Source organism: Odontesthes bonariensis, chromosome 19 (assembly GCF_027942865.1).
Source record: "Odontesthes bonariensis isolate fOdoBon6 chromosome 19, fOdoBon6.hap1, whole genome shotgun sequence".
Taxonomy (NCBI): domain Eukaryota; kingdom Metazoa; phylum Chordata; class Actinopteri; order Atheriniformes; family Atherinopsidae; genus Odontesthes; species Odontesthes bonariensis.
This window is the reverse complement of record NC_134524.1, coordinates 5,193,112-5,255,265: the sequence shown is the minus strand read 5'-3', so window position 1 is coordinate 5,255,265 and position 62,154 is coordinate 5,193,112. Positions and strand designations below refer to the sequence as shown.

Sequence of the window (62,154 nt, the reverse complement as noted above, 5' to 3'; positions counted from 1 at the left end):
GAAACACAGACGCCATTTTTTATTTGCTTAATTAGATCAGTTTAGTTAATTAGGAGCTGTGGCTCTCTGGGCTCTGGCTCTCTGGCTCTCTGGCTCTGGCTCTCTGGCTCTCTGGGCTCTGGCTCTCCGGGCTCTGGCTCTCCGGGCTATGGCTCTCTGGCTCTCTGGCTCTGGCTCTCTGGCTCTCCGGGCTCTGGCTCTCCGGGCTCTGGCTCTCTGGCTCTCCGGCTCTGGCTCTCTGGGCTCTGGCTCTCTGGGCTCTCTGGGCTCTGGCTCTCCGGGCTCTGGCTCTCCGGGCTCTGGCTCTCCGGCTCTGGCTCTCTGGGCTCTGGCTCTCTGGGCTCTCCGGGCTCTGGCTCTCCGGGCTCTGGCTCTCCGGGCTCTGGCTCTCTGGGCTCTCTGGGCTCTGGCCTCTCCGGGCTCTGGCTCTCTGGGCTCTGGCTCTCCGGGCTCTGGCTCTCCGGGCTCTGGCTCTCCGGGCTCTGGCTCTCCGGGCTCTGGCTCTCTGGGCTCTGGCTCTCCGGGCTCTGGCTCTCTGGGCTCTGGCTCTCGGGGCTCTGGCTCTCCGGGCTCTGGCTCTCTGGGCTCTGGCTCTCCGGGCTCTGGCTCTCTGGGCTCTGGCTCTCGGGGCTCTGGCTCTCCGGGCTCTGGCTCTCTGGGCTCTGGCTCTCCGGGCTCTGGCTCTCCGGGCTCTGGCTCTCTGGGCTCTGGTTCTCTGGGCTCTGGCTCTCTGGGCTCTGGCTCTCCGGGCTCTGGCTCTCCGGGCTCTGGCTCTCTGGGCTCTGGCTCTCCGGGCTCTCTGGGCTCTGGCTCTCTGGGCTCTCTGGGCTCTGGCTCTCTGGGCTCTGGCTCTCTGGGCTCTGGCTCTCTGGCTCTCCGGGCTCTGGCTCTCTGGGCTCTCTGGGCTCTGGCTCTCTGGGCTCTGGCTCTCTGGGCTCTGGCTCTCCGGGCTCTGGCTCTCCGGGCTCTGGCTCTCCGGGCTCTGGCTCTCTGGGCTCTGGCTCTCCGGGCTCTGGCTCTCTGGGCTCTGGCTCTCCGGGCTCTGGCTCTCTGGGCTCTGGCTCTCCGGGCTCTGGCTCTCTGGGCTCTGGCTCTCGGGGCTCTGGCTCTCCGGGCTCTGGCTCTCTGGGCTCTGGCTCTCCGGGCTCTGGCTCTCTGGGCTCTGGCTCTCGGGGCTCTGGCTCTCCGGGCTCTGGCTCTCTGGGCTCTGGCTCTCCGGGCTCTGGCTCTCCGGGCTCTGGCTCTCTGGGCTCTGGTTCTCCGGGCTCTGGCTCTCTGGGCTCTGGCTCTCCGGGCTCTGGCTCTCTGGGCTCTGGCTCTCGGGGCTCTGGTTCTCCGGGCTCTGGCTCTCTGGGCTCTGGCTCTCCGGGCTCTGGCTCTCTGGGCTCTGGCTCTCGGGGCTCTGGCTCTCCGGGCTCTGGCTCTCTGGGCTCTGGCTCTCCGGGCTCTGGCTCTCCGGGCTCTGGCTCTCTGGGCTCTGGTTCTCCGGGCTCTGGCTCTCTGGGCTCTGGCTCTCCGGGCTCTGGCTCTCTGGGCTCTGGCTCTCCGGGCTCTGGCTCTCTGGGCTCTGGCTCTCGGGGCTCTGGCTCTCCGGGCTCTGGCTCTCCGGGCTCTGGCTCTCCGGGCTCTGGCTCTCCGGGCTCTGGCTCTCCGGGCTCTGGCTCTCTGGGCTCTGGCTCTCCGGGCTCTGGCTCTCTGGGCTCTGGCTCTCGGGGCTCTGGCTCTCCGGGCTCTGGCTCTCTGGGCTCTGGCTCTCTGGGCTCTGGCTCTCGGGGCTCTGGCTCTCCGGGCTCTGGCTCTCTGGGCTCTGGCTCTCGGGGCTCTGGCTCTCCGGGCTCTGGCTCTCCGGGCTCTGGCTCTCTGGGCTCTGGCTCTCCGGGCTCTGGCTCTCCGGGCTCTGGCTCTCTGGGCTCTGGTTCTCTGGGCTCTGGCTCTCTGGGCTCTGGCTCTCCGGGCTCTGGCTCTCCGGGCTCTGGCTCTCTGGGCTCTGGTTCTCTGGGCTCTGGCTCTCCGGGCTCTGGCTCTCTGGGCTCTGGCTCTCCGGGCTCTGGTTCTCTGGGCTCTGGCTCTCCGGGCTCTGGCTCTCGGGGCTCTGGCTCTCCGGGCTCTGGCTCTCCGGGCTCTGGCTCTCCGGGCTCTGGCTCTCCGGGCTCTGGTTCTCTGGGCTCTGGCTCTCGGGGCTCTGGCTCTCTGGGCTCTGGCTCTCTGGGCTCTGGCTCTCCGGGCTCTGGCTCTCCGGGCTCTGGTTCTCTGGGCTCTGGCTCTCTGGGCTCTGGCTCTCCGGGCTCTGGCTCTCTGGCTCTCTGGCTCTCTGGGCTCTGGCTCTCCGGGCTCTGGCTCTCCGGGCTCTGGTTCTCTGGGCTCTGGCTCTCTGGGCTCTGGCTCTCTGGGCTCTGGCTCTCCGGGCTCTGACTCTCCGGGCTCTGGCTCTCTGGGCTCTGGCTCTCCGGGCTCTGGCTCTCTGGGGTCTCTGGGCTCTGGCTCTCCGGGCTCTGGCTCTCTGGGCTCTGGCTCTCTGGGCTCTGGCTCTCCGGGCTCTGGCTCTCTGGGCTCTGGCTCTCCGGGCTCTGGCTCTCTGGGCTCTGGCTCTCCGGGCTCTGGCTCTCTGGGCTCTGGCTCTCCGGGCTCTGGCTCTCCGGGCTCTGGCTCTCTGGGCTCTGGCTCTCCGGGCTCTGACTCTCCGGGCTCTGGCTCTCCGGGCTCTGGCTCTCTGGGCTCTGGTTCTCTGGGCTCTGGCTCTCCGGGCTCTGACTCTCCGGGCTCTGGCTCTCCGGGCTCTGGTTCTCTGGGCTCTGGCTCTCTGGGCTATGGCTCTCCGGGCTCTCTGGGCTCTGGTTCTCTGGGCTCTGGCTCTCTGGGCTCTGGTTCTCTGGGCTCTGGCTCTCTGGCTCTCTGGCTCTCTGGGCTCTGGCTCTCCGGGCTCTGGTTCTCTGGGCTCTGGCTCTCGGGGCTCTGGCTCTCGGGGCTCTGGTTCTCTGGGCTCTGGCTCTCGGGGCTCTGGTTCTCTGGGCTCTGGCTCTCGGGGCTCTGGCTCTCGGGGCTCTGGCTCTCCGGGCTCTGGCTCTCTGGGCTCTGGTTCTCTGGGCTCTGGCTCTCGGGGCTCTGGCTCTCGGGGCTCTGGCTCTCCGGGCTCTGGCTCTCTGGGCTCTGGCTCTCCGGGCTCTGACTCTCCGGGCTCTGGCTCTCCGGGCTCTGGCTCTCTGGGCTCTGGTTCTCTGGGCTCTGGCTCTCCGGGCTCTGACTCTCCGGGCTCTGGCTCTCCGGGCTCTGGTTCTCTGGGCTCTGGCTCTCTGGGCTATGGCTCTCCGGGCTCTGGCTCTCTGGCTCTCTGGCTCTCTGGGCTCTGGCTCTCCGGGCTCTGGCTCTCCGGGCTCTGGTTCTCTGGGCCCTGGCTCTCGGGGCTCTGGCTCTCGGGGCTCTGGCTCTCCGGGCTCTGGCTCTCTGGGCTCTGGCTCTCTGGGCTCTGGCTCTCCGGGCTCTGGCTCTCTGGGCTCTCTGGGCTCTGGCTCTCCGGGCTTTGGCTCTCTGGGCTCTGGCTCTCTGGGCTCTGGCTCTCCGGGCTCTGGCTCTCCGGGCTCTGGCTCTCTGGGCTCTGGCTCTCCGGGCTCTGGCTCTCTGGCCTCTGGCTCTCCGGGCTCTGGCTCTCTGGGCTCTGGCTCTCGGGGCTCTGGCTCTCCGGGCTCTGGCTCTCTGGGCTCTGGCTCTCCGGGCTCTGGCTCTCTGGGCTCTGGCTCTCGGGGCTCTGGCTCTCGGGGCTCTGGCTCTCTGGGCTCTGGCTCTCCGGGCTCTGGCTCTCCGGGCTCTGGCTCTCCGGGCTCTGGCTCTCTGGGCTCTGGCTCTCTGGGCTCTGGCTCTCCGGGCTCTGGCTCTCCGGGCTCTGGCTCTCTGGGCTCTGGCTCTCCGGGCTCTGGCTCTCCGGGCTCTGGTTCTCTGGGCTCTGGCTCTCTGGGCTCTGGCTCTCCGGGCTCTGGCTCTCTGGGCTCTCTGGGCTCTCTGGGCTCTCTGGGCTCTGGCTCTCTGGGCTCTCTGGGCTCTCTGGGCTCTGGCTCTCTGGGCTCTGGCTCTCTGGGCTCTGGCTCTCCGGGCTCTGGCTCTCTGGGCTCTCTGGGCTCTGACTCTCCGGGCTCTGGCTCTCTGGGCTCTCTGGGCTCTGGCTCTCCGGGCTCTGGCTCTCCGGGCTCTGGCTCTCCGGGCTCTGGTTCTCTGGGCTCTGGCTCTCTGGGCTCTCTGGGCTCTGGCTCTCCGGGCTCTGGCTCTCCGGGCTCTGGCTCTCCGGGCTCTGGTTCTCTGGGCTCTGGCTCTCCGGGCTCTGGTTCTCTGGGCTCTGGCTCTCTGGGCTCTGGCTCTCCGGGCTCTGGCTCTCTGGCTCTCTGGCTCTCTGGGCTCTGGCTCTCCGGGCTCTGGCTCTCCGGGCTCTGGTTCTCTGGGCTCTGGCTCTCTGGGCTCTGGCTCTCCGGGCTCTGGTTCTCTGGGCTCTGGCTCTCCGGGCTCTGGCTCTCGGGGCTCTGGCTCTCCGGGCTCTGGCTCTCGGGGCTCTGGCTCTCCGGGCTCTGGCTCTCCGGGCTCTGGTTGTCTGGGCTCTGGCTCTCGGGGCTCTGGCTCTCGGGGCTCTGGCTCTCCGGGCTCTGGCTCTCTGGGCTCTGGCTCTCTGGGCTCTGGCTCTCCGGGCTCTGGCTCTCCGGGCTCTGGTTCTCTGGGCTCTGGCTCTCTGGGCTCTGGCTCTCCGGGCTCTGGCTCTCTGGCTCTCTGGCTCTCTGGGCTCTGGCTCTCCGGGCTCTGGCTCTCCGGGCTCTGGTTCTCTGGGCTCTGGCTCTCTGGGCTCTGGCTCTCCGGGCTCTGGTTCTCTGGGCTTTGGCTCTCCGGGCTCTGGCTCTCGGGGCTCTGGCTCTCCGGGCTCTGGCTCTCCGGGCTCTGGTTCTCCGGGCTCTGGCTCTCGGGGCTCTGGCTCTCCGGGCTCTGGTTCTCTGGGCTCTGGCTCTCGGGGCTCTGGCTCTCGGGGCTCTGGCTCTCTGGGCTCTGGCTCTCTGGGCTCTGGCTCTCCGGGCTCTGACTCTCCGGGCTCTGGCTCTCTGGGCTCTGGCTCTCCGGGCTCTGGCTCTCTGGGCTCTCTGGGCTCTGGCTCTCCGGGCTCTGGCTCTCTGGGCTCTGGCTCTCTGGGCTCTGGCTCTCCGGGCTCTGGCTCTCTGGGCTCTGGCTCTCCGGGCTCTGGCTCTCTGGGCTCTGGCTCTCTGGGCTCTGGCTCTCTGGGCTCTGGCTCTCCGGGCTCTGGCTCTCCGGGCTCTGGCTCTCCGGGCTCTGGCTCTCCGGGCTCTGGCTCTCTGGGCTCTGGCTCTCCGGGCTCTGACTCTCCGGGCTCTGGCTCTCCGGGCTCTGGCTCTCTGGGCTCTGGTTCTCTGGGCTCTGGCTCTCCGGGCTCTGACTCTCCGGGCTCTGGCTCTCCGGGCTCTGGCTCTCTGGGCTCTGGCTCTCTGGACGTTTCTGTCTCCAATGTTTAATCCAAAAGAATATTGTATGCGATCCATTTTCCTTCACTGGGCAACTTTTTATGAATTGGCATTGTATGACTTAGACTACTTTAGATTCTACTGAATTTAGTTAAACTGGATCATAAAGAATTTGATTGATTGGGTCTCCAGAGTGATCTGCAAGCGGAAAGATTTGCAATCTGCAAAGCTTCAGCATCACAGCATGAGGACAATATTACAGAATCTGTCTTGCAAAGTAAACGGAGGATGACTTCTTGTGCATAATGAATAATAATGGTGATATCTACAGAGAATCTTGTCCTTTAGTAAATGTTTGAAGTAAATTGTAATGTCACGTTCAGAGGAATCTGTTTCCTTTCCTTCTTTGTGGCTCAGGTTTGGAAGTATGCTGTGATGGAAAACCTCATGGTGACCTCATTGACTCAACTGGATCGACCAGTTTTTAGTCAAACTGGGCCCACAACCCTCTGCTAGATTCTGCTGCGAGAGGGCCAGAGACTCAGCAGGGACCATGTTGGGAAATGTTTGAAAAAAGTAGGTCTGGTTTCGAGGATAACAACTCCAACCACGTCCAACATGTGAGCTTTGTGAATGAGTGTGTTTATGGCTGAGGAAACTGATTCTGGGTCAAACATTTCCTGTTTTTCACTTGGTTCACGTCATTCATAAAAAGGAATTTTCAGTTTCAGACACACGAAACACACACAAACAAAATAAAGATAAAGATGTTAACAGATAACGTTGGGCAATCGTATTTCCTTATTTAATTTAGCCTGCTGATAGAAATATGCATATGCTCAAATAACTTTTACAAATTGATATTTTGCAGATACGATTTTCCTGTTAGTATTTTTAATAGGGCTGGGCAAGTTAACTCGTTTTTATCGCGTTAACTCCCTAATTATTTAACACAGATAAATATTTTATCTCGCATTAACGCATGTTTTATTTATTTATATATTTGTATTTTAAATAATTATCATTTTTATAAAAACATTTTTTTAGGCTTTTATTTTGTAAAAGTCTGTCGCTCACAGGCTTTTATTTTGTAAAAGTCTGCTGCTGTCTGCTGTGGAACCGGAAAAGAAAGTAATCGGCGGATCCACCAAACATGGAGAAGGGCACGGAACTTTTACTCGGCCATTTTCATTTTAAAGTTCTTCCAGACGGCGGAGTCGACAGAACCAAAGTCATCTGTAAACTCTGCCAAGTTGAATTGTCTTCTCAGTGTAGTAGTTCCAGTCTAAAATATCACTTAAAGGCAAAACACACAACTGATAGCAGCAAGTCATTCAAGGAAACAGACAGTGGAGCGAGGCTTCTACATAAAAACTACAGAAAGATGCTGATGTTAAAAGTGTGTTTGCACAACAAATGTTATGGCACTTTCATTCATATGGCAGCACATTTAAAATAAAACTAAATGCTAAAAGCTATACACTACTTTTGGATTCATTTTTCGATTTTGCGTACAAATGCGATTAATCAGCGAAATCATGTGATTAATTAGATTCAATATTTTAATCGTTGCCCATCCCTAGTTTTTACTTTAATTTTGTTTCTGGTTTTTATTATAATCTTAATGGAGGCCCTCGTGTTTCCCTTCATGTTGTTGCATGTTTTGTGTCTTTCAGCTTAAGCATACCCACATGTGAAGTTACACAGTGTGTCAGCATCCAAAGATTCCCAGCCCTAATATTACCTAGTAAAGAGTAATTTTACATCAGCTGTGCTTCTGATAAAGGATGTAAATGATACCAATAAAATAAGAAGTATAATAAACTCACAGACAAGCTTATTTGAATGCTTAAGCGTTTTAATTTTGCAAAAAGGAAGGAAAAAGGGTGATTTTGCAGGAGAAAGTTCTTTCCATAACACATTCAGTCCGATCTTATAAAAGCCACAAGACCTAAAAGACCATTCAGCACTCGTCCGTTCGTTCTTTTAGCAACATTAGATAGAAAGAAAAGAAATTAATATGCTAAATATCAATAAAGAAACTCCTTTATGCTGGAAAGTCAGCCAGGAATCATCACTTTCTGGTGGAACAGACAGATGGAAGGCGGACGTTACAAGTTTGATCATCCCAGCACTTGGAACCTGTAAGTACCAAAGACATGGTAGTTAGCTAGAGGTAAAAGAACTGAACCCTGAACATTTACACTGATGAGGGCATTATCTATGTAGTTTATTTAGAGAGAAACAGCGTTAGCTCCAATTAACACGCAATGTTATTTAAGGTAAACACAAGAAACTTGTGCTCAAGAAAAAATGGACCAGATTCAGTGAATAATTCCCTTTACTCCCTGTATGGATCAGTGAGCAGTGCCAACAAACATGTTATTGGGGTCATCAGGTGGGAACCTCCTTTCATCAACCTCCAGGAGGCTAGACGGTGATCACTGGCGTCCCAGAGTCACTCCCCTAATGCCAGCCATCACTGCTCCTCACACCACAACAACCATCTTATTTTCTTTTTTTTACAACCATAATCTACCCCAGCCTCTCACCAACTGCACACCAGTCACAGCGGGGTGGGGATGAAAACCCTGGTTCGGGTAGGGGGTAATGAAAGTATAGAGGGTGCCAGAGGTGGAGGCAGGACAAGACACACTAGCAGATTCAGCAGACAAACTCACCTAAACAGTCCTACAACCACTACAAATTCCAGCAAAAACAAAGCCATACAAGCCAACTCACCTAAAATGGCCGCCTGGTTTCAGAAGGTGCACACGGGCCCCACCCTCCACCTAAATATCCTGAAATTTCTTCTTTGCTTCTTCCAAAAGTCTGTTTACCCTAAGTGCTCCCCCTGCTGGGCCCCCAGCTACTATTGCTTCTTCTTATCCAAATCCACTGACTGGACTTTACTGCCTCATCTGACACTTCCTTCACTACTTTCCTCACACTCTGTCCACTTACACCCAGCTCCCTCAACAATGAGACAACAGACTTTGCAACAGATCTTCTACAGCCTACTTCCATATGTATATATATATATATATTTATGTACCGGACATACAAGGATTGAAATTACGTTACTCTCCTACCAAGGCTGTAGCTAAAAAGAGACATGTATACAAACACTAAGAACATCTAAGCTAAATAAATAAAATATCCAAAATAAGGCACTAAAATAAGAAAAGACATACATAAGACTATTTGGACACCAAACACTTAAGACAATATGGACTGTGCGTTCCTCTCATGGAGGAATAAGGAGGTAGTATATGGAGGTTATAACGGTTAGACAATATTGCAATAATACCAGTATAAAATTTTGTGGATTAAGGTGCAAGAAATTTGTAAAATAGCTTAAGGCTGGCTAAAGTGGTCAATGCATAACTATGCTAAAATTAAGTCTTGAAAGGATGGTGGGTCCTAATAGGGGTATTATAGTGCATGCCAGTTCTTAAAAGACCCAGTGTGGGAGGGGGGTTTGGGGTGATCAGGAAGACCGAGGGGTGGCGGGCAGAAGGGGGAGGGGGGTAGAGCAGGAAGCGAGTTCAGATTCCGTTCAGATTCCGTACAGCCAGAAGGACAAAAGAGTCCCTCAGACGAAAAGAGACTAACCTTACAACCTGACAAAATATGCCTTAGAGTTGCATTTAAAATTAATTATGATATAGAAGTTATATTAATTGTCATCTATTCAAACTATAACAGCAGATTAAAAAATTTACACTCACAAATTATTCATTGCTTTTACATTTGGAAATAATTTTTACCTGAATAATTCATTTGCAAGCAGTGCTGCCATCCACCAGCATTATTAGGCTCTCCTTTGCACCAGTGAGAATATCCGAAGGATGAACCATCAGCCCAAAGCCAAACACCGTTCTAGAGGACATCAGTGACATCAGTGCAGAATACCGTCTGAATTTTATTAATATTATTTAGAATAACACTCTGATCTTGTGCAGGTGAATTATATACCTCTTGTGCATCAGAGCCTCCAATCCATGTTTGCTTGGACGCATGAGAGCCTTTCAGGATAAGCCTTTGAATGTCATGGTACTCCTGAGCGCTGTGGACAGATGCCAGATTTCCCCCCAAAGAGATACAGTTTCTCTACAAAAAGAGAGGGAAAAAAATAAAACTATGTATATATTTTGACCTCCTGTGTGTGTATGGAGACCCATCAGGGTCCCCATCCTGTGACTACTGGTCCTAGCCCGTCTGTCGTAACCCTAAACTCAGTTGGTGACACTTTTTTTCTCCTGTGTCTCTCACCACCGGCAGCACAGCGGCTCAATGGCCCCAAGTGTCCATTTTGAAATGATTTCAGGCTAATGGTGAAGATTTGAGATGCTTTACTCTTGTTCCATTGTGGATGTTAATGAGATCAACTTTACCTTGAAGAATCAAGTTTGAATTGATTTAAACTAATAAATAAGAGTAATATGAAATAACTGTAACTAACTGTACTTTGTTGGTTAAAAACAGCTGCTAAAACGTTCTGAATGGAATTAGTACAATAATTAATAATAATAATAATTCAGCACAGTACAAGAAATTGCTCATGTTACCTGAGCTTGAGCCCAAGTCCTGGGTCTTGGAATGTAGATGAAACAGCGGCCATTGATGCTAGTCCAACCCGGGTTACATGCTTCCCTCTTGAAAACATGACTCTCTCCTTAAAAAGTGAATAAATACACATCAACATATCGCTTAAGAATGCATTTTTATTCCCTAACCTGCTGTATCTGCTGATATAATACATTTATATCCATTTCATAAATGCACTAATGCTTGTGCCTGTTCTATGTCTCACTCTGGGAAGACATTTCAGATCTCTGCTATAAACATTTTTTCCTTCCCTAGTTTTTTCTTCCATCCATCCATTTACCCAGAGAGAACCCACACATGCACAGAGAGAACATGCAAACCACACAGAAAGGCCCCAGCTGGGAATCAAACCTGGAAGCCTCTTGCTGTGAGGCGACGGTGCCAACCGCCACACCACTGTGTGTATTAAACTCTCTGTATTTTTTTCCAAGTTCTTGTAGAAACGCACACTTACCGGAGCAACTTCTGGTGAGAGCCATCATCACACAGAAAAGCAAAGGCAAAGTCAGCATCCTCATGGTGGAGATGGTGCAGCTTCAAGATGATGATGAGACCTTGAATAAAGACAGACAGTAATGTTATAACGTCTATGTGTCAAACGGACAGCCAGCTGTGACTCTCAGTCCAATGAAAGATACAAACCGTCTCTTCTGATATTCAGTGTCAGCCTGCGGCTTCAGCTTTGTAACGAACTGTCAAAGAGCAGCTCTTAAATACGGTTTATTATCTTTCCATCTTCACAAAATGAGGAACTAGGTACATCCACGCCGACTGCACGTAGACACATTCAGAAAGTCGAATCATGGTGACATATTAAATGATGATACTCAGAGTTCACACTGTGTTGCATCCAACATTCTTTCAACACATCACTTTATGAGAAAAGAAAAGTTCTAACTTTGACGGCCAACTGTCATCAGAATATTTCCCCATTCTTGGTTATTATTTGAACTCTGTTGACCCTGAAGTGTCCTTTTATATGTGATGAACTTCTGACCTGTCAACAGCGCTGGAGTGAAGGTATCAGTACATCGATGTGGAGGAATTTTGGCCCGCTCTTCCACCACAGCCACCCCCAAACAACCCTGCAGACACATCATAGGCTCCAGAGCACCCGAGCGGACACCAGGGCCCCCACCAACCCACTTATGATGTGGTGTATCTGGCCCAGACCCCTGTGGCACAGGCGAGACCCTCCCCAGGGCAGGAAGCAGCTCCCAAACACCAGGGCCCAGACCCCACAACACTGGCGTGGCCAGAAAAAAGACATTGGGTGTGCACAAGCAAATTCTGGGTGTTCCAAATTTATTTTCAACAGGAGTGTTACTACGGTGGCCACCACGTGCAAACGGCAAAACAAATCCAACAGTAAAACGCTGCAAGAGAAAAATGCGGCAATCGCAAAAATGACCAGAGCACACGTGACGCAAACGCCAAAACCCATGCAAGAGAGAAAAACACAACGGAAGTTCGCCAGGCCACTAGGGGGTCTCGACCTATGTGGGATAGGCCCTATCCGATAGGGGATCGACTATGAGTGATCGACCATAGTAATGAAGGAGAAGAAAGTCAAAAGGTACGTTGTCCTTTATGTCTTTATGCCAAGTGTTTAAAAAAGCCAGAAAAAATAATCTCGTTGTACAGATCCTCCCTCACCTCTCCAGCATCAAAGTCCAGAGAGTCCCTTTCCAGAGAGCTAGCACTAGAGTCCATAGAGCTAGCAGCCAAAGAGTCCACAGAGCTAGCAGCCAAAGAGTCCACAGAGCTAGCGCCCATGGAGTCCAAAGAGCTAGCAGCCAAAGAATCCACAGAGCTAGCAGCCATAGAGTCCACAGAGCTAGCGCCCATAGAGTACACAGAGCTAGCGCCCATAGAGTCCACAGAGTTAGTGCGCTTAGAGTCCACAGAGCTAGCGCCCATAGAGTCCACAGAGCTAGCGCCCATAGAGTCCACAGAGTTAGTGCGCATAGAGTCCACAGAGCTAGCGCCCATAGAGTCCACAGAGTTAGTGCGCATAGAGTCCACAGAGCTAGCGCCCATAGAGTCCACAGAGCTAGCGCCCATAGAGTCCACAGAGTTAGTGCGCATAGAGTCCACAGAGCTAGCGCCCATAGAGTCCACAGAGCTAGCAGCCATATAGTCCACAGAGCTAGCAGCCATATAGTCCACAGAGCTAGCGCCCATATACAGACATCCCAAGTTCCAAAAACTCATTTCAGGGAGATGACTCAGTCTCCACCCCACCCACCCCCGCCGCCCTCTGACAAGCAGTCGCCCTGGACGCTCGTTGAACAGAGCGTCGCTTTGGACAGACAGGTTTCACAAGCAACCTCTCCCCACACCACTCTCTCTCTCGTGCCCACGCAGTCGAAACGCGCATGGTGCACGATTTATTTTATTGCCTGCACGCTCTCACTTGCATTGAAAAAAAAAAAAAAAAAAACTCCCTCGAATAGTCTAAAATCCGGGATATTTTATCCGACTCGCAGGCATCCGTGATTAACTATCAATATCAGGGAGACTCCCGGACCTTCCGGGAGACTTGGGATGTCTGCATATAGTCCACAGAGTTAGCGCCCATAGAGTCCACAGAGCTAGCAGCCATAGAGTCCACAGAGCCAGCAGCCATATAGTCCACAGAACTAGCAGCCATGTAGTCCACAGAGCTAGCGCCCATATAGTCCACAGAGCTAGCGGCCATAGAGTCCACAGAGCTAGCGCCCATAGAGTCCACAGAGCTAGCGCCCATATAGTCCACAGAACTAGCGGCCATAGAGTCCACAGAGCTAGCAGCCATATAGTCCACAGAGTTAGCGCCCATATAGTCCACAGAGTTAGCGCCCATAGAGTCCACAGAGCTAGCGCCCATAGAGTCCACGGAGTTAGCGCCCATATAGTCCACAGAGTTAGCGCCCATAGAGTCCACAGAGCTAGCGCCCATAGAGTCCACGGAGTTAGCGCCCATAGAGTCCACGGAGCTAGCGCCCATAGAGTCCACAGAGCTAGCAGCCACATAGTCCACAGAGTTAGCGCCCATGGAGTCCACAGAGCTAGCAGCCATAGAGTCCACAGAGCTAGCAGCCATAGAGTCCACAGAGTTAGCGCCCAAAGCGCCAGAGCCAGGGCTCTGTCACGTTCATGGGGTTTTCCACATGTTTTTAGTTTTGTGTTTTTATCATTTGTTAGTTTTTAAGTCCATGCTTAGTTAAGTTTTGTCATGTTTTAGTTTTGCCATTGTTTTTCCCTCACCTCCCACGTTCAGGTCATAAGTTTCACTCATGTCACCTGTATTCATTGTCCCCAGCTGCACTCATTTATCAATCACTCCCAGTTCAGTATTTAGTTTCCAGGCTCCCCTTTCAGTTTGTGATTTCCTTTCTCCGTTTTTCACCCTTCATGCCACGACTAACCAAGCTAAGTTATTTCATCATTTACCAAGCCATGTTCTTTGTTTTGCCTTGCCTTAGTCATGTTTTATTTCCCACAGCTTAGTTTTGTCATCCGGCTCAGCCGCGCCTTTTGTTAACCTTGTTTTTTTTTTGTTTTTACCCTTGTCCTGTCCAGCATTATGGCAGCAGAATTGTAATCTGACTACCGTTTATGCTAAACACATTTGCTATGCCAAGGGAAGCTTTATGAATGTAAAGCTCCCCTTGATGCCCATTAACTCCTCATTTTTATTTATTTATTTTTGTTACAATTAACATGATGTGACATTAGTGCCGAACCGGGGGACAGAGAGAGGGAGGGAAAGCGAAGAAGAGAAAAAAAGAACAGGAACATGAAGAAACAATCATAGAAAACAATTAAAAATCCGACAACCAGCTGCTACACCTGTAAAAACAAAACTGAAGACGATTCACGGCTTTTGTGGGGAATCCAACCTTAGAAGCACCAGGAGCACCTGGAAGCAGACAAGCAGAGAACAAACACACAAACAAAAAAAACAAAAAAACACAAGCAGCAGCAATCTCATATAATACACAGGTGACCTTAAACCACAGGACAGCACAACAACTGCTTAGTGAGCATAGTGAGCATGCTACTGGGCTAATGAGTGTGTGTGTGTGTGTGTGTGTGTGTGTGTGTGTGTGCATGAAAATGCAATACACAAAGATGGTCCCACATAATAACCATGCTTAAATATCAGTGTATAGTGGCACAATCCCCCCCCCCCGCAATCAGAAGCAGGCCGAGAGGGCCCCCAGACCCAGGCCACCAACAGCCCCCAAGGATCACAGAACCCAGGAAGCCCACCATAGGGACAACCACGCATCCCCCCAGAAGACAGCAGAGGAAGCTCCCGGAGCCCCCACAAGCATCGGGCAGAGCCCCCCCGGTGAGCAGAGGCGGCAGCCTACCAGCCCCGCCAGGCCCCCGCCACCCAGACATGGGCCGTGCGCCGGAACTGGCCCCCGCGAGCCCGAGCGCCACCAAAACCCCCCGGCAGGGGCCCCGCCTAACACCCGAGAGGGCCAGGCGCCCCAGACAGCCAACCGCAGTGGGCCAGCGCCTGGCCCAGGGCCCCTGGGCAAGCGCCCCGGGAGTCAAGACGTGCCCACAGGTGGGTGAGGCCGCGAGCAGCGGGGAGAAGAAATGCCCCTTTGGATAAAAGCGTCTGCTAAAAGCATAAACATAAACTGACAGCAGCTGGCTGCACTCCACAATACATTATCCCATGTCATTTGTAAACACTGTCCCATTTTCATGTGTCACTGAGCTTGAAACATCTTGGCTCCTGTCCCATAACAGCTCTTCTTCTATGGTGCTTTAGCAGTTTTAGGATTTAATGTTTTTTCTTCCCTGCTTTCATTGCAGTGCCATGGAATGTATTTGTACAACGGATGAAGTGTTGATTAAGTTTTAGAAATAAACAGATACAGGCCGCATTGTGACATTTTCATTGTTGCAAGTGGCAGCGCCTCATGGGAGTCATGTGACGCGCCGCCGCGCTGCACGGCTCGTGTGACTTGAGAATATGTAAGCATCTCCATTTAAGGAAATGTTTTACTTGAATTCTTACAAGAAGCAGTGAACAATTAGCATGCATGGGAGAGCTGCCTGAATGAGGTCTCCACGGTCTGTTATCTTTTTTAAAACATCTGTTTAACTTGTGTTAAACGCTTCACCACAACGGTTCATACTGTGTCACAATGACTGAACAAGTTCATCACAGACTCTTTGAGACAAATACATCTGTTGAAATTCTTATTTTATGTAAAATCAAACATTTTAAAGATGGCAAGAAATATTTCTTCAAACTCATTACAGCTTAAGGTTTCATTTAAAAAGGTTTACTAAAACTTTTACTGTTTCTGTCTTTTATTTCAGCTCTTAAACAGCGTTAGATATCTTTACATCTTCAAAAAATTAGGAACTTAAGACGTGCACACTCACAAAAAAACACGTGCAGTATGGTGGGAAAAAATCGACGGGTGAATCTGCAAATTTAAGTCTTGGCTGATGATTTGAGTTTGATTGCGAAACAGCAGAAGTAGCATTGAAGGCCTTTTTCCAGACTGACCCAGACTTGCTGAGTGCTTCACATGTGGCGGCAGGCTTGACACCTGAAATGGTACAAGGTGAAGACAGATACGGCTGTTAGTGCACAGAGCTAACTGACTATTTACAGTATTGCTCAAAAGTTTTTAGCCACCGCTCATTCTTTAATGGATTATCAGGAAAATGGGAAATAGGTGCAAAGGAAGTAGCTATCAGAAGATGGGTACACTACTGTCATAAAGGGCTGGATGTATATAGATATATATACAAGAGACCGGAGAGTGCGACAGTGGGAGGAAGCCAGAGCACCCAGAGAGAACCCACTCATACACAGGAAGGACATGCAAACTCCACACAGAAAGGCCCCAGCTGGGAATTGAACCTGGAACCCTCATGCTGTGAGGAAATGGTCCTAACCACCACACCACTGTGCAGCCCGCCTCATGAAAAGGCCATGGCTCAGCTGCCTTCCAGCTGGAGCGTCTGTGTTTCAGTCCCCAGCGTTTCCACATGTTACAGCATCACTGGGTAATTCACATGTTGTCTGGGTGAATGAACTCATGTAATGCGCTTTGTTAAACCGGGACAAGCTTAGAAAGCTGCTATCTGAGTGTGAACCATTTAACTCGGTCTTAAAACAGGTCAGCTCGTGTTACTTTCTCAGTTTAAAAGCACACAGTCCCCTCAGTGGTCAGAGTCAGTGGATCTGCGGTGAGTTCAGCACCACGGACAGAGACCGCAGGAGCCCACTGTCCAGCACCAGTGGGTTTTTGGTTGTTACTCACAAACTCTCTGAAGCTTCTGTACATCTGGTGTCAGAAGCTAAACATTACACTGATCCGCATATAAATAGAAAGGTAGATTACCATTCATGAAGTTGCCTCACATGTAAATGAATGCAGTCATTCAACCAGAAGCAGTTGATAACCATAATTAATCAGCATTTTTCCAAAAGCATTCTCTACTCAAACACACTGGATTTAAAGCCCTTTGATAAACTGTTAAACCTGTAAAAGTATCATAAGACTGTCCACACTGACACCAAGTGGTGCTATGACAACACTGCAGGAAGCTGCACTTTATTTTTTACATTGCTTCCATCTGTTGATCTACTCTGACTGCCTTTTGGAGACTATACATCAGCCGCGGCTATTCAGAGACAACACGGGAAGCCGGGCAGCCTCTCCCATTCTCTGGCGAAATTGCTACATCTTCAATGTTAAAGTGACGATAAAACAGTTATTCACAAAACACAAGATATGCCCAACACTGCATTTACTTTCATAACTACAACATGTTGTCCTGTAGCTTAATGAAGTGATTTGTTCTGAAATCGCCGCCGTTCACTGAGGAAATCATGTTATGAAGCCGCCACTAACAGCCAGGCTTCTGAGCCGAGGGCTGCCCGGCTTCTGGAGGGGGCGGGAGAGTCAAGTTTTTTTCTACAGTTCTATGTCATCGTTGGCTTAATGGACAAAAACTCATCACTTCCGAGGCTGCTCGGCGTCTCTGGGGGTAGATTAGACGTGGGCGTGTCAATATGAGGGGCTGTGTCGTGATGATTGGAGTTAGTGTTTGTCCATCATGAGAGATGTTGTGGCAGCCGAATTTTTAAGCGGGGAGAAGCACGCTGGAACTTCAGTCCCAAAGCGGGTACGAAAGAGACTGGTTGTCTGTGAAAGTGCTGTAATACTTTTAGTTGTTTCTTTCCAGAATTCATGCTGCCCATTCACAAATGTTACCTTTTTTTAAGAATACTTACCACCATCAAACTCTAAGTATTCATTATGACAGGGAAAAATGCTCCACAGATTCTGATCCAGCCATTTACAGGCCTTAGATACGATCATACTTGATTTTGGCCTTGCTGTGTGAATTTTCAAAGTCTATACCTTGTTTCTGTGTATTTGCTGGGCATACTTGTCATACTAGACACAGCTATGTTATAACTAATTCTTTTTAACTTTGCTATCTTCTGCTTTGGGATGGCACGAGCCACTACAACCCTGAACGCGTAATATGGGCTTCCCCTGTTTTAAAAGTCAGCAGCCGCCACTGCTATACATGTCTTTCAGTAATTCAGACATAAAATAAACGTGTAATAATAACAAGGTTATAAACACCGTACTCTGAGCTGGCATAACACGGATCACGAGTAGGAATTTTGAATACCTTCCAAATTCAGATGATATCTGTAAAGTTAGGACATATGAATTTTCAATGTTTCAATGTTAGACACAATGTAGCACAAAAAAAACATAACAGGGAACATCGGTTAACAATTGGGCTGATTCACATAAGTGTCTGATTACTTCATTATTTTAGGTTTAACTACTCAATATTACTGACCTCTAGAGGGCAATGTGATTTTTCTAATTGATGATATCTTCCTTAGTATGGTATGGTATGTTTTTTATTTGAACAGGGACCGTGTACAATAAACATTGACCATGAGGAAAGATGCTTTGTACCAGGTTACAGCAGGAAATGCTCATTTCCACCTGTAGTCCCTGAGCAGGCTGGTGTAACAAAACTGATTCTAAAAGGTACATGAGCACATGACCATTTCACCATACATTTTCACATATAAATCACTGTAATTTAATTTAATACACAATAAAAGTTATTCCACTTTTTGCATGAATATAATAAATGAAAAAAATTCTCTCATTTACACACAACATTCACTCTCTTTGGGCCAGCCACTCACTCTTCCACTCTCTTTGGTCCAGCCACTCACTCTTTCACTCTCTTTGGGCCAGCCACTCACTCTTTCACTCTCTTTGGTCCAGCCACTCACTCTTCCACTCTCTTTGGTCCAGCCACTCACTCTTTCACTCTCTTTGGGCCGGCCACTCACTCTTTCACTCTCTTTGGTCCAGCCACTCACTCTTTCACTCTCTTTGGGCCGGCCACTCACTCTTTCACTCTCTTTGGGCCAGCCACTCGCTCTTTCACTCTCTTTGGGCCAGCCACTCTCACACTCACTCCTCATACATGTGTACAGGTTTGATTTCTTGAGAGACATTTTTTGGTCCATTTTGCAAATGCTTTTAGGCCAGAGCATGTTACGATGTGACAAGACCATGGATTATTTTAAATAGCAAGCAAACGTTATTATAAAATATTTGATTATCAAAATTAAGAATGTCATATTTAGTTAAAACCGTACAGTGGTGGTACCTTCTTGGCTTTTTATCATGAATTTTGAGGGCACTTTTATACATAGACTGAAGCGGCCGCAGGGCTGTTTTTGAGCCATATGACCAACTCGAAACACAATACATAAGGTGTGGTAAAATCATGGCACTTAGCTACATATGTGAGGCCTGTGTTGTGAGGGACCCTCTAATATATCTAAAATTGGCAAGATTAAACTTCATACTGTTTCCTATTTTTTCAATGTGATAATTAGTACGATGTATAATTAGTACCATCTTGAAAAATGTATCAAAATGCAGCTTATCATTGAAAACCTCAAAGAACCGGTACAAAGGTTTAAGACACAGTTAACACAGTTTAAATAATCCAGAAAGGAGAAGAAATATTTGTTGTTTCTGAGGATCATTACTCTACCTTCACATAAGAAGGGTTCTTTTGTTTATTCCCTGATAGCTTTGCTCGTTGGCACCAGGATGTTAACGTCCTCCAGATAAGTCATAGCAGATAGAGGGGAGGCCTGAGGGGAGAGAGTGCCTTCAAATCATCTCCAAAGGACAAAGATTGTTGTGGAAACACTTTAGGGGTTAACTCCATTAACTCGATTCCACCCGACGTAACTTTCAGTTTGCACGCAATTCCATTAGTTTCATAAAATATTATGGAAATGAATTAAACTCTTGTTTCTTATTACAAATGCATTGTTTTTCAAAATTGCAAGTTATGAATGCTTATTCAGTGAGACAAAAAGAAATGTTGCGAAAAAGTGCATCAATTTACATCAATTAAAGACCCATCAACAATAATTTTATAATCAAATCGTAATCGAATCGTGAGGTGCCTAAAGATTCCCACCCCTAATATTACCTAGTAAAGAGTCAGTTTACGTCAGCTGTGCTTCTGATAAAGGATGTGAGCTATACCAATAAAATAAGAAGTATAACAAATTCAGAGACAAGCTTGTTTGAATGCTTAAGCGTTTTAATTTTGCAAAAAGGAAGGAAAAAGGGGGATTTTGCAGAAGAAAGTTCTTTCCATAACACATTCAGTCCGATCTTATAAAAGCCACAAGACCTAAAAGACCGTTCAGCACTCGTCCCTTCATTCTTTTAGCAACATTAGATAGAAAGAAAAAAAATGAATATGCAAAATATCAATAAAGAAACTCCTTTATGTTGAAAAGTCAGCCAGGAATCATCACTTTCTGATGGAACAGACAGATGGAAGGCGGGTGTCGCACCCATAATCATCCCAGCACTTGGAATCTGTAAGTACCAAAGACATGGTAGTTAGCTGGAGGTAAAAGAACTGAACCCTGAACATTTACACTGATGAGGGCATTATCTATGTAGTTTATTTAGAGAGAAACAGCGTTAGCTCCAATTAACACACAATGTTAAAATTAATTATAATATACAAGTTATATTAATTGTCATCTATTCAAACTATAACAGCAGATCAAAAAATTTACACTCACTAATTATTATTCATTGCTTTTACATTTGGAAATAGTTTTTACCTGAATGATTCATTTTCAAGCAGTGCTGCCCTTTACCAGCATTATTAGGCTCTCCTTTGCACCAGTGAGTATATTTGAAGGATGAACCATTAGCCCAAAGCCAAACACCCTCCTAGAGGACATCAGTGACATCAGTGCAGAATACCGTCTGAATTTTATTAAAATTATTTAGAATAACACTCTGATCTTGTGCAGGTGAATTATATACCTCTTCTGCATCAGAGCCTCCAATCCATGTTTCCTTGAACGCAGAAGTGGCTCTCAGTATAAGCCTTTGAATGCCATGGTACTCCTGAGCGCTGTGGACAGATGCCAGATTCCCCCCCAAAGAGATACAGTTTCTCTACAAAAAGAGAGGGACAAAAAGAAGACAGATATAATTATATACATATTAATATATTAGGGCTGGGCAACAATTAAAATATTTAATCTAATTAATCACATGATTTCCCTGATTAATCACGATTAATCGCATTTGTGCGCAAAATCCAAAAATGAATCCAAAAGTCGTGTATAGCTTTTAGCATTTAGTTTTATTTTAAATGTGCTGCCATATGAATGAAAGTGCCATAACATTTGTTGTGCAAACACACTTTTAACATCAGCATCTTTCTGTAGTTTTTATGTAGAAGCCTCGCTCCACTGTCTGTTTCCTTGAATGACTTGCTGCTATCAGTTGTGTGTTTTGCCTTTAAGTGATATTTTAGACTGGAACTACTACGCTGAGAAGACAATTCAACTTGGCTGTAAATGCAGGAGTTTTTTTTTAAATTTATTTTTAAATACGTGCTTTTATGTTGAAACCAGTAAAACAGGAAGTAGCGCCGGTTAGCTCCGTGAGCTTCACACAGAAACCGAGGAGCACCTGTAGCGGTGATGTCCAACTTTAAAATGAAAATGGCCGAGTAAAAGTTCCGTACCCTTCTCCATGTTTGGTGGTTCTGCAGCAGAAAGCAACAGACTTTTACAATAATAAAACCTGCGTTAATGCGCGATAAAATATTTATCGGCGTTAAATAATTAACAAGGTAAAGCGATTATATGAGTTAACTCGCCCAGCCCTACTAACTATATATTGTTGGTTAAAAACAGTTGCTACAACGTCTACAAATCTATCTCTGAAAATTCACATCGACTAAAAAGACACACAAAGAAAGATATGTCAGAAAAAAAGATCAGTCAGACGTTTGCACAGTATAATATGAGTGAAAGACAACCTGAATAAAAAAAGGACACAAGATATTATGACAATATCTGAATGGACTTAGTATTCCATTCATCTATCCATCATCTTCCGCTGGTCCGGGGATCGGGTCGCGGGGGCAGCAGCTTGAGCAGAGAGACCCAGACGTCCCTGTCCCCGGCCACTTCCTCCAGCTCTTCTGGGGGGACCCCGAGGCTTTCCCAGGCCAGCAGAGAGACGTAGTCTCTCCAACGTGTCCTGGGCCTTCCCCGGGGCCTCCTCCCAGTGGGACGGGCCTGGAACACCTCACCAGGGAGGCGTCCAGGAGGCATCCTAACCAGATGCCCGAGCCACCTCATCTGACTCCTCTGGATGTGGAGGAGCAGCTTCTCACCCTATCTCTAAGGGAGAGCCCAGACACCCTGCGGAGGAAACTCATTTCGGCCGCTTGTATTCGCGATCTCGTTCTGTCGGTCACTACCCACAGCTCGTGACCAAAGGTGAGGGTGGGAACTGTAGCGTTGACACGTTATTAATCAACATTTACCTCGAAAATAGTAGGGCACCACCTCTTTTATTTTAATTTGTTACGTTACAGTCCAAAGAGGAAGACTGTTTAAAATCTTGCAATCCTAGTATGTTATTTTAAGAATCAGTCTCATTCTGAGTCGTGCGTCCTATTTGGATTGGTAACCGGCTTTAGTAACTGTCTGTGACACTCTTAAGTGGCTTAACATAAACATTTATTCAACATTGCACAGGTATATAGGGGTATAAACAATTGATAAAGAGACAGAAATTAGAATTATTGGGGAAACCAAAAAAGGGTAATAGGGAAGAAAGGAGCAGGCCATTAACAGGGTTACCTATCAAAAATGTGACTAAATCTGGTTCATAACACGGATATTGTGCCAACAGTCTTCTGCCCGCGTAGGTCTGTTCATTCGTCGCTTCCAGAGAAAGTTTTCACTTTATCCACGGTTTCAAAAGATCTCAAACCAGCACCTTACTTTGTCGTAGAGTATCGTGGTTATTTACAAGGTGAGCGTCAGTCCTTGGAGACCACGTTTCCTTGGTTACCAGCGGCTGGGCGTCGTTGTTGGAGACCACGTTTCCTTGGTGACCGGCTGGGTGACGTTTAGTCGGCTGTTCTTCTTGGGCCGGGCGGTGTGATTTAGCAAACACTCGCGTGTATCGGACCAGACTTTATAAAAAAAAGGAAGTCTAAAAAAAATGGGAATTAATAGTTACGGAGTAAAATAGAGAGAGGACAGAAGACTTGAGCTAAGAGCAAGCGATAAGACAAGAGAGAGCTCAAAAATTGTAAGCATAAGCTTAGGGGACAAAGGGAGTGGTCAAGGCTTGGAGGACCACAGGGAGGTCCCAGAGTTGCGGATTTTGAGAGTAAGCAGTAAGAGCGAGCTAAGAGGGGGAAGATGGTAGATATGAGAGCGAGAATCTCTGGTGCGCTCGGGTTTTAAACTCGAGGTCACATGTCAGCTTTCGTCCAATCAGAGTTCAGCTGGCTTTTGACCCAAGGGAAAAAAGGGGGGTTGACCATGCTGAATTCATGAGACAAAAAGGGGGGATTCTGCTCCTTTCTTATACCGTATTTAACCCATATGACAGTGATTTTAGACAATATAATGTTCTTAACAGACAATAATGTCACATAAAAGCAGGCATAAACACAAATATGAGCATGAAACACTTATTAGCATACAATACTTCATATTATCATGACAAAAATGGTAATGACAACTTTGCTTGCTGTTAATTTAGAATGATCTGCAGCTGTTTGAGTAATACCTGTGGAATTAAACCCTATTAGGTTATGCATTGCACATAATGAGAACATTAACATCCGTAGTTGAAATTGTCCATGGTTGTTTAGGCTGACATATTGAAAAGTGTCCGTTATCCATGTCCTTTGGGGGGCACTGTGGCTCCACGAGAGGGATCCCTTTTAAATCCAATTTTCATAATTTGCTAATTGAAGAAGGTACAAGAATGGCGAATGTTTCAAAATGATCTGTAGGTTTGTCCAGTAATGATTTTCACACTTTCAGTCTACGGAAAGCGAGGTTTAAAGTGGAATTTTCACTCTCTGAAAATAGGGAAGTGTGGCATTCCTTCAGGTTGGACCAGCAGGACATTTGAGGCTACATCTGCTCTCTTATCAGGAGGTGTCCTACATAATTTATTATTCGTAGCTGGTCTGGGGGAGAGAAGACTCGGAAACAAAGAACCCCATTTAGTTGGTCTCACATCTGGCTCCGTTATCTCCTTTGAGCTGATCCGTTGAGAGGGTCGTAAAGAGGGTACGTTTCTTGATGTCAAGAAAGGTTGGATCTTTATGTAAACATCTCTGTGCTCTGTCTTTCCTGAGAGCACGCTACATATCCCCCACTTGATTTGGAGGTGTCCTGGGGAGATCTCGGAATCACGGAGGAGTAATCCCAGTGGTCTCAGGTCCAAGAGGCTGAGGTGTTCTCTGAGGTGGTTGTGTTGGCTTTTCCTATCTTGTAGTACTATTTTACTGTAAGACTTATGGAATTAGAAAAACATATAAAAAGATATAACGAATTTAACTACGGTTTCTTAAGGGACTATAGTCGTAGCCTGAAACTAATGTCTAACCTATCTTCTAGCTAATTCTTTATAAAAGGGTAAATGGACTAAGTAACAAAGAAAAATCCAAAAGGGGCAGAGGTGACAGAAAAGTTGGCTTACAGTTATACTTCATTCGCTAGTTCGTGGACTGCAGGGGAATATATGACTCGGGGTTCTTCCGATTCTGTCTCCTCATCAAAAGTCACTAGATCGGTGGTGTTTTTGTCCTGATCTGGCTTCTTACGTTTGTTACGTCTCGTGGTCCATTTGAGTAGGTTAATTTGGCCCTGGAGGGCGTTAGCGCGTCGAGAATATAGGTACGCGATTCCGAAGGTGAGGAGGTAGCCTAGGGCAACCATAGTCGCGGTTACTGTGTCGGGGCCTGACCATGAGTAGGATATAGTTGGTCGGGGAGGTTTGTTGCTGGAGGTTATTTCTTTCAGCACGTTCTCTATGGGACTGACGTCAATGGTTTTAAAACCTTCAAATTGGAGTTGAGTGACCGTGTCTGCCTCAAGCTCCAGGGATTGCTTTGAGTAGAAATCGGAGATTTCTATTTCCCCGTCGTATTGGTCAGGATTAAGGTGGTAAAGGGCCAGGTCTCCTATGTGAAGGATTGCGCCTTCAGGAACTGTGACCCACAATGTGCGGTTTGGTAGTTCCATTTTGGTAGACGTGTCGTGTTGATCGTAACTAATAGTGGCGGTCTTCGCTGGAGTGTTAACCAACCAGCGACTTCCCACAGTTTCTGCTTGGGTGTTAGTTACTTGGTATTTTGGTGTGAGAGTTGTTTGGCACTGGGAGTCTTCGGTGAGAAGTTTAAGTCCACAGAGGCCCCCAGTGTCGTCTCTAACGAATGGTTTGCTGGGGCAGAGATAATGAATGTCTCTGGTAAGGGTGCACATTTTTAAATTGGGCGCGAGGTAGAGATCTGGAGAACTATCGTGGTACGCTACCACTGTTGGTGTGTGCACTTTAACGTGGGTTTCACCTTTCCAGATTCCTACGTTGATGACGTCTTTTAGTCGGTAGATGTTGTCGAGGGTAACTATGGGAAGATTAATGAGGAAGGCTATTTCGCGGCCTTCGGGATTTACGTGAATGGGGACTGCGCTGCCTAGTGTATAAGCTAGATGTGCTTGCAAGGGGTTAACAATTTCTCTAGTGGCCGTGGACAGAATGTCCTGTACTACGGCTAGCGACACTAGGTACGGAGGGATTTTTCCCATAGCTAGAGTATCAACGGAGGAGCTAACATCTCTTATCAGATCAGACATGAGCATAGTTACCAGCTGTGTGTGAGCATAATCAACCTTTAAAACTCCCAGCAGTGTGTCTTCTGCTGCGACTGTCTTCATCAGGGTTTCACTATGGGAGTTCAAAACCAAGACCGTGCCTTCCACAGTTTTGGTCACCGTGCTGAGCTGTCCTCTCTGCAAGTCTAGTTGCTGTTGGATGCCCGGGATTTCACCCTGCAACTCACCCATATGACGCTTTATCGCGGCAATGTTTACGGCATTCACGGCTGACGCCCCCAAACTGAATAGGGAGCCGACGGCGGATGCGGCTGCCAGTAGTCCCCCAATGAAGCGTTTCTCCCTTCTGTTCGCCCCACTCAGTTCTGATTGAGTGATGGTGAACTTCTGGAGTTGTTGCAACATATGGGTGATGTCTACCTCCGCATGAGTGATGACTTCTCTCTTCCACCGAGCGCCGGCCCACGAAGTCAGTTTGGCGGAGCTAGGCACGTTCCTCGTGCACAGCACACTAGGACTGAACCGGACATACACCTTCTGGGTGTGTAGCCGGCAGTTGGTGATCAGGAGTCCGGGTTGTTCCATTAGAACAATTCCGGAGTCTGGTCCGGGTTCAACGATCTCAGTCCAAGTGGGAATAGTTGCCAGTCCCATCGTCGCAAGTATGAGCCAGAGTGTCATCATCCTGGTGAAAAACAGTGATGGATATTAGGGCTTATTTCAAATTGATACACTTTTGGTTGGACGGAGGTTAGAGTTGGCTAGTTCACCCCCACTTGCAGTTAGTGTGTTAGTAGCTTTTATTAGACAGGCAGTCGGATCGGGAAGACGGATTTTAGTTTGAACTATTCTGGTTTTGCCTATTTTGATTTTAGTTCCTTGCTAATAATATTGTTTAGGAGGGAGCTCTGTGTTCTTTTCTTTTATCGTTTTGTTAAGGCTTTTGCTCCCCCCCTTGTGGATCTCGGTTTTATGGGTTTGCTGAGACCTGATTGTCCTCAGCGGGTCCCCTAAAGCTTTTATGTGGTCTAATTTGGTTTCTGTGGACCCATTTGGACTTGGCTTCTTTCTGTCCTTGGCTGATTTTTATCTGATACACCACTGGTGACAGTTTTTCGGTGATCAGGTGGGGTCCTGTCCATCGAGGAAGGAACTTTTTGGCCAGCTTTCCAACCTTGTGACTCGTCTGTTCACCGGTTTTGGTGAAGTTGTAGTACCAGACCTTGTCCCCCACTTGGAGTTCCTCCTGTGAGGCTTTTTGGTCATAATAGCTCTTTCTTCCCTCGACCGATTTTTCCAGGTGTTTCTGAGCGAATGCAAAGGTTACCTGTAGGTGTCTGCTGAGGTCCTTCATGTACTGGTGAGTGGTGTACGCTGTTGCTACACTGGCTTCACCTGGTTGGTAGAGCAGATGCAGTGGCATTGTCATCTGTCTGCCTGTCATCATTTCAAACGGGGAGATTCCCGTTGCTTCGTGTGGTGTTGCTCTGATGGCCATTAAGACCAACGGCAATTTTACATCCCAATCTCGTTGGTTGGATGCAACGTACTTCTTGAGTATGTTCACCACAGTTCGGTTGGCTCGCTCTACTTGACCTGAGGCTCGCGGGTGATAACTGATGTGAAAGTTTGCTTTCACACCCAGAGCTTGCCACAACTGTTGCATGACTTCTGCCGTGAAGTGTGTTCCTCTGTCTGAGTTGACACGACTCGGAAGGCCGAATCTTGAGAACACATGGTTCATGAGCAGGTAGGCGGTAGTTTCAGCTGTATCGTTTGCAGCTGGTAGGCATTCTACCCATTTGGTGAATGCACATGTAACCGTGAGGAAGTATTTGTTGCCTCTGGTTGATTTGGTGAGAGGTCCCACCCAGTCAATTTGGAGGTCTGACCATGGGAATGAGATGCCTCTCCTCTGCAACGGAGCCCGGTGTATCGGGTTTGTCGGCTGAAACTGGCAACACACAAGGCATCCTTTGATGTAGTCGGCTACATCTTTTCTCATTTTTGGCCAGTATGCCACTTGTTTTAACGCGCTGTATGTTGCTTTGACACCTTTGTGTCCAGCCGCGGGAAGGTCGTGTGCGTGCACGAGCATCACCCCCCTTTGGTTTCGAGGGACCACGAACGCAGGTGAAGAGAGTGCGTCGGAAACATGAACTAAGACACCTTTGACCAACCGCAGGGCTGATCGAGTGGCAAAGAGTTTCCTTAAATCAGGGATGTTATTGAGGTCAGACTCAGAGGGTGTGTTTGAGCCGTCAGACACGAACAACACCATTTTATTGATGGCAGGGTCGAGCGATTGAAGGGTGACCAGATCAGTGTCGGTGAACGCTGGTTCCACTGACACTGATCCATCGTTAGATGTCTGGGCGGGAGGGTTCGTTTTGGAACGCGTCACCACACAGACCTGTGGTTCGGAGGAGTCCGCGGTGGCTGCGGTTAGCCACGAGGGATCCAGTGACCAGGGGATGCCATGCATCGCTCCCTGTTTTGCCAAGGAATCAGTTAGATCGTTCAGTTCTTTGTCTTGCCCCGGTACACGTGAGTGGCCTCTGACCTTTTTCCAGTAGATCTGCATGTTGTTGGACTCAATGGCGTGGTTACATGCCAGGAACAATTCTTTATTTTTCACAGGTTTTCTGCTGGAAGTCAGGAAACCATTGCGTTTCCACGTGGCAAGGTGGCAAGAGAAACTGAGACGAGCGTAGTTAGAATCAGTACAAATCAATAAGTCTTTCACACCTTTTTCTGCAGCGAGTTGTACCGTGATCAGGACACCTGCCACTTCTGCGTATTGGGACGACTGTGAACCAAGCTGGAAGCTTTGAGGTTCATAGGGGTTGTTCTGGAGCCAAACGACGCCTGCACCTGCTCGTGTAACCGTGTTATGATGAAAAGAGCACCCATCTACATACGCAGTAGTCATGTTTTTACACACGTTTTCATCGTAGTAGTGATGGTGGGGGTTGGTTACAGGTGAGGGTTTATCTGTAATTGCGCAGAGTGGAGGTGTATCTGCAGTGCAGTTCTGACATGCAGCAAGATCGGTGCCGAGAGGGCTCTTTTTGTTCTGCGCGTAGCGGACTTCTAAGTCGAAACTTTGCAGAGCCATTAGCCATGAGGCCACACGGGCATTTGTTACAACTCCATCCCTTATACGTTGGCTGTTAAGGAACGTGGTAGGTTGGTGTTGTGTTTCTACAATGACCTTTTGGCCTCCAAGGTAGTTGGAGAAATGTTTAACTGCCCAAACTGTGGCAAGCAGAGCTTTTTCACAGTCAGAATATTTCAGCTCGGGTATAGCTAGCGTTTTACTGGCGTACGCCACTACTCTCTTATCCTGGTCGTATTTCTGATACAGACCAGCGCTTAAACAGTGAGTTGAGAAGCCCACTTCGAGGTGGAATGGTTTGTCGCAGTTAGGGTAGTTTAAACATGGTGCTGTGCACAGTTTTTCTTTTAAGGTGGACATGGCCTTTTGTTGTGGCCCAGCCCAGATAAAAGGTGTGTCCTTTTTAAGTAGTTCAGTTAGAGGTTTTGCTATGTCGGCATAGCTCTCAATGAACTGTCGAGAGTAGTTGCAGACTCCTAAGAAGCTGCGGAGCTCAGAGACGTTTGAGGGAACTTTGATGTTACTGATGCCCTGGATGCGGTTAACTTGTGGCTCGACACCACTTGGTCCTACTAGGAGACCGACGTAGTCTACTTTGGTTTTGCACCACTGACATTTTGAGAGTGATATTTTTGCACCCGCAGTGGTGAGTTGACCCAGGACATGGTCGATTTCCTGAATGTGTGCATCCAGGTTGGGGCTACGGAGGAGGATGTCATCGACGTAGATGAGGTTACCTCGTTCGCCGGCATCAGGACATGCTTTGTTCAGAAATATGTTGAATTCAGCAGGTGAGTTGGCGTAGCCAAAAGGACACCTGGTGAATGTATATTGACGGTTAGCGAACGTGAATGCCAACTTGTGTTGGTCCTCAGCGTGTACTGGAATGGTCCAGAAACCCGACGCCACGTCTAGAGTGGAGAAGTATTTGGCATTTTTAACGCGAGGAAGTTCTTGTTCAAGCTGAGTCATTGGCCATCTCGAGAGAGGGACCTGTTGGTTGAGTTTTCGATAGTCGATCGTGAGTCTCCATTTTCCATTGGGTTTCACGACCGGCCAGAGCGGTGCCGAGTAAGTGCTGTTACAAGGCCGAATGATCCCGTTTTTCAACAGGTCGTCTATTATTTCTTGTATAGGCTCCTGTGATGCTAGAGGAATCTTATACTGACGCACAAAAGTTGGTGGTGCGTCTGGTGGAGTAGGAATGCGCATTGAGTGGATTGTGGTTAACCCACAATCTGAAGAATCAAGTGAGAAAAAGTCCTGATATTTGAGAAGGGTTTGGCGTAGCTTGTCGCGTTCCTCGTCATTAACGAGAGCGTTAGCTTGCGTTACCACTTCTTCGATTCGATCAGCAACATTAGGGGATGGCCCTGTTGTTACTTTTTCCTGTGCGTCGGGAGAGTCTGGGGTTGATGTAACCGCCAAGACGTCAACCGTGTGAAGTGTCATTTGTTCATCATGACTAAGATCAATGCGACTGACTGAGTTCTGGTCGAGAGTCACGACCGAAAAGAGTGCGATCGCCCTTGAAGGCTTTGTGTAGACAACGTGAGTTGTCTGATGTTTTGGGTAGAGTGGAGTTGGGATTTGTCCCAGTATTGGGATGCCCAGCTCAAAGTCATGGAAGTCAGTACTGATAAGCCAGCCCAGTGGCGTGCCTTTTGGGATCAGTATGGCTTCCTCGCCGATGTTGTTGATCAGCAAGAATGTGGTCCTAGAATTTAGGCCCAAAAGAGGAGTTGCTTCCAGGGACAGTCCAAGTTCGAAGAACAATGGCGAAGGTTGAAACAGAGCTTGTGAGTGGTTAAGATTCTGTCCTGGTTGCATGCATATTTGGAGAGGGACATTCGCCGTGCGTGCTGGTATTGTGGCATGTTGGAAGTTAGCTACTTGACATACCTCTGGAATTGTCTGTCCTGACTTCAGGTTGTCTGCGTCAGGCAGATAAGAAGAATCACGCACGGGTGTTAGTGACCACAGAATGTTATTTACTGTGTCAATTTGGACACCTAGTCTCACCAGTATATCGCCTCCTACGTACACTGAGTGTGGAAGGTCGGGAATAACCAGAAAAGTGTGAACCAGCATTCTGTTATTCCACTTTACTGTGAGGGCACAAACACCCATGGCAGTGAGTGTTGTGGTTGGTGTAGGATCTGATGGGAAACGGAATGTCTTTTTCACCATCCGGAGATTGGCGTTTTCTCGTGCCAATGACTCATACAGATCCTTACTGATTGCGGATTTATCAGCCCATAAAGCTATAATCACATCATCTATCTGCGACTTTTGCAGTTCAAGACCTCCGAGCACCTGTGGACAGTACTCGTCCTGCGTGGCTGACGGTTGTAATGCACACAGGAAAGTGTCTCGCTGTGTCGCGAGCTGCGTCACCAGGTTGTCAGGGTCGGCCTGAGCGGCTGGACTGCTGTGGACAACCTCATCGTGTGTTACGGTTTCGGACGGCTCGAGTAAAGTTATCTGTTGGACAGAGTTATGCTTTTCACTTTCAAGGACATAGCAGCTAAAATCTTCATTGTACGGAAAAGTAATCGTCAGAGGTTCTCGCACTTGTGCCCACACTTTCAATCGTTTGAAATCGAGTAAAGGCTCGAAACGGTTCAGAAGATCTTTTCCGACAAGCAAAGGAATGGACTCAAGTGATGACACATACACGGGATGAATCAGAGTCATTGGTCCGATTGACAGTTGTATCAGAGATACTGCTGACAGCGTAGTGTTATTAGAGGCGTACGGGCGCACCTCCAGAGAGCAAGGTTGGAGTTTTAACTCTTTATTGCCGTGGTTTGCTGCCTTACGAAGTCTGTTAAAAAGAGATAGAGACATTAAAGTTATATCCGCGGCGGTGTCGAGGAGAGCTTCATGTCTCAGCACATTTTCCAAGGTTAGTGAGATGTAAAACTTGCGTGCGACTCCCTTTTCAGAGAGGTTGCACAGAAATTGGTGTACAGGTGGTTCAACTTGTATCAGAGAGGCATCCTGGTCAGAGGAGATCTCTTTTTGATCCAGCTGTACAACCAAGACTGCGCTAGGTGGGAGAGGATCTTTTGCCTCTTCTTCTGTGCTGTTCACAGGAGTTTGTGACTCTGTTTGAGCCTGTTGTGGGTCCAGCTCAGATTCTGGAGTTGGCTCGGCTACTCGTTCTGGCTGTAAAATGGAATCAGCTGGCAGGGCCAGGTTCTGTGTCACAGTGGTTATAGACAGAAGATCAGACTTTTTGTTAACTTTCTTTTCTTTCATTTCTTGCAACAAACGTTTAATATTGTCTATCTCATCCTGGCTGAGACCAAAGGCTTCTTTTTCCTTTTCAGATCTCATGCCTGGAGAGTCTTTGTTGCTCCTTTTGTGTGAATCATTCGATTCCTGTTGGGATAATTTGGACCATTCCGTGCGTGGATGTGTGTCCCGAGGCCTATTTTTATAGTCACCCTGGTTCTCCCGAGCTGGGTATTTGGGAAACCGGTTTGGGAAGAACTTTCCTCTGTGAGGGTTAAAAGGAGGTTCGTTGTGTTCTGCACGTGAGTAAGATCGCTCTTTTCTGGGCCAGTGAGGTTTCGAGTAGCCGTCTCTCGGATGAGACGGTTGAGTCTGTGATGTCTTGTGACTCTCACTAGACCGCTGTGGTCGGGTGTCGTGACCAGGTGCCTTACCCCTTTGGGCTCCTTCGAGCTCCATAGGTGGGTGTTCGGCGTTCAGCGTCAGAACAGTGTTATGCTCTGGCTGTTTAGCTTGTCTGTGTTTCTGGAAACCTAAAGTGGCCCACTCACGGAGCTGCACAATTGTGGCTGTTCGCGGATTAGCCATAACCCCCAAGTGGTGACTAGTAACGGGATGGAGATTTTGGATGAAGAGCGTTTTGAAATTTATATCTTCCTCCATTCCCTTGTCGTTGCGTGAGCCAAAATAAGCTTTGAGGAGACGGTAATAGTACTGCTGAGGCAGCTCACTACGTCCCTGTTTAACCATCATGGCGGTACTTAGACCAGACTGAGACAGCTCATCTGAAAATTCCCTCTCCATCGTTTGACAGAGAAGTGCATAATCATTTTGGATGGAATCAAGCTGACGTTCGATGAATCTACTTACTTCACGGCTGGACGTGATTTTAATCAAGTAGATTTTGTCCGTAATGGATGCGTTTGGAAATCGACGCAAATAGAAGTCAATATCATTTAAGTAAGCTCGGGTGTCGTGCGGCCCCCCAGGAGTGGGTTCGAACCTTGGCACGTTGCGAGCGATTTTGTCTAATTCTCGGTCAGAAGGTCCCAACGGTGTGTGGTTTCCCAGAGCAAGGACCGACTGATCCAGTCTGGTTGGTTCTGGGGACTCACCGTGGGCTCTGAAAGGATTTGGGGTAGCTGGCCCTGTTGGGGGAAAGAACGACTCCCCCTGGGCTCTCTTATAGCTAAAACGACCTTCCTTTTCTGGTTGAGAGGGATCATGCATTTTCAGTTTGCGTTCAGCCTCCAAGGACTGACGTAAATCTCTCTTTGCATTTATCAACTCTCCTGTTAGGCGTTCGTTTTGCTGATACGCTTCATTGATTTTGTCTTTAGCTTCGCCGAGGTGTTCCTGCAAAAGCTGTATCTGTTTTTGTTTAGCACTGAGATGCGTCTCATAGGATGCGACTTCAGTGTTCAAATCCTGCACTGTCTGCAGGGCATCGTGGAGAGGTTGTTGCGAGTCCTTATGGGCTTTATCAACCTCTTCCAGTTTAGCTTGGTTAGCCAGCAACTCTTGTTGGCACTGCTGGAGCGATTCCCCAAGCTCCCCGTTTATCCCTTTTAGTTGATTCATATCTCTGTCTGATTGTTCAACCTGGGTTGTTAATTTCTCTATTTGGTCAGCAGCCTGGCTTGCTGTCCTTTCAGAGACTTCTAATTTATGTTGGAGGAATTTCTTTTCCTCCTGTAATTGCGTTATCGTTTGCGACCGAGTTTTGAGTTTTTCAGCGGCTTGCTCCACCACCTTATGTGCATGTTTGAATCGCGCGGAGAAGACGACAGCTAAGCTCCCCAATAACTTTGTTAAAGTTTTGTCTTTGGGCGTCTTCGCTTCCACTCCTGCAATAAGTTCTGACACTATTGCCCCGAGCTCGTTGGGGTCAGTGCCTGTTATTTTGTTGACATAACCTGGAATTAGCTCTTCAGTCAAATCCATCAGGGTGTTTTCCATTGCTTCGAATGGATCGTCCTGACTGGACGTGTCAGAAGTCATGTTGATTTGTTGAGAAAAGTTTTGTTAATCTATTTGTTTAGGCGTAACCGTGGTAAGCAGTTAGGCAAGTTATAGACTAAGTTTAGCGTGTCTGGAAGAAGGGAAGGAAAGTAAGAGAAAGAAAAAGGAAAAAAAAATTTAAAAAAAAAAAATTCTTTCAATTTAAAATTAATAAAATAAAAAAAATTAAAAATTAAAATTAAAATTAATGATAAAAAAAAAATTTAAAAATTAAAGTTTATCGCTTAAAATTATTTAATTCCAAATTGCTTTTGAAATTAAACTTAAAACAAAATTAAATAACAACAAGATGGAAATAATCAAACAAAAGAAAATTCAGAAAGAAGTATTCCTTAATAAAATTTATCTTACTTGATTAAGCCAAATTATTGATAAGTTCTTTCCTTCTTCCAAGTGTCGTTCCTTTTCTAATGATGTTAATTTTGGGGTTGCTGATTGGGGTGTCGCAATTTAGGAGTTGTGGATATAATCCACCGTTTTAGGTTGACTCTCTTTTAACCTTAAAAATCAGTTACTGTTGAGTTTTCTGATTTTAAATTTCCTATTTATTTAAGAATCGTTTTTCTCTTAAACCCTTAAACAAGTTATGCAAACAGTCATTGTTAGTACAGGAATTAGTTGTGAACCACGTGATTGCTTTTCAATTCAATCACTTCACCACAAGTTACAATGGCGCTGGTCAGATTTGTTAGTCAAACACCATTTCCCAGAATTCCTTCACTTTGTTGTAATTAACCAAGCTACCAGCAGATGACGCTAAGGCTCGTTCTTGCGTTATTTGCAGCGGACTTCCAGGGGAAGAGTGAGAAAGTGCTGACGTCAGATGTTGACAACTTTGGCACCTCCCACTCAGGAAGACTCGTTAGCGTGTGGCTTTCTTTGTCACAGCAATTTAGCTTTAGTAGAATCAAAACCAAGCTTTTAAACATCAACATTCATGTCACAAGCAAAAAGAAACACGGCGGTTTCTAACACAGTTTTGCAGAAAAGACAGCAGCAGTTTGCGAGACGTGGCAGTCTCCACTTTCCACCTTAAACTTTTAAGGGGCTTCTAAGCACGTCAGAGTTTCTGCCGACGTGCTGACTCAATTGGTCTCGTGAGCGTTTCTCCGATGACCAAGTTAAAACAGGCTTCAACTCTTCAAAATTGACTATAACTACCCTCTCTTCGGGAGGTCACAATATACGCCGTAGGCGTCACTTTTCGGTCACGGGAAGCTTCGCCGTGCCGCCTCTAATCTCCTGGCTGTTTGTAAACAAACCAGCTGCTGGCTATGTAGCTACACTAGCTTCAGCACGGAGTCCTGAGTTCAGCAGATGATCACCGGAATCTCGCGGATAATTATCTCTGTTTCTCAGAGCGGTTAGATCAAATGATGGATACTCGCACCATTAATCCCCACTTGGCCATATATATAATTGAGCGTTTTTTTTAACACGCTCTTGCATGCAAAATTACTTAAGGCGGAAGCACACTCAGGCAGCGCTGACGTGTTCCGTTTCTGTGTTTTTGTAATACTTTCTTACTACAAAAACAATTCAAACAACAAGTTTATGCGTCCATAAAGTTTGTTATTCGGCTCTATATCTTTGCTTTCGTTAACTCTTAACTGCAGGAAACAAACAGTTTGTAGAACAATGCTCACACACACAGGCAGTTTTGCTAAGCGCGGCTACTTCACAAATAGCCTCGGACGGACGGCACCAAAATATATGTAGCGTTGACACGTTATTAATCAACATTTACCTCGAAAATAGTAGGGCACCACCTCTTTTATTTTAATTTGTTACGTTACAGTCCAAAGAGGAAGACTGTTTAAAATCTTGCAATCCTAGTATGTTATTTTAAGAATCAGTCTCATTCTGAGTCGTGCGTCCTATTTGGATTGGTAACCGGCTTTAGTAACTGTCTGTGACACTCTTAAGTGGCTTAACATAAACATTTATTCAACATTGCACAGGTATATAGGGGTATAAACAATTGATAAAGAGACAGAAATTAGAATTATTGGGGAAACCAAAAAAGGGTAATAGGGAAGAAAGGAGCAGGCCATTAACAGGGTTACCTATCAAAAATGTGACTAAATCTGGTTCATAACACGGATATTGTGCCAACAGTCTTCTGCCCGCGTAGGTCTGTTCATTCGTCGCTTCCAGAGAAAGTTTTCACTTTATCCACGGTTTCAAAAGATCTCAAACCAGCACCTTACTTTGTCGTAGAGTATCGTGGTTATTTACAAGGTGAGCGTCAGTCCTTGGAGACCACGTTTCCTTGGTTACCAGCGGCTGGGCGTCGTTGTTGGAGACCACGTTTCCTTGGTGACCGGCTGGGTGACGTTTAGTCGGCTGTTCTTCTTGGGCCGGGCGGTGTGATTTAGCAAACACTCGCGTGTATCGGACCAGACTTTATAAAAAAAAGGAAGTCTAAAAAAAATGGGAATTAATAGTTACGGAGTAAAATAGAGAGAGGACAGAAGACTTGAGCTAAGAGCAAGCGATAAGACAAGAGAGAGCTCAAAAATTGTAAGCATAAGCTTAGGGGACAAAGGGAGTGGTCAAGGCTTGGAGGACCACAGGGAGGTCCCAGAGTTGCGGATTTTGAGAGTAAGCAGTAAGAGCGAGCTAAGAGGGGGAAGATGGTAGATATGAGAGCGAGAATCTCTGGTGCGCTCGGGTTTTAAACTCGAGGTCACATGTCAGCTTTCGTCCAATCAGAGTTCAGCTGGCTTTTGACCCAAGGGAAAAAAGGGGGGTTGACCATGCTGAATTCATGAGACAAAAAGGGGGGATTCTGCTCCTTTCTTATACCGTATTTAACCCATATGACAGTGATTTTAGACAATATAATGTTCTTAACAGACAATAATGTCACATAAAAGCAGGCATAAACACAAATATGAGCATGAAACACTTATTAGCATACAATACTTCATATTATCATGACAAAAATGGTAATGACAACTTTGCTTGCTGTTAATTTAGAATGATCTGCAGCTGTTTGAGTAATACCTGTGGAATTAAACCCTATTAGGTTATGCATTGCACATAATGAGAACATTAACATCCGTAGTTGAAATTGTCCATGGTTGTTTAGGCTGACATATTGAAAAGTGTCCGTTATCCATGTCCTTTGGGGGGCACTGTGGCTCCACGAGAGGGATCCCTTTTAAATCCAATTTTCATAATTTGCTAATTGAAGAAGGTACAAGAATGGCGAATGTTTCAAAATGATCTGTAGGTTTGTCCAGTAATGATTTTCACACTTTCAGTCTACGGAAAGCGAGGTTTAAAGTGGAATTTTCACTCTCTGAAAATAGGGAAGTGTGGCATTCCTTCAGGTTGGACCAGCAGGACATTTGAGGCTACATCTGCTCTCTTATCAGGAGGTGTCCTACATAATTTATTATTCGTAGCTGGTCTGGGGGAGAGAAGACTCGGAAACAAAGAACCCCATTTAGTTGGTCTCACATCTGGCTCCGTTATCTCCTTTGAGCTGATCCGTTGAGAGGGTCGTAAAGAGGGTACGTTTCTTGATGTCAAGAAAGGTTGGATCTTTATGTAAACATCTCTGTGCTCTGTCTTTCCTGAGAGCACGCTACAGAACATAGATTGACCGCTAAATCGAGCGGGCCGGTGCAGAGCCCGCATCACTGCGGAGGTCGCACCGATCCGCCTGTCATTGGCTGTGTTCGAAACCGCATACTACTCCTACACTCCTACTAACTTGTTTAGTTAGTGTGCAAGTTTTAGTAAGCGAGAAGTTCCCGGATGCATACTAGATTCTCTGAAATGTTGGGTATGCATCATGAGGTTATAGTCATACTCAAACTACCCAAGATGCAACGTAACGTGACGTCGCCGATCGTCATTTCCTGTCAAAACGGCAGTTTCAAGCTAGCTACAACGAGGGTAGGTTCACTTCCTGTTTTCAAAACAAAAGCAACAATTGTATCGTAATGGCTTTCCCTATGATAAAAGGCAACGGGTATTTCATTTTGTGAAAATAACCGGAAGTGCGTTGCTTACTACGGCCAGCTTTAGGAGCGCCGAATTCGTGGGAACAAAATTGTAAATAGCCGGTATTTTGTCAGGTTTTCAACACCTTGGGGATCTAAACGACTACTTTCTCACCTGAAAATGTTTCAAATGTTGCTAAAGTTTACAGAGTTTAGAGATTAAGAGAAATCAGCATTAGGCCGGCTGATTTCAGCTCGGGCAGGAGTGAAATGCATTGTGGGTAAACACTCTGCATACTGTGTGATCGATGAGTATGCAGTATACAGTATGTAGTATGCGGTATGCAGTATGTAGTATGTAAGTATGCGGTTTCGAACACAGCCAATCTCCTGCTCCATTCGTCCCTCACTCGTGAACAAGACCCCGAGATACTTGAACTCCTCCGCTTGGAGAAGGATCTCATTCCCAAACCCGAGAGGGCAGGACTTAGTATTCTGGTAGTAATTCAGCACCGTACAAGAAATTGCTCATATTACCTCAGCTTGAGCCCAAGTCATAGGTGTCGAAATATAGATGAAAAGGCGGCCATTGATGCTAGTCCAACCCGGGTTACATGCTCCCCTCTTGAAAACATGACTCTCTCCTTAAAAAGTGAATAAATACACATCAACATATTGCTTAAGAATGCATTTTTATCCCCTAACCTGCTGATATAATACATTTATATCCATTTCATAAATGCATTCATGCTTGTGCCTGTTCTATGTCTCACTCTGGGAAGACATTTCAGATCTCTACTATAAACATTTTTTCCTTCCCTAGTTTTTTATTCCATCCATCCATTTACCCAGAGAGAACCCACACATGCACAGAGAGAACATGCAAACCACACAGAAAGGCCCCAGCTGGGAATCAAACCTGGAAGCCTCTTGCTGTGAGGCGACGGTGCCAACCGCCACACCACTGTGTGTATTAAGCTGTCTGTATTTTTTTCCAAGTTCTTGTAGAAACACACACTTACCGGAGCCACTTCTGGTCAGAGCCATCATCACACAGAAAAGCAAAGGCAAAGTCAGTATCCTCATGGTGGAGATGGTGCAGCTTCAAGATGATGATGAGACCTTGAATAAAGACAGACAGTAATGTTATAACGTCTATGTGTCAAACGGACAACCAGCTGTGACTCTCAGTCCAATGACAGATACAAACCGTCTCTTCTGATATTCAGTGTCAGCCTGCGGCTTCAGCTTTGTAACGAACCTGTCAAAGAGCAGCTCTTAAATACGGTTTATTATCTTTCCATCTTCACAAAATGAGGAACTAGGTACATCCACGCCGACTGCACGTAGACACATTCAGAAAGTCCAATCATGGTGACATATTAAATGATGATAATCAGAGTTTTGAATGTTCACAATATGTTGCATCACACATTCTTTCAACACATCACTTTATGAGAAAAGAGAAGTGCCCAGAGAGCCAGAGAGCCCAGAGAGCCAGAGAGCCCAGAGAGCCTGAACCCAGAGAGCCAGAGAGCCAGAGAGCCAGAGAGCCAGAGAGCCAGAGAGCCAGAGAGCCAGAACCCAGAGAGCCAGAGACTTTTGTATATATATCTATATATATAGATATATATATCCATCCCATTATGACAGCAGTGTACCCATCTTCTGATGGCTAAAGACTTTTGAGTAATACTGTAAATAGTCAGTTAGCTCTGTGCACTAACAGCCGTATCTGTCTTCACCTTGTACCATTTCAGGTGTGAAGCCTGCCGCCACATGTGAAGCACTCAGCAAGTCTGGGTCAGTCTGGAAAAAGGCCTTCAATGCTACTTCTGCTGTTTCGCAATCAAACTCAAATCATCAGCCAAGACTTAAATTTGCAGATTCACCCGTCGATTTTTTCACACCATACTGCAGGTGTTTTGTTGTGAGTGTGCAAGTCTTAAGTTCCTCATTTTTTGAAGATGGAAAGATATCTAACGCTGTTTAAGAGCTGAAATAAAAGACAGAAACAGTAAAAGTTTTAGTAAAACTTTTTAAATGAAACCTTAAGCTGTAATGAGTTTGAAGAAATAATTCTTGCTATCTTCAAAATGTTTGATTTTACATAAAATAAGAATTTCAACAGATGTATTTGTCTCAAAGAGTCTGTGATGAACTTGTTCAGTCATTGTGACACAGTGTGAACCGTTGTGGTGAAGCGTTTAACACAAGTTAAACAGATGTTTTAAAAAAGATAACAGACCGTGGAGAAGTACGGTTGCTCTTTTGGCATGTTGTGTAATTTTTTCCTCCTCATTCAGGCAGCTCTCCCATGCATGCTAATTGTTCACTGCTTCTTGTAAGAATTCAAGTAAAACATTTAATTTTTTTTCTCCTTTTTCCCCTTTTTTTCCCTTTTTTCTTTTTCTTTTTTTAGTAAAAACATTTCCTTAAATGGAGATGCTTACATAGTCTCAAGTCACACGAGCCGTGCAGCGCGGCGGCGCGTCACATGACTCCCATGAGGCGCTGCCACTTGCAACAATGAAAGATGTCACAATGCGGCCTGTATCTGTTTATTTCTAAAACTTAATAATTAATCAACACTTCATCCGTTGTACAAATACATTCCATGGCACTGCAATGAAAGCAGGGAAGAAAAAACATTAAATCCTAAAACTGCTAAAGCACCATAGAAGAAGAGCTGTTATGGGACAGGAGCCAAGATGTTTCAAGCTCAGTGACACATGAAAATGGGACAGTGTTTACAAATGACATGGGATAATGTATTGTGGAGTGCAGCCAGCTGCTGTCAGTTTATGTTTATGCTTTTAGCAGACGCTTTTATCCAAAGCGACTTACAATTGAAAAAATATATAACATTAAAGCTAATATCAAAGCTAACAATAAGCAACATAGAAGGAAACCACAAGTCAGACTCTGTCAGAGGTGACAGGGTAGAGACAGAGGGCAGGCATAGAAGGAAGTACAGAGTAGAGGAGCCCCCCCTTCAAGGGATGGATCCTAGACATCCCAAAAAGATGTCTAGGATCACTGACCACTTTAGCCAGTCTTAAGCTATTTTACAAATTTCTTGCACCTTAATCCACAAAATTTTATACTGGTAGTATTGCAATATTGTCTAACCGTTATAACCTCCATATACCACCTCCTTATTCCTCCATGAGAGGAACGCACAGTCCATATTGTCTTAAGTGTTTGGTGTCCACATAGTCTTATGTATGTCTTTTCTTATTTTAGTGCCTTATTTTGGATATTTTATTTATTTAGCTTAGATGTTCTTAGTGTTTGTATTAGTGGTGGGCCGTTATCGGCGTTAACGTGCTGCGATAATTTGAGAGTCTTATCGGGCGATATAAAAAATATCGCCGTTAATCTATTCTCAAAGTTGGGTTGGGAACTGGGTCAAAATAGGTAGCCTAAGCAAACTGTGATGACTTTTACCTTGATATTTTAGCTCGGGTGTGGGCTGATGTACTTTGTCTGCCGTTAGGTGTGATTAAAACAGAAGAACGCTACTTTGCAGAAGCCTGTGCTAGGCAGTTTATGGAGGTCGCTTATCTGTGGGGGATAGTTGACAAAATCTGCCCTTGTTGGAACAGACAGCGCTCCTAATATGGTGGCCGCAGGGAGGATACTGCGCGTGTGGCGCAACAGAGACGCACTGCACACAACGCTATCTCAACAGCAGCACCATCTGGCCCTCCCAACAAGTGCTGAATATGAGAAGTTGGCGAAGCTAGAGAAACTGCTGGAGCCATGCATGTGAATAAACTGGTCTGCCCTAATGTTGCGACCTCCGCTACCTGGTAGCAGAGGTCGCTGACTCGCTGGAGAAGCTTCGCTTGAGAATTTGCTTTGGTAGCTTTGGTAGCTCGTGACGTCACATTTAGAATGTTCAATTCTTAAAGGCCCCGCGGCTGTGCAGCACCCCCGCGGAAAAAAACATGAGGAAAGAGAGGGCAGGAACACGAATAAACATGTTGTTATTTACAATTTTTTATACAAGATATACATCACTTTTACAAATTATGTAAAACTACATTAGGTACACCTGAGAAGAGCAGGAATAGCAGAGGCAGCTGTGAAAATAAACTAAATTCGAAATAAAATCCGAAATAAATCCGAAATAAAACTTAATTGCAGTGAGAAAGGTATGCTTGGGGTTACTACACTATTGTGTTGAAGCACTCGACACGGCAATTGCAACAGTCTCAGGATTAAACGACTATTGTTTGGATAGGAACCAAAGTTTACACGTCTGTTTCCGTGAACGCCGCGGATTGTCGGACCCCTGAATGAGCCATTTTAATCTAGATTAATCTAGATTAATTTCGAGATTTATGTGAGATTAATCTAGATTAAAAAAATTAATCTATGCCCACCACTAGTTTGTATACATGTCTCTTTTTAGCTACAGCCTTGGTAGGAGAGTAACGTAATTTCAATCCTTGTATGTCCGGTACATCTATATATATACATATGGAAGTAGGCTGTAGATGATCTGTTGCAAAGTCTGTTGTCTCACTGTTGAGGGAGCTGGGTGTAAGTGGATAGAGTGTGAGGAAAATAGTGAAGGAAGTGTCAGATGAGGCAGTAAAGTCCAGTCAGTGGATTTGGATAAGAAGAAGCAATAGTAGCTGGGGGCCCAGCAGGGGGAGCACTTAGGGTAAACAGACTTTTGGAAGAAGCAAAGAAGAAATTTCAGGATATTTAGGTGGAGGGTGGGGCCTGTGTGAGCCTTCTGAAACCAGGCGGCCATTTTAGGTGAGTTGGCTTGTATGGCTTTGTTTTTGCTGGCATTCTTAGTGATTGTAAGACTGTTTAGGTGAGTTTGTCTGCTGAATCTGCTAGTGTGTCTTGTCCTGCCTCCACCTCTGGCACCCTCTATACTTTCATTACCCCCTACCCGAACCAGGGTTTGTATCCCCACCCCGCTGTGATTGGTGTGCAGTTGGTGAAAGGCTGGGGTACCTTATGGTTGTTAAAAAAAGAAAAAAAGATGGTTGTTGTGGTGTGAGGAGCAGTGTTGGCTGGCATTAGGGGAGTGACTCTGGGACGCCAGTGATCACCGTCTAGCCTCCTGGAGGTTGATGAAAGGAGGTTCCCACCTGATGACCCCAATAACATGTTGGTTGGCACTGCTCACTGATCTATACAGGGAGTAAAGGGAATTATTCACTGAATCTGGTCCATTTTTTCTTGAGCACAAGTTTCTTTACCTTAAATAAAGTTGCGTGTTAATTGTAGCAAAAGCTGTTTCTCTCTAAATAAACTACATAGATAATGCCCTCATCAGTGTAAATGTTCAGGGTTCAGTTCTTTTACCTCTAGCTAACTACCATGTCTTTGGTACTTACAGATTCCAAGTGCTGGGATGATCAAACTTGTAACCACCATCTTCCATCTGTCTGTTCCAAGTGATGATTCCTGGCTGACTTTTCAACATAAAGAAGTTTCTTTATTGATATTTAGCATATTCATTTCTTTTCTTTCTATCTAATGTTGCTAAAAGAATGAAGGGACGATTGCTGAATGGTCTTTTAGGTCTTGTGGCTTTCATAAGATCAGACTGAATGTGTTATGGAAAGAACTTTCTTCTGCAAAATCCCCCTTTTTCCTTCCTTTTTGCAAAATTAAAACGCTTAAGCATTCAAATAAGCTTGTCTGTGAGTTTATTATACTTCTTATTTTATTGGTATCATTTACATCCTTTATCAGAAGCACAGCTGACGTAAAATTACTCTTTACTAGGTAATATTAGGGGTGGGAATCTTTGGATGCTAACACACTGTGTAACTTCACATGTGGGTATGCTTAAGCTGAAAGACACAAAACATGCAACAACATGGAGGGAAACACGAGGGCCTCCATTAAGATTATAATAAAAACCAGACACAAAATTAAAGTAAAAACTAGGGATGGGCAACGATTAAAATCCATCCATCCATCCATCCATTATCTTCCGCTGGTCCGGGGATCGGGTCGCGGGGGCAGCAGCTTGAGCAAAGAGACCCAGACGTCCCTGTCCCCGGCCACTTCCTCCAGCTTTTCTGGGGGGACCCCGAGGCGTTCCCAGGCCAGCCGAGAGACATAGTCTCTCCAACGTGTCCTGGGTCTTCCCCTGGGCCTCCTCCCAGTGGGATGGGCCTGGAACACCTCACCGGGGAGGCGTCCAGGAGGCATTCTCACCAGATGCCCGAGCCTCCTCATCTGACTCCTCTCGATGTGGAGGAGCAGCGGTTCTACTCCGAGCCCCTCCCGGTTGACCGAGCTTCTCACCCTATCTCTAAGGGAGAGCCCAGACACCCTGCGGAGGAAACTCATTTCGGCCGCTTGTATTCGCGATCTCGTTCTTTCGGTCACTACCCACAGCTCGTGCCCATAGGTGAGGGTGGGAACATAGATTGACCGGTAAATTGAGAGCTTCGCCTTCTGGCTCAGCTCCTTCTTCACCACGACGGGCCGGCGCACCGATCCGCCTGTCAATCTCCTGTTCCATTCGTCCCTCACTCGTGAACAAGACCCCGAGATACTTGAACTCCTCCACTTGGGGAAGGATCTCGTTCCCGACCCGGACAGAGCATTCCACCCTTTTCCGGCCGAAGACCATGGTCTCAGATTTGGAGGTGCTGATGGTCATCCCAGCCGCTTCACACTCGGCTGCGAACCGCTCCAGTGAGAGCTGAAGGTCACGGCCTGACGACGCCAACAGAACCAAATCGTCCGCAAAAGGCAGAGACCCGATTCTGAGGTCGCCAAACCGGACCCCCTCAACGCCCTGGCTGCGCCTAGAAATTCTGTCCATAAAAATTATGAACAGAATCGGTGACAAAGGGCAGCCCTGACGGAGTCCAACCCTCACAGGAAACATGTCCGACTTACTGCCGGCAATGCGGACCAAACTCTGACACCGGTCATACAGAGACCGAACAGCCCATATCAAAGAGTCCGGCACTCCATACTCCCGGAGCACCCCCCACAAGAGTCCCCGAGGGACACGGTCGAACGCCTTCTCCAAGTCCACAAAACACATGTAGACCGGTTGGGCGAACTCCCATGCTCCCTCCAGGATCCTGCGGAGGGTATAGAGCTGGTCCACTGTTCCACGGCCAGGACGAAAACCACACTGCACCTCCTGAATCCGAGATTCGACTATCCGGCGGATCCTCCTCTCCAGTATCCCCGAATAGACCTTACCAGGGAGGCTGAGGAGTGTGATCCACCTATAGTTGGAACACACCCTCCGGTCCCCCTTTTTAAAGAGGGGGACCACCACCCCGATCTGCCAGTCCAGAGGCACTGCCCCCGATGTCCACGCGATGCTGCAGAGGCGTGTCAACCAAGACAGCCCCACAACATCCAAAGCCTTGAGGAACTCAGGACGGACCTCATCCACCCCCGGGGCCTTGCCACCGAGGAGTTTTTTGACCACCTCGGCAACCTCAGCCCCAGAAATGGGAGGCCCCAAGTCCGAGCCCCCCAACTCTGCTTCCTCATCGGACGGCGTGTCGGTAGGATTGAGGAGGCCCTCGAAGTATTCCCTCCACCGACTCACGACGTCCCTAGTTGAAGTCAGCAGAGCCCCTCCCTCACCATACACGGTGTTGACGGTGCACCGCTCCCCCCCCCCCGAGCCGCCGTATGGTGGACCAGAATCTCCTCGAGGCCGTCCGGAAGTCGTTCTCCATGGCCTCCCCAAACTCCTCCCAAGCCCGAGTTTTTGCCTCAGCAACCGCCGAGGCTGCGTTCCGCTTGGCCTGTCGGTACCCATCAGCTGCTTCCAGAGTCCCACTGGCCAAAAAGGCCCGAAAGAACTCCTTCTTCAGCTTGACAGCTTCCCTCACCACTGGGGTCCACCAGCGGGTTTGGGGATTGCCGCCACGACAGGCACCGACCACCTTACGGCCACAGCTCCGGTCGGCTGCCTCAACAATGGAGGCACGGAACATGGCCCATTCGGGCTCAATGTCCCCCACCTCCCCCGGGACATGGTTGAAGCTCTGCCGGAGGTGGGAGTTGAAACTCCTCCTTACAGGGGATTCCGCCAGCCGTTCCCAACAGACCCTCACAATACGTTTGGGCCTGCCAGGTCTGACCGGCTTCCTCCCCCACCAGCGGAGCCAACTCACCACCAGGTGGTGATCAGTTGACAGCTCCGCCCCTCTCTTCACCCGAGTGTTCAGGACATACGGCCGCAAGTCCGACGATACGACTACAAAGTCGATCATCGAGCTGCGGCCTAGGGTGTCCTGGTGCCAAGTGCACATATGGACACCCTTATGCCTGAACATGGTGTTCGTTATGGACAGTCCGTGACGAGCACAGAAGTCCAACAACAAAGCACCACTCTGATTCAGATCGGGGGGGCCGTTCCTCCCAATCACGCCCCTCCAGGTCTCACTGTCATTGCCCACGTGAGCATTGAAGTCCCCCAGCAGGACGAGGGAGTCTCCCGGATGAGCACAAACAACAGTCAGGACCCGTCCCCCCACCCTAAGGTGGAGGGAGGCTACCCTCTCGTCTACCGGGGTGAACCCCAATGTACAGGCGCACAGCCGGGGGGCAATAAGTATGCCTACACCTGCTTTACGCCTCTCACCGCGGGCAACTCCAGAGTGGAAGAGAGTCCAACCCCTCTCGAGGAGGCTGGTTCCGGAGCCCAAGCCGTGCGTTGAGGTGAGTCCGACTATATCTAGCCGGAACCGCTCAGCCTCGCGCACCAGCTCAGGCTCCTTCCCCAGCAGAGAGGTGACGTTCCACGTCCTAAGAGCCAGCTTCAGTAGCCGAGGATCAGACAGCCAAGGTCCCCGCCTTCGGCTGCTACCCAGCTCACACTGCACCCGATTAAATTGTTGAATCTAATTAATCGCATGATTTCCCTGATTAATCGCGATTAATCGCATTTGTACGCAAAATCCAAAAATGAATCCAAAAGTAGTGTATAGCCTTTAGCATTTAGCTTTATTTTAAATGTGCTGCCATATGAATGAAAGTGCCATAACATTTGTTGTGCAAACGCACTTTTAACATCAGCATCTTTCTGTAGTTTTTATGTCGAAGCCTCGCTCCACTGTCTGTTTCCTTGAATGACTTGCTGCCATCAGTTGTGTGTTTTGCCTTTAAGTGATATTTTAGACTGAAACTACTACGCTGAGAAGACAATTCAACTTGGCAGAGTTCACAGATGACTTTGGTTCTGTCGACTCCGCCGTCTGGAAGAAATTTAAAATGAAAATGGCCGAGTAAAAGTTCCGTACCCTTCTCCATGTTTGGTGGATCCGCCGATTACTTTCTTTTCCGGTTCTGCAGCAGACAGCAGCAGACTTAAATTTAAAAATAATTTAAAATTACAAAAAAAAATTATAAATAAAACCTGCGTTAATGCGCGATAAATTATTTATCAGCGTTAAATAATTAACGAGTTAAAGACCCATCAATAATCGTTTTCTAATCAAATCGTAATCGAATCGTGAGGTGCCCAAAGATTCCCACCCCTAATATTACCTAGTAAAGAGTCAGTTTACGTCAGCTGTGCTTCTGATAAAGGATGTGAGCTATACCAATAAAATAAGAAGTATAACAAATTCACAGACAAGCTTGTTTGAATGCTTAAGCGTTTTAATTTTGCAAAAAGGAAGGAAAAAGGGTGATTTTGCAGAAGAAAGTTCTTTCCATAACACATTCAGTCCGATCTTATAAAAGCCACAAGACCTAAAAGACCGTTCAGCACTCGTCCCTTCATTCTTTTAGCAACATTAGAAAGAAAGAAAAGAAATGAATATGTAAAATATCAATAAAGAAACTTCTTTATGTTGAAAAGTCAGCCAGGAATCATCACTTTCTGGTGGAACAGACAGATGGAAGACGGACGTTACACAAATGATCATCCCAGCACTTGGAATCTGTAAGTACCAAAGACATGGTAGTTAGCTGGAGGTAAAAGAACTGAACCCTGAACATTTACACTGATGAGGGCATTATCTATGTAGTTTATTTAGAGAGAAACAGCTTTAGCTCCAATTAACACACGATGTTAAAATTAATTATAATATACAAGTTATATTAATTGTCATCTATTCAAACTATAACAGCAGATCAAAAAAATTACACTCACCAATTATTATTCATTGCTTTTACATTTGGAAATAATTTTTACCTGAATAATTCATTTGCAAGCAGTGCTGCATTTTATAACCATTAGAAGGCTCTCCTTGGCACCAGTGAGAATATCCGAAGGATGAACCATCAGCCCAAAGCCAAACACCCTCCTAGAGGACATCAGTGACATCAGTGAAGAATACCGTCTGAATTTTATTAAAATTATTTTGAATAACACTCTGATCTTGTGCAGGTGAATTATATACCTCTTGTGCATCAGAGCCTCCAATCCATGTTTCCTTGGACGCAGAAGTGGCGCTCAGTATAAGCCTTTGAATGTCACTGTATTCCTGAGCGCTGTGGACAGATGCCAGAGTTCCCCCCAAAGAGATACAGTTTCTCTACAAAAAGAGAGGGACAAAAAGAAGACAGATATAATTATATATATATATATGTTAGGGCTGGGCAACGATTAAAATGTTTAATCTAATTAATCACATGATTTCCCTGATTAATCCCGATTAATCGCATTTGTACGCAAAATCCAAAAATGTATCCAAAAGTAGTGTATAGCTTTTAGCATTTAGTTTTATTTTAAATGTGCTGCCATATGAATGAAAGTGCCATAACATTTGTTGTGCAAACACACTTTTAACATCAGCATCTTTCTGTAGTTTTTATGTAGAAGCCTTGCTCCACTGTCTGTTTCCTTGAATGACTTGCTGCTATCAGTTGTGTGTTTTGCCTTTAAGTGATATTTTAGACTGGAACTACTACGCTGAGAAGACAATTCAACTTGGCTGTAAATGCAGGAGTTTTTTTTTAAATCTATTTTTAAATACGTGCTTTTATGTTGAAACCAGTAAAACAGGAAGTAGCGCCGGTTAGCTCCGTGAGCTTCACACAGAAACCGAGGAGCACCTGTAGCGGTGATGTCCAACTCTAAAATGAAAATGGCCGAGTAAAAGTTCCGTACCCTTCTCCATGTTTGGTGGTTCCGCAGCAGAAAGCAACAGACTTTTACAAAATAAAAGCCTGTGAGCAACAGACTTTTAGAAAATATAACCTGCGTTAATGCGCGATAAAATATTTATTGGCGATAAATAATTAAAGGTAGGGTAGGAGATCCTGGATTTTGAGTCCAGCGAAGCTGCATTTTGAAAATACACAGGTAAAAAGTCCCAACCCTTTTCTTCACTTTTCCCCCGAAGGCACGCCTCTAGAGTACATGAACGTGCACGAGCACGAAGGTGCACGAGCGCTGTTCTGACAGCAAGCATCGATCGTTGCCGTATTTAGTATTTAGTATTTAGTATTTAGTTTATGCTAACTATACGTTTAATAATGCTAGGTGCTAGCCAAGCTGGCTCTAGTTTAGCTTCCTGCCAAGCTTCTGGACGTTCACGGAGCAGGGTACGCGCACAGGGAGAAGGAGGGGGAGGGAGGAGCAGATTGCAGTTTGATAGACGGCATCAGTATCCAATCATTGTGAACGGTCCGTTCACAATGATTGGATACTGTTTTTCCTAGATTGTACGTTCTAGAGGCCACTAAAACTTTTCATATTTGTGTCAAAACTTTTAATTAATTGGTTGCAATGGGGGTGTGAAGAGTATTTCAAGCAATATGTAAAAAAATGTTCCAGAAAAAGATCCCCTACCCCGCCTTTAACAAGGTAGCGCGATTATAATGAGTTAACTCTCCCAGCCCTACTAACTATACATTGTTGGTTAAAAACAGTTGCTACAATGTTTCTCAAATCTATCTCTGAAAATTCACATCGACAAAAAAGTTACTACTCATACTCAAACTACCCAAGATGCAACGTAACGTGACGTCGCCGATCGTCATTTCCTGTCAAAACGGCAGTTTCAAGCTACCTACAACGAGGGTAGGTTCACTTCCTGTTTTCAAAACAAAAGCACCAATTGTATCGTAATGGCTTTCCCTATGATAAAAGGCAACGGGTATTTTATTTTGTGAAAATAACCGGAAGTGCGTTGCTCACTGCGGCTAGCTTTAGTAGCACCGAATTCGTGGGAACAAAATTGTAAATAGCCGGTATTTTGTCAGATTTTCAACACGTTGGGGATCTAAACGACTACTTTCTCTCCTGAAAATGTTTCAAATGTTGCTAAAGTTTACAGAGTTTAGAGCTTAAGAGAAATCAGCATTAGGCCGGCTAATTTCGGCTCGGGCAGGAGTGAAATGCATTGTGGGTAAACACTCTGCATACTGTGTGATCGATGAGTATGCAGTATGCAGTATGTAGTATGCGGTATGCAGTATGTAGTATGTAAGTATGCAGTTTCGAACACAGCCAATCTCCTGCTCCATTCGTCCCTCACTCGTGAACAAGACCCCGAGATACTTGAACTCCTCCGCTTGGAGAAGGATCTCATTCCCAACCCCGAGAGGGCAGGACTTAGTATTCTGGTAGTAATTCAGTACCGTACAAGAAATTGCTCATATTACCTCAGCTTGAGCCCAAGTCATAGGTGTCGAAATGTAGATGAAAAGGCGGCCATTGATGCTAGTCCAACCCTGGTTACAGGGTGCTGCCCTCTTGACGACGTCACTCTTTCCTGCAGAACAGACAGGGATGAGTGTATAAAACAGCTGAAAATCCACTTATCTTTAAACTTCATCGTTCAGGCTGTTACTGTGTTCATGAGCGTGTTATGTTTTAGCATGAATCTGGAAATATCCACACAAACCTTCCGCGTCCGTTGAGCTTCCTGCTTCCCCAGATATTGTTTTCAATTAAACGTTTTAGTGTTCATTACTTATTCTATTATGTTTTGTAAAAATCTATGTAATTACTAAATCAAATTAGTTCTTTGGATTAGAAATTTGAAAATATGCACTACAATGATCATGTTAAGCACAGATTACATAAGCCCCTTTCACACTGCCGAATAACCCGCGTTTAATTCGCGAATTTAGCGTGTCCGCTGTTGTGTTCACACTGCCGACCTGGGCTGCCGCGTCAACTCGACTCGCCTTTCGACCCGCGTCGGACCCTAGTCTTTTTGCCGAGCCGAGTTTGGTGTGAACGCAATCGACGCGGGTCGGACGTGGGCGTGACGTGAGGAGTTTAAAAGACAGAATGGACAGCTGATTCAGAACAACAGCGACAGGTGAGGACAAGTTTCACTCTGTTTTAGCCTACATCAAGTTGGAGACATTTTTTAATATGGCCAACTGGGGAGACAAGGAGGTCCGCGAGCTCCTCAGCCCCCGAGCAGAGGACGTTATTTACCGCCACATTTCGGGGACGGTGAAAGATGGACCTCTGCTGGAAGGGCTGGCGAGAAAGATGGGAGAGCTCGGTTTCCCACGCAGCAAGATGCACCGTAAAGTAACATCTCCATGAACTGCATTGCAAAAACGAGTTCTCAAGGTGTCCCGCCATCGTTTGTTTGAAAAATTTGATGCAGACAGGTGTATTTAACCCTACCTGCGGCGCATGGCTTGTGACTACGTCATTGTACACGCCCAGCATTTTCTGTGTTTCGTGTGACGCTCTGCCACTAGGCAACGCCCCCTGAACTCGGCTTCAGGCGACACGGGTCACCCTGACACGCCAAGCGTTCACATTGCTCGACGCGGGTCGAAGGTGCAATTTGGACCCACTAAGGTAGCGGGTCGCAGTGTGAAAGGGGCTATATAAAGTTATGTTCTGTGATGGAGGGGCGGAGCCTATTTGAAGTTCAACTGAGAGTCAAGACTTGTCCTGTGTGAGAGCGTGACCTATTCGATTTTTGGAGAAAACTGAATTGTGTATTTAAAAATAAACTGTGGATGTTTTAAAGTAGTTTTAACTACACTGAGTAGACGGAAGAGCGTGTAAAGCAATTATTAAGATCGGTCTGGTTGCTAAACGTTTGCTAAAGGTTAGCTTAAGACTGCACCAGTCTTAATTCATTATTGCTGCAGTGAATTATTTGTGTTCATTTTTATTTGTTAATTTCAGTGTTTTCTGAAATAAAATAACTTGAACAATTTAAAAGTGTTTTTTAATTTCTTCCTTCCCATACAATTTTCTTTTTAAACAATATATTGTGGCGTGCTGTGGGTGTGTTGCCGCATTGCATTATGGGTGCTCTCTGTTCTCCGTTTATGTGCTGTATTTAGTGCTGTGGTAGAGTTTGTATGTGTTTATGTTTATGTTCTGTACGCAGTGACGGTGTAGTACAAGGTTTTTGTTCGTGTTGCATTTGAACTAAATCTGCACCATAACTGAAAGTGGTGAGACAGAAAGTTACTACCACTTGTTCTAATATATGTGAGGTGATTGTAATTCACTATTGTTCCTGTGAATTGCCTGTCAAGATAAAAGTGCTTGCTGCACAAGAGAGTCTGGACTGAGACCTTTCCTGTCTCCACCTCTACCATTGCTTCAATATTTTATGCAATGTCTAAATCAAAACAGTATAAATCATTAATTAAATTTGAAGATGATACATTACTTATATCAACAAATTATGTCAAGTAGTGCTTTTATATGTGTTTATGTGCATTTGACCTAAAATGGTTGGCTAGACCTCAGAAAAGAGATAAGTTATGTGAACTAATGGTTTTGAGTAAAGATTACTAATGTAAACTTGAATATGTCTAAGTTATCTATGCCAATACAACTTAAAAGGTTTAGTTTCATGTTTTGTAAAAACTTAAACGGGATAAGGCAACGGGTTTCCACGCGATTTTCTAGTAAACTCAACTAGTTCGGGTTAAGAGTGTGGAAGAACAGCGCAGTTTGACACAGTTCTCACACTGAAGCTAACTCAGTCCATGTGGTGAATGTATTCATGACAGCAGCATGTCCCATTCCAGGAGGGTTTTTAAGGACTTACCAGGAAACTTGAACTCACCTTCTGAATCAATTTCTTCTTCGGGTTCATCCAGTGGTGAAGTCTACGTTGAACGCAGGTATACGGCGTATACACACCTCTTTTTTTTGGTGGATTTCCGTATACCCACCTAAAATGCTCAGTATACCCACCTAAAATTCGTTTTTCAACATTTAGAATAGCACAGCCATGTTTCATCAACTACCACTTCTTATGGAAGCCTTGCTATAATTTAACAATGCAACGACAACACTTCAGAATAGCATTCATTCGGAAATTGCGGCAGTCAGTCAATCTCTTCTTCTTCTTCGTATTAGTTGAAAGCGGTGATTCTCTAACGCACAACAGCGCCCCCTATAGGAGTGGAAGGTGGAAAACTAAAATGGATGTGTGTGTATATATATTTTTTATGTACATTACATATATAAACGAATGTAATACACATATATATATTACAATTAATTAATTCTGACAGCCCTTGTGTATATATATATATATATATAAAACAACCTGTCTCAAGATGTGATGGTGTTCTGCTGCTTTAAAACAATCACTCTGTTAGGCCTCTCTCTATGAGGGATGAGTACAAAGATTAATTGTCACAGGGAGTCCCATTGCCACTGAGATACACAGCACACAGTCCACACAATCAAAGTGAGTTTATGCTGTCCCTCATGCATGCAAGGGGCAGGTAAGTGCAAAGCTGCGACCCCACAAACATGTTTGTCCCTTAACACGCTAAGACAGCATTATAAATGTGCTGTTACCAGAATGGCAATGACCAAGTCGTAGTGCATTATTAAAAGCCCTGTGTTATGTCATAGTATTGTAGTACTATGGTACTTAACTTTTCAATGACTATTACAGCGCGCCACTGGAGGTACGGCGTGCATTAAGGGGCTACAATTGGTCCCGAGGGGTCCCGAGTCCCGACCCCTAGTTTGGTACCACGGGCCTATGACTGGCCAACTATACAGTATACCCACCTCAAAAAGGTAGACTACACCACTGGGTTCATCCGTGGGATCTAAAGAGGATGCATGTTTTTACCCTCGCATATATTCAACTCACAGTTATTTCCACATCATGTGTAGCCTGGATGTGTGCAGATAACTCTTTCTCTGACCTTCTTTATGATGCTCTTTCCTTTTATTTAATCACATTACATTAAAGTCTAAAGTCTGCAGCCAAAGAAAAGAAAAACTCACCCTGATCATTAGTTTTCTCTTCTTCAGGTGCTTCTGTGGCGTCGGCAGCAGCTGGATGGACAGTTGGATCTTATTTAAGCAGAGCTCCTTAAATATTTTCACTAGACATTTCTTTCTATCACTCACAATCAGAATGCAGATGTATGCACAGACAGAGCTACTCACCAGCAGCTCTGCTCAAAGCCACCATGGCGAGAAGAAGGAAAGACCAAGTCAGCAACTTCATGGTGGAGACGGTGCAGATCAAAGACAACAATCACCTTCAAAGAAGACAGGCAGCGGTGTTAATTATATTTCTGTTGCAATGCCAAAAACCAAGAGGGACTCTGAAGCCAAAGAACAAATTGTAGAAGTTAGTAGGAGAGTTGGTAGCAGAGCAACAGCAGAATGACCTTCTTTTCCTGAGTTGAGTGTCAGCCTGCAGCCTCAGCTTCCCTGTGTGGTGCTGACGGGTCACAGACCAGCTCTTATATACCGTTAGCTCCCGGAACCAGACACGCCATATCAACAACAAATGCAGGAAAACAAACATGAAACTGGCCTTAGTGAGTACTCAAAGCATTCAACCGTGGTGCATGAAATGAGTTGTTTTGATTAGCAGGAACATGTTTGAAATGACAGGGTGTTGTTCTCTGAGAGGTTTTTAGTTAAGATGCTGACTGAACATCCAGCTTCCTCCTCAGCTGCCTCCTCTGCTCCTTAAATTCAGATTAATCATTCATTTTTAAAAGCAAAAACAGACGCAGCTTTCCTGATAACAGAGTCTGAACCCATCTTTAAGTGAATCCTTCAGCAGAATGCGATGACTTGCACAGCTTGTTAACCACTAAACCAAACTTTCACCAAATGGAGACATTTTTAACTCCAGGTTAAAAACATTTCTTTTCTCATGTGTCTATGTAGGAAATCTGCAAGTTGTCTTTGAACTTATCTGGACTGTTGCTGGTTTTTAAATTCATTTAAATGATTTTATTTCTTTCTCTTTATATTCTTTTATGTATTTTTAATGCTTCTTCCACTCCCTGCTGCAATGCTTTTATTTTATGTGAAGCATTTTGAATTGTTTTGTACATGAGAAGTGCTACAAATAAATTTCATTTTGATTTGATTTGACTAAACCATTGTTTTAGTGACAATTGAGCATAAAAAACATTTAACTATTTCATTTAGAATATCCACCCGTCTTTAATCTGGTGGCAGCAGCACATGTCTTTGCTCAGTGAGGTCAGAGGTCAGAATGCTGTGCATGCAGATGTAGTCCCTGGTGGTCCCGGCCCAACAACAGGGTCCATACATGTGTTGATAACGTCACTACTCCACACAGCTCCACATGTTCACAGCTCCGTGATGCTGCTGACCCACCGCTCAGTGACCTCAGTCCCCTTTAATATGATGGTGGAGGAATTTTAATATGATGGTGGAGGAATTCACACTCTCTGAGGTCCTGACAGAGTTCTCAGGAACTGTGAACGGATCCAAATACTTTGGCTGCTTTGAAGCAAAAACAGACTGAATGGCTGCTGTCTGCTGAGTGTGATGTGTGATGTCACTGTGATGGTGGCGTCTCTCCGAAGAAGGATGTTGACACGAGAGTTATGAACCCTCAAAGTAAAGAAAGAAAGGAAACAGCGGTATGAGGCTGTTATTTTAATGTGTATATGGTGTTTAGACTCGCACTGAAAGCTTCACATCACAGTTTGGTTTCACCCTCTATGTTCATATTCACTGTTGAGTTAAAGCAGAAATGAAAACAACGATTAAAAAAACACAACAGCGAACACTAATACGAGCACAATAAATGAACCGATGCAATCAAATAATATTATCATGACATTAAAAAAAGGAATCACATTAAAAACAGATGAAAAGTAACTGAATTAGTTTTTTTAGAGTAGAATATCCAGAAGAAATCCTCCAGGACATGTGCTTTGACCTGGTCCCATCCACAGCAGAGGATGCGCCGCCATCAGCCAGAGAACCAGCTCGGTTCGCAGGGTGGGAAGATGATTCGTCCCAATAGCTGAATACCTCAGGGCAGAACTCTGGGACTCCCCACAAGAGCTGCTTCAACGGTGGAAAGTAGTGATGTGCGATTCATGAGTCTATCCTTCAAAACTCGAGATTCTATTTAAGAGTTACGAGTCACTCAGTGGGGTCACATGGCACTGAAATTATCAGATTATTGGCTAAATTACAATAAGATTGAGCTTTTAAGTGCACGTAGACACCTTATTCTGACAAGAAATTTGTTCGAATCGAGTTACTCGCGATCGGATTAAGACCCCGAAATAATGAAAAGCAGTGAAAAGCAGATCACTTTTGGCTCTCATTAGTCAAAAGGAATTCCGGCAAAATGGGAAAAAGTGGGAAAAATGTGGAAAGGAAAATGCATTGAAAAGCACTTAACAGGGCATTTTCAGGCTCGTTGCCCGAAAATGCCCTATTTTAGAGGCCTTATAACTCAGCCATACAGCATTGCACAGACCTCATTCAAAGTTTATATGTGACAGGAGACTCACGGCTTTAACTGAACCAAAGGGTTTGTTGATACATTATACAGCTTTTACACAACAGCACTTTACGTTTTAGGGAGACTACATCTCAGCTGACGTGTCTCTCCCCCTCTGCTGCTCACTCTAAATTTGATACTGCACCAATTCCTCAAACAAATGTCTCTCATGTCTGAAATGTCTGTCCGATCTGGACAAATTTTACTTCAAAACGTAGGTATTTTTGTCCTCTTTCACACAAAGTCACACTCATTGAGCTCTGCCACACAGATTTATCACAGATTGCCTCGGAGCGCAGAGAGTCGCCCCTCCAGCTGACATTCCGCCCATTATAAACGCCTGAAATGATAAAATCAATGTGTAAAAATGATTTTAAATCTGCCATAAAAAACCAACCACATATAGTAGCTGAATGAAAATTAAACCGCTGGCTTCTGCTGTCTCTTGGGGCGCTCACGGTTCAAGAATTATTTGGATATGGCTTTTACTTTTCGAATAGCGACCGTTTGTTCGAGACAGTCGAGTGCAGTCAAAATTATAGTGCAATTTTAACAAGCCATAGTAGACATGTACATGTCTGCTCCTGTGACCGGGGCAACGCCTTTCTAGCCTGCATGTGATTCCTTTTTTTAATGTCATGATGATATTATTTGATTGCATCGGTTCATTTATTGTGTTAGTATTAGTGTTCGCTGTTGTGTTTTTTTAATCGTTGTTTTCATTTCTGCTTTAACTCAACAGTGAATATGAACATAGAGGGTGAAACCAAACTGTGATGTGAAGCTTTCAGTGCGAGTCTAAACACCATATACACATTAAAATAACAGCCTCATACCGCTGTTTCCTTTCTTTCTTTACTTTGAGGGTTCATAACTCTCGTGTCAACATCCTTCTTCGGAGAGACGCCACCATCACAGTGACATCACACATCACACTCAGCAGACAGCAGCCATTCAGTCTGTTTTTGCTTCAAAGCAGCCAAAGTATTTGGATCCGTTCACAGTTCCTGAGAACTCTGTCAGGACCTCAGAGAGTGTGAATTCCTCCACCATCATATTAAAGGGGACTGAGGTCACTGAGCGGTGGGTCAGCAGCATCACGGAGCTGTGAACATGTGGAGCTGTGTGGAGTAGTGACGTTATCAACACATGTATGGACCCTGTTGTTGGGCCGGGACCACCAGGGACTACATCTGCATGCACAGCATTCTGACTGCTCACCTCACTGAGCAAAGACAAGTGCTGCTGCCACCAGATTAAAGACGGGTGGATATTCTAAATGAAATAGTTAAATGTTTTTTATGCTCAATTGTCACTAAAACAATGGTTTAGTCAAATCAAATCAAAATTAAATTTATTTGTAGCACTTCTCATGTACAAAACAATTCAAAATGCTTCACATAAAATAAAAGCATTGCAGCAGGGAGTGGAAGAAGCATTAAAAATACATAAAATAATATAAAGAGAAAGAAATAAAATCATTTAAATGAATTTAAAAACCAGCAACAGTCCAGATAAGTTCAAAGATATCGTGCAGATTTCCTGCATAGACACATGAGAAAAGAAATGTTTTTAACCTGGATTTAAAAATGTCTCCATTTGGTGAAAGTTTGGTTTAGTGGTTAACAAGCTGTGCAAGTCATCGCATTCTGCTGAAGGATTCACTTAAAGATGGGTTCAGACTCTGTTATCAGGAAAGCTGCGTCTGTTTTTGCTTTTAAAAATGAATGATTAATCTGAATTTAAGGAGCAGAGGAGGCAGCTGAGGAGGAAGCTGGATGTTCAGTCAGCATCTTAACTAAACACCTCTCAGAGAACAACACCCTGTCATTTCAAACATGTTCCTGCTAATCAAAACAACTCATTTCATGCACCACGGTTGAATGCTTTGAGTACTCACCAAGGCCAGTTCCATGTTTGTTTTCCTGCATTTGTTGTTGATATGGCGTGTCTGGTTCCGGGAGCTAACGGTATATAAGAGCTGGTCTGTGACCCGTCAGCACCACACAGGGAAGCTGAGGCTGCAGGCTGACACTCAACTCAGGAAAAGAAGGTCATTCTGCTGTTGCTCTGCTACCAACTCTCCTACTAACTTCTACAATTTGTTCTTTGGCTTCAGAGTCCCTCTTGGTTTTTGGCATTGCAACAGAAATATAATTAACACCGCTGCCTGTCTTCTTTGAAGGTGATTGTTGTCTTTGATCTGCACCGTCTCCACCATGAAGTTGCTGACTTGGTCTTTCCTTCTTCTCGCCATGGTGGCTTTGAGCAGAGCTGCTGGTGAGTAGCTCTGTCTGTGCATACATCTGCATTCTGATTGTGAGTGATAGAAAGTGAGTTTTCCTTTTCTTTGGCTGCAGACTTTAGACTTTAATGTAATGTGATTAAATAAAAGGAAAGAGCATCATAAAGAAGGTCAGAGAAAGAGTTATCTGCACACATCCAGGCTACACATGATGTGGAAATAACTGTGAGTTGAATATATGCGAGGGTAAAAACATGCATCCTCTTTAGATCCCACGGATGAACCCAGTGGTGTAGTCTACCTTTTTGAGGTGGGTATACTGTATAGTTGGCCAGTCATAGGCCCGTGGTACCAAACTAGGGGTCGGGACTCGGGACCCCTCGGGACCAATAGTAGCCCCTTAATGCACGCCGTACCTCCAGTGGCGCGCTGTAATAGTCATTGAAAAGTTAAGTACCATAGTACTACAATACTATGACATAACACAGGGCTTTTAATAATGCACTACGACTTGGTCATTGCCATTCTGGTAACAGCACATTTATAATGCTCTCTTAACGTGTTAAGGGACAAACATGTTTGTGGGGTCGCAGCTTTGCACTTACCTGCCCCTTGCATGCATGAGGGACAGCATAAACTCACTTTGATTGTGTGGACTGTGTGCTGTGTATCTCAGTGGCAATGGGACTCCCTGTGACACTTAATCTTTGTACTCATCCCTCATAGAGCGAGGCCTAACAGAGTGATTGTTTTAAAACAGCAGAACACCATCACATCTTGAGACAGGTTGTTTTATATATATATACACAAGGGCTGTCAGAATTAATTAATTGTAATATATATATATGTGTATTACATTCGTTTATATATGTAACATACATAAAAAAAATATATATACACACACATCCATTTTAGTTTTCCACCTTCCACTCCTATAGGGGGCGCTGTTGTGCGTTAGAGAATCACCGCTTTCAACTAATACAAAGAAGAAGAGTTTCTATGGGACGTTATTGTCAGTGTTGCCAATTTAGCGACTTTGTCGCTAGATTTAGCGACTTTTGGCCATCTCTGGCGACAAAAAAAAATAATCTAGCGACTTAGCGACTTTCGGGCTCAATCTGGCTGAATCTAGCGACAATTTAACTTGTTTTGTGAGTGACAAATCAGTTGCCCCGCGACACCAAACAAGCCGAGACAGAAGCACTGCAGGACGGCGGCAACCCGGCATACCGTCATTTCCTGTCAAAACGGCAGTTTCAAGCTAGCTACAACTTCCTGTTTTAGAAACAAAAGCACCTTTTTATCGTAATGGCTTTCCCTATGATAAAAGGCAACGGGTATTTTATTTTGTCAAAATAACCGGAAGTGCGTTGCTCACTGCGGCTAGCTTTAGTGGCGCCAAATTCGTCGGAACAAAATTGTAAATAGCCGGTATTTTGGCAGGTTTTTAACACGTTGGGGATCTAAACGACTACTTTCTGGCCTTGAAAGTTTCAAATGTTGCTAAAGTTTACAGAGTTTAGAGCTGAAATCAGCTTCAGGCCGGCTGATTTCGGCTCGGGTAGGAGCGAAAATATATAATATGGGCGTGGTTACGTCACTTATGACGTCATGACGCAATCTAGCGACTTCTAGCGACTTTTCAGAGAGCCAATAGCGACTTCTTGTGATTTTTTTTGGCAACACTGGTTATTGTCAAAAAACTGATAGTGAATCGCTGGGAGATTGACTGACTGTCGCAATTTCTGAATGAATGCTATTCTGAAGTGTTGTCGTTGTATTGTTAAATTATAACAAGGCTTCCATGAGAAGTGGTAGTTGATGAAACGTGGCTGTGCTATTCTAAATGTTGAAAAACGAATTTTAAGTGGGTATACTGAGCATTTTAGGTGGGTATACGGAAATCCACCAAATAAAAGAGGTGTGTATACGCCGTATACCTGCGTTCAACGTAGACTTCACCACTGGATGAACCCGAAGAAGAAATTGATTCAGAAGGTGAGTTCAAGTTTCCTGGTAAGTCCTTAAAAACCCTCCTGGAATGGGACATGCTGCTGTCATGAATACATTCACCACATGGACTGAGTTAGCTTCAGTGTGAGAACTGTGTCAAACTGCGCTGTTCTTCCACACTCTTAACCCGAACTAGTTGAGTTTACTAGAAAATCGCGTGGAAACCCGTTGCCTTATCCCGTTTAAGTTTTTACAACACATGAAACTAAACCTTTTAAGTTGTATTGGCATAGATAACTTAGACATATTCAAGTTTACATTAGTAATCTTTACTCAAAACCATTAGTTCACATAACTTATCTCTTTTCTGAGGTCTAGCCAACCATTTTAGGTCAAATGCACATAAACACATATAAAAGCACTACTTGACATAATTTGTTAATATAAGTAATGTATCGTCTTCAAATTTAATTAATGATTTATACTGTTTTGATTTAGACATTGTATAAAATATTGAAGCAATGGTAGAGGTGGAGACAGGAAAGGTCTCAGTCCAGACTCTCTTGTGCAGCAAGCACTTTTATCTTGACAGGCAATTCACAGGAACAATAGTGAATTACAATCAACTCACATATTTTAGATCAAGTGGTAGTAACTTTCTGTCTCACCACTTTCAGTTATGGTGCAGATTTAGTTCAAATGCAACACGAACAAAAACCTTTTACTACACCGTCACTGCGTACAGAACATAAACATAAACAGATACAAACTCTACCACAGCACTAAATACAGCACATAAACGGAGAACAGAGAGCACCCATAATGCAATGCGGCAACACACCCACAGCACGCCACAATATATTGTTTAAAAAGAAAATTGTATGGGAAGGAAGAAATTAAAAAACACTTTTAAATTGTTCAAGTTATTTTATTTCAGAAAACACTGAAATTAACAAATAAAAATGAACACAAATAATTCACTGCAGCAATAATGAATTAAGACTGGTGCAGTCTTAAGCTAACCTTTAGCAAACGTTTAGCAACCAGACCGATCTTAATAATTGCTTTACACGCTCTTCCGTCTACTTAGTGTAGTTAAAACTACTTTAAAACATCCACAGTTTATTTTTAAATACACAATTCAGTTTTCTCCAAAAATCGAATAGGTCACGCTCTCACACAGGACAGGTCTTGACTCTCAGTTGAACTTCAAATAGGCTCCGCCCCTCCCTCACAGAACATAACTTTAAATGTAATCTGTGCTTAACATGATCATTGCAGTATATATTTTCAAATTTCTAATCCAAATAACTAATTTGATTTAGTAATTACATAGATTTTTACAAAACATAATAGAATAAGTAATGAACACTAAAACGTTTAATTGAAAACAATATCTGGGGAAGCAGGAAGCTCAACGGACGCGGAAGGTTTGTGTGGATATTTCCAGATTCATGCTAAAACATAACACGCTCATGAACACAGTAACAGCCTGAACGATGAAGTTTAAAGATAAGTGGATTTTCAGCTGTTTTATACACTCATCCCTGTCTGTTCTGCAGGAAAGAGTGACGTTGTCAAGAGGGCAGCACCCTGTAACCAGGATCGGACTAGAATCAATGGCCGCCTTTTCATCTACATTTCGACACCTATGAC

The 62,154-nt window shown here is 45.7% G+C and overlaps 4 protein-coding genes across 5 annotated transcripts in view; 1 reads left to right on the top strand and 3 right to left on the bottom strand.

Moving 5' to 3' along the window:
• Positions 1 to 7,281: 7,281 nt before the first annotated feature.
• Positions 7,282 to 10,741, bottom strand: LOC142369504 (ladderlectin-like). The gene is made up of 6 exons (XM_075451849.1): positions 10,698 to 10,741; positions 10,450 to 10,609; positions 10,016 to 10,122; positions 9,423 to 9,557; positions 9,215 to 9,326; positions 7,282 to 7,586 (listed from the first exon to the last, which is right to left on the bottom strand). Exons 2-6 carry the CDS (start codon positions 10,571 to 10,573, stop codon positions 7,519 to 7,521), a joined length of 546 nt encoding a protein of 181 aa, XP_075307964.1. The 5' UTR covers positions 10,574 to 10,609; positions 10,698 to 10,741; the 3' UTR covers positions 7,282 to 7,518.
• An 8,935-nt stretch (positions 10,742 to 19,676) lies between these two features.
• Positions 19,677 to 38,880, bottom strand: LOC142369532 (ladderlectin-like). The gene is made up of 6 exons (XM_075451878.1): positions 38,834 to 38,880; positions 38,646 to 38,745; positions 38,161 to 38,267; positions 20,444 to 20,578; positions 20,236 to 20,347; positions 19,677 to 19,981 (listed from the first exon to the last, which is right to left on the bottom strand). The coding sequence occupies exons 2-6, from the start codon at positions 38,707 to 38,709 to the stop codon at positions 19,914 to 19,916; spliced, it is 486 nt and encodes a 161-aa protein (XP_075307993.1). The 5' UTR covers positions 38,710 to 38,745; positions 38,834 to 38,880; the 3' UTR covers positions 19,677 to 19,913.
• An 8,349-nt stretch (positions 38,881 to 47,229) lies between these two features.
• On the bottom strand, positions 47,230 to 54,281 carry LOC142368811 (ladderlectin-like). 2 transcript variants are annotated; one of them, XM_075451000.1, is made up of 7 exons: positions 54,184 to 54,281; positions 53,957 to 54,051; positions 53,792 to 53,842; positions 50,206 to 50,315; positions 47,997 to 48,131; positions 47,789 to 47,900; positions 47,230 to 47,534 (listed from the first exon to the last, which is right to left on the bottom strand). In XM_075451000.1, exons 2-7 carry the CDS (start codon positions 54,015 to 54,017, stop codon positions 47,467 to 47,469), a joined length of 537 nt encoding a protein of 178 aa, XP_075307115.1. In that variant the 5' UTR covers positions 54,018 to 54,051; positions 54,184 to 54,281; the 3' UTR covers positions 47,230 to 47,466. The 2 variants fall into 2 exon arrangements, with proteins under 2 accessions (XP_075307115.1, XP_075307116.1); XM_075451001.1 differs by lacking the exon at positions 53,792 to 53,842.
• A 3,975-nt stretch (positions 54,282 to 58,256) lies between these two features.
• LOC142368510 (ladderlectin-like) overlaps positions 58,257 to 62,154 on the top strand; it is a 7,083-nt gene continuing 3,185 nt past the window's right edge. Inside the window, exons 1-3 of the mRNA XM_075450699.1 lie at positions 58,257 to 58,353; positions 58,486 to 58,580; positions 62,061 to 62,154. The exon at positions 62,061 to 62,154 is cut by the window's right edge and continues 16 nt beyond it. Coding sequence (XP_075306814.1) covers positions 58,520 to 58,580; positions 62,061 to 62,154 — 155 coding nt within the window. The 5' untranslated portion in view covers positions 58,257 to 58,353; positions 58,486 to 58,519. The remainder of the gene's footprint in view (positions 58,354 to 58,485; positions 58,581 to 62,060) is intronic.

Bases quoted from the DNA above. Each gene is read 5' to 3' on its own strand.
- LOC142369504 (XM_075451849.1), bottom strand. From the start codon at position 10,573: ATGAGGATGCTGACTTTGCCTTTGCTTTTCTGTGTGATGATGGCTCTC. The intron at 9,558-10,015 runs GTAACATGAGCA...CTCTTTTTGTAG, and splicing joins GGACTTGGGCTCAAGCTCAG to AGAAACTGTATCTCTTTGGG. The intron at 7,587-9,214 runs GTAAAAATTATT...TGGTACTTACAG, and splicing joins CTTGCAAATGAATTATTCAG to GTTCCAAGTGCTGGGATGAT.
- LOC142368811 (XM_075451000.1), bottom strand. From the start codon at position 54,017: ATGAAGTTGCTGACTTGGTCTTTCCTTCTTCTCGCCATGGTGGCTTTG. The intron at 53,843-53,956 runs GTGAGTAGCTCT...CTGTCCATCCAG, and splicing joins GGCTTTGAGCAGAGCTGCTG to CTGCTGCCGACGCCACAGAA. The intron at 48,132-50,205 runs GTAATATGAGCA...CTCTTTTTGTAG, and splicing joins TGACTTGGGCTCAAGCTGAG to AGAAACTGTATCTCTTTGGG.
- LOC142369532 (XM_075451878.1), bottom strand. From the start codon at position 38,709: ATGAGGATACTGACTTTGCCTTTGCTTTTCTGTGTGATGATGGCTCTG. The intron at 20,348-20,443 runs GTATATAATTCA...GATGTCCTCTAG, and splicing joins GAGGCTCTGATGCAGAAGAG to GAGGGTGTTTGGCTTTGGGC. The intron at 19,982-20,235 runs GTAAAAACTATT...TGGTACTTACAG, and splicing joins CTTGAAAATGAATCATTCAG to ATTCCAAGTGCTGGGATGAT.